The sequence below is a fragment of the Thermobia domestica genome, chromosome 14 (genome assembly GCF_964235325.1).
Source record: "Thermobia domestica chromosome 14, izTheDome1.hap1.1, whole genome shotgun sequence".
Lineage (NCBI taxonomy): Eukaryota > Metazoa > Arthropoda > Insecta > Zygentoma > Lepismatidae > Thermobia > Thermobia domestica.
The window spans coordinates 8,656,115-8,728,203 of NC_137467.1; positions in this window are offsets into that span (position 1 = coordinate 8,656,115).

The window sequence follows — 72,089 nt, forward strand, 5'->3', positions numbered from 1 at the left end:
ATCATCTGCAGAATACACGTAAGGTAGTTGATTTTGAACACATTAGATATCGAACTCAATTCATAATAGAGAACCGCGGTGGCTCAGTGGTAGAGCGTTCACCTCAGGTGCTTGGAGTCCCGGGTTCGATACCAGTCCCCGCCAAGTGAACCTTGTGGTGGACAAACACCATGTGCGTGGCTTTTCTCGGGGCTCTCCCTTTTCCTCTTACTTTCTTCATTCCACCATTTCATTCATTACTCATCATCAGCGTCTCCTTTAGCCTAACCGGCATAATCGTGGGATAATCGTGGGAATAAAACTCAAAGACTTTATTTTCAATTCATAATATTTTGTATTATAGGGTGTAAACTTTATAGACCAGCACGAAGCAACTAAAGAAATCATACTTGCTAACTTACGGGACCCATGAGAGAAACATAATGAAAAATAAGTCTTAAATCAATGTTTCCGCAGTTTATTACGCCTCTTTAAATTTTGTTTTCCATCTATTTGCTTTGCTGTCCTACCTCGTGTTGACTGCTGTTAGATCTCAACCTTTAAAAGGTTAAAATTTTATATATATATATATATATATATATATATATATATATATATATATATATATATATATATATATATATATATATATATATATATATATATATATTTGAAAGCAACATATTAAAGGAAAACTTGCAGTATCGTATGAATTATTCAGTGTTACGAAGGTGAGTCAACCCTACAGGTGATTATACAACATTCTGCGCATGTGTGCTTAGAGTGTGGTCAGGTATGCGAAACTTAATTCCGATTTCTTCATTTGTCTTCCGGCTATTACTTTGCAGCAAGGAGCAACAACGAACAGTCATCCGATTTCTCTGATCCATGAGTGTGAAACGAGCTTAAATTGATCGTAGACTTTTGTCACCGATGCGGGGATGTACCTTATCACGTAAAAGTTTTTTTTTTTCATGGTTCGAGTAGTTTAAAAGTGATTGGACGAAAAGGAAGAAGGACGCCGGTCAACCTCCACTACGGTCAACAACATTCAGCGAGCTCGAATCATGGTTCTAGCTAATATGTGAGTTACCATCGGTGAAGCAGCGTTTTCTTTAAACATCACCTATGATTCTGCAAGCACAATTAGACGCCAGGAAGATGTGCAAAAGTGATTCTGCAACCAACCGAAAAACCTTCTTGGAAAAAATATGCAATTTTGTGAACCGCTGCACCAAGTGCATCGATAACGGAGATGACTATGTGAAAAAAAAATATATATATATATATATATATATATATATATATATATATATATATATAGAGAGAGAGAGAGAGAGAGAGAGAGAGAGAGAGAGAGATGGTCTATATATACAGGGCCGGATTTAGGAGGTGCACCGGAACACGTGCACCCCCTTCCCCCTCCGTTCTGAATATACACTATATAAAGTGAGAAAATGGCAGTGAAAATAGCAATATTTTCCTAAAAATTTCATGTCATGTTCCCGTTTCGGGCTTAAAAGAAAGCGGAGTTTTGCTAAACACAATAATTTAAGTCAATTTCTCATACACATCACAGATGCCTAAAGGTATTTAAAAATTTTAAATTTGATTCAAATGTACTGATAGTTATTGGTGCACCCCCCCCAGAAAATCCTGGATCCGACCCTGAATATATATATCCATATTGAACCTCTATCATTCTGTAAGTAAATTGTAGAAAGACAAGTGTAGATAGTTTTTGGCTTTCCCTCGTAGAAACTAAGATCGTTACAGAATGTGAAGTAATCTGCTTCACGCTCTGGCCTTCTTTATTCCCATTTTCAACGCGGTGGCTCAGTGGTAGAGCGTTCACCTGCGGTGCTTGAGGTCTCTAGTTCGATACCAGCTCGCGCCGTGTGGACTTTGTGGAGGACAAACACCGTGATCGTGGGTTTTCTCGGGGTTCTCCTGTTTCCTCCCACTTTCTTCATTCCATCATTTCATTTATTTCCCATCATCACCGTCTCCTGTAGCCTAATCGGTATAAGTGTGGGACGTAAAACTTAAAGATTTCATTTCATTTCATTTTCCCCATTTTCAATGTTAAAGGTGTTGGGTGAAAGTCTTGACATGCTTCAGAACGAGCGTGGAGCGGGAAAATAAATTTGTTTCCAACGAGACGAGACGAAGGTTTTCTGCTCTCGTCTCATCTTGGTTCTATAAAATTATATCTCTCTCTTCCTCGATTTTTTTTCTTAATTTCATCCAGAAGTTATCAGAAATACTTCCGCGTCGCGAAAGATCCACGAAGGATGATATATATATAACAAAGTTTAAATAATACATACTAATAGAATATATTTTGAAATAACTTGTGTATCTTTAAAAGGTGACAAATGCCCTTCAGTATGTTCCTTCAGTTACTTTACCAGTTTAAAGGTCTTATAGGATGAATCATGTATAACTAAAAAAAATGTTTTAAGATCTAAAACTTCCGTGAACTAGTGTTGTTGAGAAATTTCTCGTCTCATTCAAATCCTCATCTTGAAAATGAGACAGGAATTATCATATGTCTCGTCTCGTCTCGTCTCGAATTAAAAAGGTACTTCTCGTTTTCGTGACAAAACGAGAAATTTCTCCTGTCGAAGTCAAGACTAGTTTCTACTGAACATAGAAAGAGAACATTTGTGGGGTACTTAAAAACGTAGGTTACATACGTAAATCCTGTAGTTTTTGGACTTAACGTACGACTATAGGTAACAATGCATCAAACTATAACTGAAGACGTATGTTTTATAATATTTTCCGTGTAAATATTCCTTATATGCATGTTCTCCGTATGAAAGAACTGAATATAGGCGATAGAGATCTCATATACAGATTGACGTATATAACATATAGCTGACGTATGTAATATACGGCACACTATTAGATGCCAGATATCTAGCGGCATGATGTAATATGTAAGCGGGGAGATTGCAGTACGTATGTAATATATCGACAACGCATGCTCCGTGCCGATTTCCGTAGTAAACATACGAATACCGTATATTTGTACTGGGATATACCGCTGCCCGGATAACGGATTTTTCTCAGAGTGGTCTATGAATTTATTTATTCTTCAAAATTTAATTGTTTCGATATTTTAAAAGAATCTTGGAAGTAGACCTCGTCCACAAAGAACACACACTCAGGGCCGGATTTCCCAATAGGCCCGGTAGGCCCGGGCCTATAGGCGCAAGCTCCCAAGGGGCGCACGGCCGAGAGAGAAAAAAATAAAAAAATATCTAGAAATAAAAATAAATAGCCATAACTTAACATACTTTTTGAATTGATTTTAAAAATCAGGCTAATAAAGCATTCTGATTTTGAAGTTCATTGCAACCAATAGTTGTTGGTAAAGTTAAAGATACAATTGCATTGGAGTGGTGTTTAAGCAATTAACATATAGGCCTGATATAATTTTTTAATAAAGGTTTTTAGGAAAGTAATTTTAACCAGACTAGAGGGCGGAAAGATTATTGGGCCTAGGGGCGCCAAAATGCTAAATCCGGCCCTGTACACACTCACTACTTACTGGACCCAGCTGCATCCACATTCACATCCTTTTGATAAAAGAAACTGTTCTTATTATTGTTGGTTTCTGGTAACAAAACTAAAAGGAAGAGCTATTGAAAATGCTACAGTCGTTCGTCCAGTTGTCCATAGTTGTTGTTTCCTTTTTATTTTCTTCTCTGCAAAGGGGGGAAAGATAGTATTTCCAGCATACTCAGTGTGCTTAGCCCCTTCCATTTGGAGTGACGTTGGATCTTTATGTCGTCATTTCCCACGTCGTCATACTCTCGTCCCCAGTCCGCTCGGAGACACTTCCACTTCAGTCATAACCTTTTCATTGCGAGGCGAAAGATCATCTTGTGAATTTTAAATCGAGGCAATGGAGTCCCCTCCTTCCTTCTCCTAGTCTTCGACAGACATTCACATCAAACTACCCAAGCGCCATGTCTTCAGCGACGGCACGGAGCGAGGATTTTGCAACCTCACACTCTAATTGGTTGGACTCTGATGTATTATTCATTCAAAGTTCCTCTTAGAAAGACTAGTTGCAATCTACAAGGAGATTTTTCTATTACTTTCTTGCATTATCTTTGGTTTGCTAAACTTTCGCGAAGAACTAATGAAAATTACTTAACATCGTCTTAATTGAAAATTACAACATGCTAAAAAGAATTAAGTAGACGCTGTGAAGAATATCTATATCTAAAAAAAGAAATCGTGACTTTCTGACTGATCAACGCTGAGGCCAAACCGCTTAAGCTAAGAACTTCGACAGCACATACAGTTTGTTATTTCGTCTATTTATTTATACGTAGCTCTGGGTATTATATGCAGCTATGGCTGTAAGGCAGTTACGTATAAGTGGTGACGTTCCTCAACCATCACACTATCGGGAGAAGTAGGGGAGGAAGGAAGGAATAGGGCCTTGGATCTATATGATACGTACCATCCCGATATTTGTCTGGTGTAATTGAGGAAAACCCAGGGAAAACCTCTATCAGGATGGCTGGTCTGAAAAAACTTTTATATCTTTTCGACCGAGTATCCCCACCGGAAATCGAATCCGGGAGCACTAGCTACATAGGGTTCGTGACGTTAAGAATCAGTAAGGAAAGATTTTTAGAAATTCGACGAGGCATGTTCGTAATTGAGAAGGTGGCTATTGTTATAATAAGATGCCCATACCACAGAATCTTTTAAGGTTACAGAAATGAAATTTGGTATTTAGACTTTTTATTTAAAATGTGTAAACACTTCTTTCAGAGTTTTTTTTTTTAATGTTTTACTTAGAAGGGGATAAAAAGGATTAAGTTTTGTTTACTAAGATGTCCATACGAGGAATTCAAATTTCAAAGTTCAGAAGAATTTTATGTTTAAGATGATGGAGGAACGCAAATATTGTCCGCAATAATAAGATAACTGAGGCGAATATCGCCACCAATTTGGAATATTGAAAATAATTCATTGATCTTCAACAAGAAAAAATAAATTCTACATCAACTACGTAGGACCTTATAGTAAAATAACCACCAGCTGAATTTCCAATATAAAAAAACCAGCTGCAGTTTATTAATAGTTTCTTAGAATAAGCAAAAGGGCGATATTATCAGCATCTGAACATAATATCGCCACTTACAAATCTCAGAATTTACAAAATAAATTTGAGAGGTAGATTTTCAATCTCATATTAAAAGAACATCATTGGAAGCACAATAAGTAAGTATGGAACAAATAACAATACACAATGAAACATTACCGTTTAAAAATATCCCCAGTAGGTATTAAAGCAATAGGCTTACTCTGTGGATTCACACAACACCGATGAAATTTTTAGAAAAAAACATAGCCCAACAATGTACAGCCGTCTTCACACTCTTAACAGTCCAGCTCACACAAACTTTCGTGACTCGCAGTGTTTCATGATACCACATCATGCATTGTACACATTGAATCCAGGAACTTTTTCCTTTTTGTTGGTAATAAAACTCTCCACAATAACAGCAAAAATTGTCTTTCTGATGGCTCTTCTTTGTAATAGGCTGCTTCTTGGCTACACACAACTTTGGTTGACAATGATCGTTTTCGAGTTGTCTCGATGATCTAGCTATATTTAATCCCATCTTCCCGATTTTCTTTTTAGCTTGTCCTTTGGACGTTTCTTCAAACTCTATCAACAATTCCGGTATCAGAACAATTGCTTTGCTCTTAACTGATTTTCTGCTTTTAGATACTTTATTTTAGGTGTTGAAAAAACCTTAATCACGTTCCTTTGGGATGAGACTTTACCCTCTCGACTTTGCAATAACCCATGGGAATCTGTCCGTTTTTAAAGTTTATCTTTCCCTGAAATGGAATCATTAAATTCATTATCAGCTACGAGCTTGAAGACATCCGATCTTTCGGAGCTTAGGGTATGAGCAAAGGCAGTTTCTGGGAACACGTTTGAACTAAAGGGATTAATTCCTGATGCCCTAAGACCTGAAATAACATTTTGAGGAGTTGCGGTCCTGTACCATGCTCGAGCAAAAAGCCTGACATTGTTGCTTATTTAATGATTTTCCAGAATACATTCATTGAAACATGTATGTGGCTTCATTCCGGGCAACTTTGAAAGATTTGAAACCGCTCACGTCAAGTGGTCGCCGTTTGTGGTTACAACAGGAGGAAAGACAGAACATCACAATACCAATTCAAGTGCAGACGCATCCAAGTGACTGAGATGTTCGTTGGCGATATTGCTAACAAGAGTGTATGGCGGTATTGTCTGCATTGTACTATTTTAGTTATTCTTTAGTAACAGTGCGGTGTCGTGAAAAATCAGCGTCCTGGGCGAGAGTATACGACGATGACGTATTAATGAGGTCGATGGACAAGCCGCGAAGCACCGACATGGTTGTCGCGAAGCACCGACATGGTTGTCGCGAAGCGTAGGAAAATTTTCAAAAATAAACTCTGCTTTTCCTTGATTTTGAGCACTTATTACTTTTCCTTCCGTTTTATATATATGCACATGCATTTTTCTCCCAAATTTTGCGCCCCCTTACTTCGGCGCCCGGGGGTGTCGGTCCGTTCACCTCGTCCCTACGGCACGGCACTGGTTAGTAAACTTCTACTAATGGGAGAAAACACATTTTCTTTATCACCTGCAATGAGGTAAAGTTGTATGACGAAAACGTAGCAAAGTGAATGGAAAAGTGCTTACCCCCCCAAAAAATTTTTGAAAATTGACGATGTTTTTGTCCCAAAACGTGTCAAAACGTACAATCCTCAGCAAAAAAAAAAAAAAAAAAACTGCAACATGAACATGTCCAGCTATATTTACGGGAAACTACGCCTAACTGCCCAGGAAATCAACATAACGTCTAAGTGGCACGAATCATGCCAGGAGAAATCTCGGCGTCCCCTACCACTGCACACTTATTTTGGAGCAAAAATCTTCGTCGTTTCATAATAAACTTCATGCTCATGTTGCAGGTTTTTTGCTGCGGATTGTACCAGCAGAAAACCAACAAATATATGCAGAAAAAAATAGCTCTTCATCTGTGTAGATAACTGTTAGGTGCGTAATGTAGATACGGTGATATTCGCCTCAGTTAGGGATGCGCTCGAGTCGAGACACACTTTGTAAAATTCGAGACGAGTCGAGATAAACATATTTCTCGACTCGAATTTTCGAGTCGAGACTCGAGTCGAGACGAGACAGCTGCTAAAAATCTCGACTCGACTCGAATGTCTCGAAAATTTTTCTATAATTTTTAATATTATTTTGAAGAAAGTGCTTGCTCAGAAACACTCGGCACGAGTATTTCGGAAACTGCAGGACTTGTCAGGTGTTCGAGGAGTGCTGTGGTGATTGTCTTCAGCAAGTGGCGAAACAAAAGGGAAAAGACGTCCAAATGTCGAGGGGTTGTGTGCCCCACCTCATTACAGATGTCGAACGTCGTAGGCTGGGCAGACTGGTAAAACAGAACAGGCGGCGAACTGCGTCAGAACTAAGATCAGAGTTTAATGCTGGGCAAAGTACAAGTGTGTCTGAACTAGTGTTGTCAAATTTCCGGAAATTTTGAACCTGTTTTTTTTTTTAAAAAAAACGTTTTTTTCGATTTTCCGGAAAAATTGAAAAAATAAATATGTTTGTATTAGGTTAATTTTACTAGTAATGATATCTCTTTTTTTTTCAAATACGCGAAAAATTTAAGTTCAAAAATTTCAATATTGCGAATATTAAAAAATAGCACTCGAAAATAAAACTATTCCAATTATTATCTATATATTAAAATACTAGATTTACGCGTATATGTTTCTCCTCACAGAAAAGTTCATATGTTTGTCTCCAATCCTTTCAACAATGAGATCTCCAACCCACAAGTGCTAGAAACGTGCCGTTTTCATTTGTCGATTCCAAATTTTATGTAAATTGTCCAGTTCTAATTGAATATTTTTATATTAAAAAAAACATGGCCATTAGTTCTTTATTACATTTATAGGGGTACACAAGAAGTACTGTGAGGGAGCGGTGACTCAGTGGTAGGGTGTTCACTTCCTGTGCATGGGGTCCCTGGTTCGATCCCAGATCGCGCCGTGTGGACTTTGTGGTGGACAAACACCATGCTCGTGGGTTTTCTCGGGGTTCTCCCGTTTCCTTCCACTTTCTTCATTCCACCATTTCATTCATTTCTCATCATCACCGTCTCCTTTAGCCTAACCGCCATAACCGTGGGACGTAAAACTAAAGATTTCATTTCACTAGAAGTACTGAAATTTCTGAAAAAGTAAAGCATCATACCCTACGAGTTATATATCCCAACATCACATAGTTGTATATAGGGGTTGTATATCTGTCAGACGTTTATTTCATGGCCAAATGATAATGAAAACGAAGGATAACCATTTCTCCAGTCTAAGATTAATCTTCATTGTTTGGAGAGGGTTTTTTTCAATAAACACCGTTTATCACTGACATACTTAATTGTGTGTGTACTTTATTTACTTATTAAATAATGCATGCAAATGCATGCATACACGATATGGGCATTCAGTAAATGGATACTTGAATATTTGAATTCAATTATCTATACAAGCCGGCTACGAATCTTTTGTCCAAACTACTCTTTGGGATGAGCTTCTTACCAGATGTGTAGCCTACCGAAGGACCACACATATGTTATCGAAACTATTGTGCTATTGTTTTTTTTTTTTTTTTTATGCTTTGGCAGAAAGTTCTGTAGAAATCGAAGCCCGCCAGTGAAGCCATATCTAGCATCTTGGTGCTAGATCTAGCATAATTCACTCCCATTTAGCATCTTGACTTTAGCATCTTGGCAAAATCTCATTCTTTCCTCTGGAGAACAGAAAAAGAACGAAAATTTAGATGGCTCACTGACCGTTGGGAATTATCCCTTAGTTAAAGCGATGGTTGGAGTAATAAAACCTGTTAGTATTTCCGCTGTTGTATTGTTGAATTCACAGAAATGTTCAAAAATAAGCAAAACGTGACTCTGTACAAGATGTTTACTTACCCATTGTTTTATTATTGTCAACTGAACCCTGAGTGACTGGGATGTTTCAGTTCCTTCTCACTTTACAACTTGAGAGGGGAAGGGGTATGACCGCTAAATGAAATGCTTCAGTGCTGCGTCGGAAGCGGCATGTTTTGTATATATTTCTTAAAATATTGTTACATGATGAGAGATATGGTCCCGGAAGTCCGTCGTTCGATTCTGGTGGATGTCACTTACATTTATTTTTTTTTCTTTCTTCAAGAATATTTGAAATGTAGCCTCAAGCTTCTTTGAAGCAATTTGTAATACTTTTCTGGTTCATTAAACTAGATGCAATGGCAGAAGTCCTTTACCCTGCACATGTCTACACCTTATTCCTTGTCCTGCCTTTTTTCCCCTTACTTGCTACTTTTCACATTTCACTTCGAGTCATATGTCAGCTATATTTTGTTTTGTCACTTTGTTGAGTCAATATTCTGAAATTGACTAACATGCCAGATAATGCTCTTTTTACTGAGTGAAGTGATTTATATCCGCAAACATAAACATTATTTTATTGTGGAAATACTTATTTTCTACGTTATCAGCTATATTGGTGAGTTCACGTTGGACGATGTCACCTCCTGTGAGGTTCATTGAGGGTAATGTTTGTGGTACTGAACTTTGGAGGTTTTTGTCCTAAACCTTCTAGATCTTTCTATTTTACGTCAAGACAACGTGATTGTGGGTGTTCCCGAACATTTAAGTTTTGTTGCCTTTTATGGAGAGAAGAAGAAAAGGGGTTGGGTTTTGTAAAACCAGCCTTTGAATAAAACCACGAACACCGAGTTTATCGAGGAAGTGGGAGTAAGATTTTGACGGAGAAAACATCGTTAAACGACACGTCATGGAGACACTTCGATACTTGAAGGTATTGTAATTAGCTGACATATTGAAGGAACTTTACATTTAAAACCACTGCAATTCTTCAAGACCTAACATTCTAGTCTACCTACCCAAATTCTGCTGCATCTTTTGAAATATGTATTTTGTGTATTTCATTTATTATTACAACATTAATCCTGTTAAAGCTACATCCAAAATTTAGTATCTTTTGCATTACATAAAAGAATTATACAATTTAATTATTCATGTTTCCAGCTTTTCATAAAAGCTGGTGGTGGAGACAACATCCCCAATCTGTTGGGCATCAATTTTTTTTACTGTATTAGGTTGCCTTCAGTGCATTCCTACTCTATGTACGGTGATGCAACAATATTATCCATTCTTAAAGTATAAATTCCCCCTTCCTCCTCTGATTCTCTTTCCAATACAGAAATGAAGAAAGAACCCTGAACCCTCCCGAAAATGCAAAAATGAATGATGCGTACAAATAACAAATCTGTGGATGAATCAAATAATGCAGATACATGAGAAGATGATGATGAAGATAACAATGCTTGATGCAGCGCAGTCCACCACATGTAAATAGATTTGAAGGGTTCATATTTGTGTATGTGTACGTACGTGTGTATGTACTTGTTTCTGAGTATTTATATGCGCGTGTGTCTTGTAATTGTTATATTAGTATCCACTGGATTAAGTGAAAGTATAAAATGGATTTGATGACTGCCAAATTGACGTCACCTTGGTAAGTCATTATTTTTTAATATTTAGTAATATTAAATTAGATTATAGTTTAGCGTCGTTTTCAGGAGCAAAGCTCTACAAGACGTGAACGTACAGTTTAACGTCGGATTTGAAACACATGAGCTCCTACCATGAACCAAACCTCGTTCGAGAAAGGAGCATACGCTAACCCATATAGCAACAGGGAGCTCAACATTTAGTGATATGTATATTAAGTTGTAAAATTATATTAGTTTAATTTTCACTAATACAATCTTCACAATGTAAAGCATTCGCTAGGCACGTTATCTTGTTTAAAAACAAAAAGCCTATCTCTTATGTTTCCGTCTCGAGGTTGGACTGCGGGATGATAGAAATCCGAAAGAGATGTTTTTATTATATTTTGTACAGTAGATCTGCTCCTTCATAATCTCCGTGTTTGATAAGAATGAACCTCCCTGGCTCACGTATACGTAATATAACAAACCATGCACATTAAATGCAAGACTAATATAGCAAACATTGAAGATGCCCCCTAAAAAATTTTCTTCGACCGCCCATATCTGGAGGTACACAATTTCGCAACTCAGTGGATACGATGTGGATGTATTCAAAGCCTACTGATTTACCCATCAAATTTAAATTTTATAACAATATTCTCAGTGAATACTAATCTGACAACTATTTTTTTAATTCGATCGCTAAAGGAGTTTTTTTTTTTTCACCAGGTCTCGGTAATCGTCTGGCACGAAAACTGCAGTTTCTACAAGTGTTTCCCCAGCAATTATTTTGAGAAAGGGGTCCTCCAGGAGCGTTATTTAGGTGTAATTCCTGCGTTTGTTATATACATATATAGATATAGATAGATATAAATATAGATATACTGTGTATATGTATAAAGATAAGTAGGAGCGGGTCTTTAAAATTAGTTCGGAAAGACAATATGAAAATCTGGCATAATTTGCAAGAATCTATCTAGTCTAATATAAATAAAATAAATAGTTTGTTTGTGTTTGTCTGTCTGTATGCAGTCTGGAGACCAGACGAGTGGACCGAGAGTTACCAAATTTTAGTCAGGGGTACCCTGGTCCAGGCCCCAGATCAAGACGAATATTTTTTTTTTTTTAATTTGAACCAGGGGGTCTCAGGGTGCGCTTACAGGGACATGTAAAAGTGGTAGAAAATGGCCGATATTACTGTCGAATTCAGTTTTCGCGGTCGCTGAAATCAATGGTAAAACTCTGATCACATTAACTTACAAATTCACCCTATTCGGGCCGGTGGTCACCGGAGGGGGAGGGGCGGATACCGAGACATGTAAAAGTAATCCAAAATGACCGATATTAGTGTCAAATCCATAGTTTTCGTGGTCACTAATATAATGGTGACACTTCCATTTGCGATGATTTGCAAATTAAGCTATAATTGTATGCGGGCCGGGAAAAAATCTTTAAGTTTTGCGTCCCACGGTTATGGCAGTTAGGCTAAAGGAGGCGGTGATGATGAGAGATGAGTGAAAGGGTGGAATGAAGAAAGTGGGAGGAAACGGGAGAACTCCGAGAAAACCCACGCACACGGTGTTTGTACACCACAAAGTTCACTTGGCAGGGGCTGGGATCGAACCCGGGACCCCAAGCACCAGAGGTGAACGCTCTACCACTGAGCCACCGCGGCCCTCAATAAGGTTGGAAGCTCGTCAGTCATGGCGGGAGGTGGCACATGCCATAGGAGTGGCACAGAGTGTGATTTCCCGATTGTGGAATCGATTTCAAACAACTGGAAGTGTTCAAAGAAGACAAGGACAGGGCCGTCCACTAGCAACCAAAGCCAGAGAAGATCGTTATCTCTTGTTAACAGCCCGTCGAAACCGGCGTCAGAATACAACTCTGCTCCCGCAAGCCTTCCGAACAACAACAGGACGCACAGTATCTACTCAAATGGTCCGCAATCGCCTTCGAGAAGGTGGTCTCTACGCACGTAGGCCTATGGTGTGTGTCCCATTAACTGCATGACACCGTGTTGATCGAAGAGCGTAGGCGGAGGAACATCGTGGGTGGGGACGCAATGAATGGGGCAATGTTTTGTTCTCTGACGAGTTTCGATTCAGTGTAGAGCCTGATAATCGACATGTTCTCATCTGGAGAGAGTGTGGAACACGACACAATCCCATGTTTATGCGAGAAACATCCCAGTATCATGGTGTGTACTGATGGTGTAGGCAGGAATCAGCATTGGTGGGCGTACTGAGCTCCACATCATCCGAAATGGCTCTTTGACGGCTCTCAGATATAGGGATGAGATCACGAAAAATTTTGTTGTTCTTCCTTATGCTGGTGCCATTGCTGATTCGTTCCTTTTTATGGATGATAATACTCGTCCTCACATAGCTCGGTTAGTGGATGAGATGCTGGATGCTGTGGGTATCGCTCGGATGAAGTGGCCAGCATGCTCTCCGGATCTCGTTCCAATTGAGCATGTCTGGATAATGCTTGGCAGACGAATTGCTGCTAGGCCAGTAAATCCAACAACTATTCCAGAGCTGGAAGTCGCTCTTCTGGAGGAGTGGCACAACATCCCCCAAGAACTCATCGATAATCTGATTGAATCCATGCCACGCAGGTGCGAGGCCCTGTTGGCTATTCGAAGTGATCATATGACATATTAAGGAACAATCAGTGTTGTTGCCTTGCCTGTTTGTGAGCAGTTCGAGAGGTGCACACATAACCCACTTGTGTCATGAGCCATGTGAACAAGGTTTTCCGTGCCCCAACACCAGTGCCCCATTTTTCTAGTGTATCTTAAAGCATTCCTTCTTGTATGATAATATGAGTCAAACACAAGCTTATTCATACACTATCTTAAGGTCTTGTGTGATATTTCAGCTGAACCCCTAAATCTTTTGAGCATTATATACAGTATATATATATATATATATATATATATATATATATATATATATATATATAGTGGCGGATCCAGAATATGATCAAGGGAGGGGCTAAACCATAGTTTGCAGTTTTATCCAGTGTAAAGCAGGATTGAAGCCCATTTTATGCAGTGTATACTTGAGTATGAAGGGGGAGGCTATAGCCCCCTTGGATCCGCCTCTGTATATATATATATATATATATATATATATATGATCGAAAATGGCCTCGAATCCATACACGCTGAAATGAACAGAAGATGCCGTTTAAATCCACAAATTCAGCCCCATTAGTACTCTAAGGAGGATGGTGACATGTAAAGATAATTGAAAATTATCGATATGAATGTCAAATTCATAGTTTTGGGGCTCCACAAGTTCATTGGTGACAGTTTTGGTGCCCTTTGTGTCCAAAAATGAAACGTATTCTCCCCGTGCGAAGAACGGATATTCTGCTAGTCTGTAATAACTAACGGAAGTTTCATTTAATATATTTCTCGCTGCTCAAATTTACTCACTTGTGCGGTATATGTGTGTAAAGTAGAATTAAAACCTGTTGCTCTAAGTATTTTTCCGTTAGCGAAAACATTGTATATACACTAGGATGTCGATAATCCTAACGTCAAAAATCCGAACGCGGTCCCTAGAAGGTTTTTAGATTTTGTCTTAACGATAGCGATAAACAAACAATAGCGTGTCCATCGACGTTGTGAAGTCAGTGGTTTTACAAAAGTTCATTTATATGTAATTGGTTGTCATGTATTTTTATTTTTATTTTTTCTTAGGCCTATAAGTTTTAAGTGTGACTTAGAGTACAAGCAAGTTCTTCAGAAACATTAAATGTAAGTAGCCTTACGTGCGGTATTGTAATTACTGTATGTACTGAATAACCACTGTATCGATAGAAGAACATACCGTACAGTATATGTAAGCCTAAAAGATATTTTCTTGGTCATTTTCGAAAATCCGAACAATTTGAAAATCCGAATACCTGTGGTCCCAATTAGTTCGGATTTTCCACTTCCCACTGTATATGTTGCAGACATGTTACAGCAAGTAAGATCACTAGCATCAGGCAAACAAATAGTTTTTAACTACATTTTCCTGTTTTTGCCAATATTTCCGAACAAATGATTTTTTCTAATGGTTTCAAAATTTCCGGAATTTTACATAGAACAATGAAGATATCTCTATGAAATATATGTTTGATTTAACATATTAACTAAAATGATTCTGTGATTAACAAAAATGATGATTCTGATAATACCCAAATTTTCCGCTTTTTCCCCAGCTCGGGAAAACCGTGAAAAAAATTTTTTTTACCCAAAATTTCCGTTTTTTTCACAGGCCTTCACAACACTAGTCTGAACACACAGTGCACCGAACACTCCTAACGATGGCGAATGTTAACACCACGACATCGGCAACTATAACTGAAATGAACACGTGACCATCGCCACTAGACCTTAGCACAATGTCAGAGCGTTGCATTGTCTGATGAATCCCGATATCATCTTCATCATGACGATGTGAGGGTATGAATCCGTCGTGTTCAAAGGGAACAGCTCCTTGACATCTGTACTGCGGGACGGAGACAAACTGGCTGCGGCTTAATTATTATCTTGGGAACATTCAGGTGAGCATCCATGTGTCCAGTGGAGCTCGAGCAAAGCACCATGACGGCCGATGTGTCGCACGCTGCTTGCAGACTACGTACACCCCCTTCATGACTGCCATGTTTTCCATCGGTAGTGGAATTTTTCGACAAAATAATGCACTATGTCACAAGGCCAGGAGTGTGATGGAGTGGTTCGGGGAACACAGGAGCGAGTTCCAAGTGATGTGCTGGTCCCCAAACTATCCGGATCTGAACCCAATCGATCACATCTGGGATGTGATTGAACGTAACGTGAGGGTGCATCACCCCCTCCCCGGAATTTACGGAAATTAGATGACCTGTGTGTGCATATGTGGTGCCAACTCTCTCCAGCGACCCACCGAGGAACATTGCGACCATGCCAAGACGCGTTGCCGTTGTTATTCGTGCCAAAAGGTGGACATACTAACAATTAAGTAGGTAGTCATAACGGTCTGGCTGATGTGTGTGTATGTTTTAACTCGTATATTTTGTCTCGACTCGAATTTCGAGACGTCTCGACTCGAATTCGAGTCGAGTCGAGACAGAGACTGTCGAGTCGAGACAGCACCATATTTTCGAGTCGAGACACGAGTCGAGACAACATTTTCTCGAGACGAGTCGAGATAGGCTTAAATCTCGACTCGACTCGACTCGAGCGCATCCCTAGCTTTAGTTATCCTATGTGTGGGAATTAACTGGTATACGATGAAAATCAATATTCATATACTATCCAATTATATATAGATATATATTGTGGATTTACTGGTGCATGAAGATCTCTTCAACTCTTCTCTACAACATACTATGTCGAGTAATACTTTCCACATTACTCCGTAGTAATATTGCACACGAAACCAGACGGGAAGATAAATAACATTTTCTCATCTTGTATCGTCTTAATTCTCGAAATCTTTCGAAATTTTTCTCATCTTGTCTTTGTAAATTTCTTGTCCAAAGTTTGTGTCCTGATTTTCTTTTATTTAATTTTCATTTAAAGGCTATCAGAATCATTCCGCGTCACAAGAGGTCCTCAAAGGATGAGATATAGCAAAATTTAAACCAGGGGGGATCCGGGGAGACGATCGGGGCAATCACCCCCTCCTCCCAGAAGAGGAAACTTTCTTATTTTATATATATAAATAAAACCCATCCCAAAGTTTGGAGCCCTTAAAAGTAGCAGTATGACAACCCACCGCCCTCCCCCCAGAAGTCAGACCTGGATCCGCCCCTGATTTAAACCATATTTATTATTGCAGTATATCGTGTAAGAATTGCGTATCTTTAAACGTTGATAAATGATCTTACCTGTTGCTCTGTATGGTTGCAAAACATGGTCGCTTACTCTGACAGAAGAACTTAGTCTGAAAGTATTTTAGAATAAAATCCTGAGATGAATATTCGGACTTAAGAGGAACGGAAATGGGCAATAGCGGAAACTTCATAACGAGGTACTGCATAATTTATACTGTTCACCAAACATGCATAGAGTCATCAAATCTAGGACGCTCAAGTGGTCAGGTCACTTGGCCAGAATGGAAGAAAATAACGCCTTCAAAGCTTTTAACTGGGAGTCCAGTCAGGAAACGATCATTAGTAAGACTTTGACGCAGATGGGCGAACAATATTAAGATGGATCTCTCAAAAATAGGAATACAAAGTAGAAACTGGATCCAGTTGGTTAAGGGTAGAAGTCGACGGAGAGATTTTGTGCACGTGGCATTGAACCTCCGAGTTCCATAGGTCATAGAATTAGTTCTTATTACAACCACTTTATCAATTAATAATTTTATACTATGAATCATGTAACCACATGCGGATCCAGGGGGGGCGATCTGGGCGAACGCCCCCCCAGAAGAGGAAACTTCCTTGTTTTATATATATAAATAAAATCCATCCCAGAGTTTGGAGCCCTTAAAAGTAGCATTATGACAACCCACCGCCCCCTCCCAGAAGTCGGTCCTGGATCCGCCCCTGCATGTAACACTAAAACAGTGTTTAGAGATCTAAGACTTGAGTGAACTAGTGTTGTCCACGCAACTCGAGAAATATCTCGTCTTTTGGTCTCGATTATCGTCTTGGAAACGAGACAAGAATTGTCATATTTCTCGTCTCAAATTTCAAAATGTATTTCTCGTCTCAAATTTCAAGAGGTGTTTTTCGTCTCAAATTTCAAAATGTAATTCTCGTCTCAAATTTCAAAATGTATTTCCCGTCTCAAATTTCAAAATGTATTTCCCGTCTCAAATTTCAAAATATATTTCCTGTCTCAAATTTCAAAATGTATTTCTCGTCTCAAATTTAAAAATGTATTTCCCGTCTCAAATTTCAAAATATATTTCCTGTCTCAAATTTCAAAATGTATTTCCTGTCTCAAATTTCAAAATGTATTTCCCGTCTCAAATTTCAAAATGTATTTCTCGTCTCAAATTTCAAAATGTATTTCCCGTCTCAAATTTCAAAATGTATTTCTCGTCTCAAATTTCAAAAGGTATTTCTCGTCCCGTTTTTCAGACAAGACGAGAAGTTTCTTGTTTCGAGAGCAGCTTTCTCCGTTATGCTTCTACATTTAATTGTTTTGTGTATGTTATCTTGGTACTCAGTTAAGAACCCTTTTCGCCCACAGATCGTCACTTCTTCTTAAAAAGTATCCTGATCACATTCGCTTCTATGTCTTTATTTTCATGATAATATACGTCCTTCTTATCATCTTTCTGATTCATATGGTTATTTTCCTATATTTGAGGCAAATTTCTAGCATCATCTTGCTTTGTGTAGTTTGAAGATCATAAATGTTTGATTTTATTAGTGTTTACGTCCATGTGTTAAAACAGGTGGAATGTTTTCATTAAAATAATTTTGTTAGCGCCCTCGGACTAAGCGGTTAGCGTACGCGCTTTTGGAATACCCTTGTTCGATTCCCGGCCGGAGTTCATGTGATTCGGATCCGATGTTAAACTGTAGGTCCACGTCTCATATAGCCGCGCTGCTAAAAGGGACGCTAAACTCAAAATCTCAAAACCAGAGCAAATTAAAAGACTATTGCAACGTTCTATAGGTAGAGTCAATAACAGTTCACAGTATATTGTAACAAAAGTTCTAACTCTACATCCTTTCATTATAAAAATATCTTATAAATTTTTGTACAAAGTTTCTATAAATTTTCTCTAAGTCTTGGAATGCACTAAGTAAATGTTCTCAGTGTAAGATAATTCCTTTAGGTACACTATGATCTCTTGGTTAGAAAATTGTCTTAGCCCATAGCAGCCTCAGACGGGATATGCTTATACTCCGTAACCAATGGCGGTCTCGGGAGTAAGTATTAGAGATTTATACTCCTTAGCCCATACCAGAATTGGAACTTCGTATTAGGATAGATCACAGTAGCTTCGGGAGAAGGTATTAGGATTTAGATTTCTGGGATTTCGGCATCTAAGGCCATTTAGCCAGTAACATTTGAGAGATCACGTCATTCGGCGAGCACACAATCCGGAGAAAGGGAAGAAAGGAAGCGGCCTGTTACCTATAAGTTAGGTACCACCCGGCATTTGCCTGGTGTGAATGAGGAAAACCCAGGAAAACCTCATTGAGGGTGGCTCTCCTAAAAAAAAAAGCGTTTTAGACTTTTCGACCGAGTACCTCACCGGGAATCGAAAACGGGACCGCTCGCACCGAAGGCGAGAAGGTATTAGAGTAGATCACCGTAGCTCATAGTGGCCTCGGGAGAAAGTATTAGGACAGATCTCCATAGCTCATGGCGGCCTCAGAAGAAGGTATTAGAGTAGATCACCGTAGCTCATAGTGGCCTCGGGAGAAAGTATTAGGACAGATCTCCATAGCTCATGGCGGCCTCGGAAGAAGGTATTAGAGTAGATCACCGTAGCTCATAGTGGCCTCTGGAGAAAGTATTAGGACAGATCTCCATAGCTAATGGCGACCTCGGGAGAAGGTATTAGGGAAGATCACCGTAGCGCACAGTGGCCTCGGGAGAAAGTATTAGGACAGATCTCCATAGCTCATGGCGGCCTCAGAAGAAGATATTAGAGTAGATCACCGTAGCTCATAGTGGCCTCGGGAGAAAGTATTAGGACAGATCTCCATAGCTCATGGCGGCCTCGGAAGAAGGTATTAGAGTAGATCACCGTAGCTCATAGTGGCCTCGGGAGAAAGTATTAGGACAGATTTCCATAGCTCATGGCGGCCTCGGAAGAAGGTATTAGGGTAGATCACCTTAGCTCATAGTGGCCTCGGGATAAAGTATTAGGACAGATCTCCATAGCTCATGGCGGCCTCGGAAGAAGGTATTAGAGTAGATCACCGTAGCTCATAGTGGCCTCGGGAGAAAGTATTAGGACAGATCTCCATAGCTCATGGCGGCTTCGGGAGAAGGTATTAGAGTAGATCAACGTAGCGCACAGTGGCCTCTGGAGAAAGCATTAGGACAGATCTCCATAGCTCATGGCGGTCTCGGAAGAAGGTATTAGGGTAGATCACCGTAGCTCATACTGGCCTCGGGAGAAAGTATTAGGACAGATCTCCATAGCTCATGGCGGCCATGGAAGAAGGTATTAGAGTAGATCACCGTAGCTCATAGTGACCTCGGGAGAAAGTATTAGGACAGATCTCCATAGCTCATGGCGGCCTCGGAAGAAGGTATTAGAGTAGATCACCGTAGCTCATAGTGGCCTCGGGAGAAAGTATTAGGACAGATCTCCATAGCTCATGGCGGCCTCGGAAGAAGGTATTAGGGTAGATCACCGTAGCTCATAGTGGCCTCTGGAGAAAGTATTAGGACAGATCTCCATAGCTCATGGCGGCCTCGGAAGAAGGTATTAGAGTAGATCACCGTAGCTCATAGTGGCCTCGGGAGAAAGTATTAGGACAGATCTCCATAGCTCATGGCGGCCTCAGAAGAAGGTATTAGAGTAGATCACCGTAGCTCATAGTGGCCTCGGGAGAAAGTATTAGGATAGATTTCCATAGCTCATGGCGGCCTCGGAAGAAGGTATTAGGGTAGATCACCTTAGCTCATAGTGGCCTCGGGATAAAGTATTAGGACAGATCTCCATAGCTCATGGCGGCCTCGGAAGAAGGTATTAGAGTAGATCACCGTAGCTCATAGTGGCCTCGGGAGAAAGTATTAGGACAGATCTCCATAGCTCATGGCGGCTTCGGGAGAAGGTATTAGAGTAGATCAACGTAGCGCACAGTGGCCTCTGGAGAAAGCATTAGGACAGATCTCCATAGCTCATGGCGGTCTCGGAAGAAGGTATTAGGGTAGATCACCGTAGCTCATAGTGACCTCGGGAGAAAGTATTAGGACAGATCTCCATAGCTCATGGCGGCCACGGAAGAAGGTATTAGAGTAGATCACCGTAGCTCATAGTGACCTCGGGAGAAAGTATTAGGACAGATCTCCATAGCTCATGGCGGCCTCGGAAGAAGGTATTAGGGTAGATCACCGTAGCTCATAGTGGCCTCGGGAGAAAGTATTAGGACAGATCTCCATAGCTCATGGCGGCTTCGGGAGAAGGTATTAGGGTAGATCACTGTAGCTCATAGTGGCCTCGGGAGAAAGTATTAGGACAGATCTCCATAGCTCATGGCGGCCTCGGGAGAAGGTATTAGGGAAGATCACCGTAGCGCACAGTGGCCTCGGGAGAAAGTATTAGGACAGATCTCCATAGCTAATGGCGACCTCGGGAGAAGGTATTAGGGAAGATCACCGTAGCGCACAGTGGCCTCGGGAGAAAGTATTAGGACAGATCTCCATAGCTCATAGCGACCTCAGAAGAAGATATTAGAGTAGATCACCGTAGCTCATAGTGGCCTGGGGAGAAAGTATTAGGACAGATCTCCATAGCTCATAGCGACCTCAGAAGAAGATATTAGAGTAGATCACCGTAGCTCATAGTGGCCTCGGGAGAAAGTATTAGGACAGATCTCCATAGCTCATGGCGGCTTCGGGAGAAGGTATTAGGGTAGATCACTGTAGCTCATAGTGGCCTCTGGAGAAAGTATTAGGACAGATCTCCATAGCTCATGGCGGCCTCGGAAGAAGGTAATAGAGTAGATCACCGTAGCTCATAGTGGCCTCGGGAGAAAGTATTAGGACTGATCTCCATAGCTCATGGCGGCCTCGGAAGAAGGTATTAGGGTAGATCACCGTAGCTCATAGTGGCCTCTGGAGAAAGTATTAGGACAGATCTCCATAGCTCATGGCGGCCTCGGAAGACGGTATTAGAGTAGATCACCGTAGCTTATAGTGGCCTCGGGAGAAAGTATAGGACAGATATCCATAGCTCATGGCGGCCTCGGGAGAAGGTATTAGGGTAGATCACCGTAGCGCACAGTGGCCTCTGGAGAAAGTATTAGGACAGATCTCCATAGCTCATGGCGGCCTCGGAAGAAGGTATTAGGGTAGATCACCGTAGCGCACAGTGGCCTATGGAACATAATATTGCGTTCATTTACTTTGCGACCTACACATATATATTTACGCAATCATAATTGCTTACAACACATGACGTCAACAGAATGCACTCATCATACATTTAATTAACACTACAAACAAAATAATACTATATCCTACAAAATTCTCTGTTCTGTTTTTAGAACAATACTTACTCGCATGAAAGCATATTCACACGACAAGCACAGAGGCACCCGTAATATAAAATTTTAGGTTATTATCACGCTTCCTTATTTACAGTTTACTAAGTTATTTGTACTTAACTAATCGTTTCCATTTTGTCAAAGTAGCAAGCACATTTTCTGGTACGCATCTAACGTTATAATTTTGTAATGAAGTCACCTTTTGCATAATAAATAAGGTAAAATGAAAATGGACAGCTTTAATCAACCCTAACCCACAATCATGAATCTCTAGCTTTCTCAACAATTGAAGATTGCGCTGCCTAGCGAAACTCTTAGGTTGAGAACAAAACAAAATATTTAGTCTTAAGTACTTTTGTCTTAAACAGCAAAATACTTAGTGCAAGAGGAATATACTCTTAGGAGGCTATCAAATTAACTTTAGGGTTTCCAAAATATCAAATTATCTACTTTCTTTAACAGTACAATATTTCCAAACCTATTAGGATAGAATTTCCATGAATATACATTAATGGCTATCAAAATACCTATGATAAAGAAATATGAGTGTGTATTCCTTCCCAAAAGGATCTGATTTAAAGATTATAGTATGAAAGAATTAAAACATAGGATAGATATAATTTTGATTGGCTTACAAGGTTATCTATGAAAGCAACTTTTATTGAAGATCTTTACCATTGAATATACCAAAATGATGACTTCTTGTGACAAAACACAACCGCCCTATTCTTTTCCCTCCTCAAAGGATATTCTCTCAAAGATAATACTTTGTATCACATATTCAAAGTATACTCATTGATATATATATATATATATATATATAAAGTTCATTTACCTAATAAGAATTCTAACTAGTTCCTAATAGGGGCTGCCAACTATCATTCGTCCATTCGTTAAATCAAGTAAAGTCTCTATCCCTGTTTCCTTCCGTATAGGAAATATGACGTACAGGAAATATTTTCTATATGATAACCACAGATCGTGACGGGCCCATAGGTGTCCAAACTCGCGAGCCCAGCGCTCATAAGCTCGGCACTCGTGCTCAACCGGGCTCGGGCTTAATAATTGAGCGCGAGCCCGAGTGAGCCCGAGCCCCAATGAAATAAGTGAGAGCGAGCCCAGTTGAGAGAATTTTCGCATGCTCTAGTGAGCGCGAACCCAATCGAGAGAAGCGAGTGCGAGCCCAGTCAAGAGAGATGAGCGCGAGCCCGAGTGAGTGCGATCCCAGTTGAGACAGGTGAGTGTGAGCGCGAGCGAGCCCAGTGGAAAATAGCCATCTATGGACGGGCCAATCTGAAATGTACCACTTGCATTAGCAGGAGTTTCAATGTTGTTATTTCTCTGAATATGACATAGAATTGTATGGGGAAAAAATGAAGTTCTCACTCACAGAAATCAGGTGCTAAGCCTACGCAATATTTGGATGAGTCATCGTTGGGAAGACCAGGCAGTGTTGACAGTGCTATTCTCTCTCAGAATCGTGGATGCAATAAGGATCTACTTCTATGAAAGAAGTATCTACTACAATTGAAACCAGAAGAAATTTCAATGGGGGATCGGAATTTGCTGACTATCTATTCCCCAATATAATCATTAATTGGTTAGCTTAAGCACTTAACGACTTTATGGCAAGGAGCTACTAACTAACTAACTAATTAATTAATTAATTAAATATCTATATTTATATTTATATACAGGATATATTGTAATTACTTAATAGAAAACATATTTCAAAGAATATTTCAACCGCTTCTATATCTAAATTCTCATAGTTTTTTTAAAGCACACAATTGGATTTCTGTTTGAAAACTAAAATTACTGTTTTAATAAGCTGTCTAATCGCAATACGAATCCTTCCAACAGATGTTATTACGTTATTTATAACAAGAGATAGTACAGTTATGTAAAAATCTATGTCTTCTAACGACTTCTTGAAAACGAGGTTGATATTTTTGCCCAAATCCAAATCTTCGACTCTCAAATCAAAGAAACCCATAACTTTAATTTGTTGGTTCTGTTGCCAAAACATTGATACATCCTTTGGATTCATTTCCATGACAGTACCTGCACGAGTGTAGAAATGTGTTAAGTTGTTTGATATGTTACTAACACAAAGAAATGGGAAGAAATTCTTGTCGAAAATCCGTCCGAGTAAAACTTTCTCCAATGAAGATGCACTTTCCAAAAATAATTGCGCTATAATTGTTCTGACAGGACACCAGATCTTGGCTTTTCTTAGTTTTGGATGTGGCACCAGTTCATGCATGTTACTCCAAATTAATGTACCAACTATATTAACGTTGATTGCCAATTCTTCCAAATTAGGACACTGTTTTAAGTAAAACCACAAATCATAGGTTGGTAATCCTTTACCCACCAGCAAGCTTCTCAAATTAGTTCCAATCTCACTTATATACTGTTCAAACTGTCCATTCCACTTCAGCCCTTTCTTACCGAGTCCATATACATTTAATTCACTTACATTAGGACAAATAGATTTCAACAAATCCAAATACTCTGGCAATAGACACATCAGATCTATAGACTTCAGATTGAAGATTGGATACCGAAAGCTTCCACCATTTTCCTTGTGACGTTTGAACAAACATTCCAGTGCCTTATCAATGAAATATGACAACTGTTCCAGGTTTCTCAAAACAACCAGTATCATAAGTAAACATTCAGATGATATACGAGTTCCATACAAGTCCAGTGTCTTTAATGTTCAACAAAGATTCGATTCGTGATTTTGAATACAGAATATGATTCCATCACTTGCATATTCTTTTGTACCATATTCCGACGGGATTGAGTATAGCCCGCTCCCCCCAGTGATTTTTAACGAATCATAGTGATTCTAACGATTCATACTAGTTCATAATGAATCGGAATCGCATGTTATAAAGATTTAAGATGTAAATCTTGCGGTAAGGAAGCTCTAGTATAAGTAGTAGTAGTAGCTTTAGTAGCGGTAGTAATAATAGTAGTAGTAGTTAGTAGCAATAGTAGTAGTAATAGTGGTAGTTAGTAGCAATAGTAGTAGGAACGGATTAGAAGCCCCGCAGGGGTTGGTTGGGTTCTGTTCTCGATATAAGTAGTAGTAGTAGTAGTGACTCTTCCAGTTCCGGTGACAAAGAACTGGGGGGAGCGGGCTATACACAAGCCTTCCGACGTAATTAAAACATGCGATACGAAATCTTTCATAGAAAATTTGTCTTCCGCGTCTTTTATCTCGACGAAAGTATACTTAGGACAATCCCAAACTCTGGTTAGATAACAAATACCATGGTCGTTTATGAAGGAATTTGATACATTCAAGTATTGAAGATGGTGACAAGTTCTTCCAATTGTCCATAAGATATCATTTGTAGTAATTGTATTCAGATTGAGATACGTCAAGGAAATGTTTCTCTGAAGCAGACATAGTAGTAGCAAAACACTTCTCTCACACTTCTTTTCATTATTATGATTCGCTATTGCTGTTTCACACCAATCTATGTCAGGAAGAACCATTGAATGTATATTTCTTAGTTGTGAATCAACTATCACCTGCAGAATTTCTTCAAAGTCTATTAATGGAACCTCGTGCTTTTTGTAACAAGGGAAATGTATTTTGTCCATATACGATGAGAACAATAAGAAAGCAATGTAAAAGACTCCATGATTTTGAAATGATTGAAGAGTAAGATATGGTAAAGATCGTACCTTTTTATAATGAAAGTCATGTTGTAATATGATGGTTGTTTCTAGCAACTCTTGACAAACATTTCTTGGTAACTGTTGAAGATAATTTCTAGCACTCTGTACATCAGGTTTCAGTTTCCCAGTTTTCACAGAAGGTTCAAATTGTTCAATTACATTTATAAGCTGTCTTGCGATTTGGTTTATTAAAATCTTAACTAAAGCAGAAGGTTTCCTGTAATTGACATCGACATGCATGGCTACAAAAATTTAATTCTGTTTTTGTCACCACAGAATAAATAAATAAGAGTTTATCACTGCTTTAACACCTTCTTCTTCTTCTTTCACACAATCATTGGTGGAACCTATTTGGTCCAGACCTAGGGTCTCTATGAGCTACAATCTACAAATTATCTTCTGCTTCTTTATTTTCCTTTCTTGTTGATGAAGGTATATTTTCCTCTTCAGTATTATTTGTGTTCATTTAGAGTATTGTACGCAGAAAATACGATATTTGCATGACAAACGATAAGAATGGTATTAATAAACGTACTGGTTTACTTTTAACCCACAACAAGAAAGAATTGTTGAAAAATTATAATTCTTTCACTAATTTCCTTCTTATTCTCCCCTAAAAGATTCCCGCTGGGGGACAAGAAAATATCTCACTTGGCATGGATAAAATTGAAGGGTGCTACAAGAAGTAATTGTCGAAAATTTACAATTGTTTTACGATTTTCAAAGCAAACTGTTAGGTGGCCACTAAAAAGCACGAATGCTAACCGAATCAGAGCAGGGAGTAACTGGTGGGTCTGCACGGTAGCACGGAGGTGCATACGGAGGCGCGTTTGCAGTGGTGAGTATGCACTAAGAAAGAAAGAAAGAAAGAAAGAAGTGGGTTTTGACAATGATACGAGTTTCAAAAGCACTTGTCATGGTTTCATACTAGTAACGCTCCACTTGTAAACATAAAATACAGGTTCTGACACTATGCAGAAATATACGGCGGTGGGAAAATCATCTACTAATACAGTCATCTTTCATATGCACTCACCTATTTTATCCGTCGTAGAGTATTTTAAATGATTTTACACTAGAAACCCTACACTTGTAAACCTAATATACAGCTGCGTAACTTTGTATTTGATTCTGTCGCCTGCAGAAATTTGTTCCTCACAAACATGTCTCTTCATGCAAGCATTGAATTTTACCTGTAAATCTTCCAACATGTGGTGCGAGAAAACTACACCACCACCTTAATAAAGGATGGATGTGTTTAATTTTAATTGTTGTTCAACTTTAGAGCGTGACGGAAAACTGAGTTAAGTCCAAAGTTGTAGATGTTTCATTAGATTATGTTTTCATACAGATTTTTCAACAGTTTTTACTGTAGACATTATCAAAATTATGAAAATTTTAAAACTGCAAGTTTTATAAAAGATCTTGTACCGAACCATTTTGTTACAGTCATCTTGTTTATGCGAATTGTGATTAGATTTGGTTTTGTCAACTTTTCAACTACCTATAAATGTGAATTAAGATGCTCATTTTTTTTTCTCCCTCGGTTGACAAACAAACAATATTTATATACGTATGGATCATTGACAAATATGTAGAATGTCGAAATCATATTTATTTATTTGTAAATATTTCTTCTTAATATTTTGTAGGGTGAAACTAAGTTAACAGTTTTAGTATATTCGTGTATCTTATACAATCATTTTTTCTTTGGGTGTGGACTCTGTGCAGATTCACTTTCAGAGAGCTTCACTAATATTATTATGTAAAAGACACTAACGAACTTGTGTTACGTAGACACTAAAAAGAGGAGTAGCTCGGGAGAGTAATGCTCCTGGAAGTAGGAACGAAATACATGGTTCTAATTGGTTGGCGTTATCCGGTTATCATCACGTAGCGTCCATATAGCAGAAATCAAACGCTTGCTGCCGTCGGCCCTCGTAGCCGGGCGTGCTAGTAACGGAAATCGCTTTTGGTTCAAACTCAACCCAAGGGATTTTTTTTTTTAATTTTTTCATTAAAATAAGATGAGAATAATACTCAAATATGTGATTTACTAACTTTTGTGCACATAAGTAGTAGTAGTAGTAGTAGGCGCAATAGCAGTAGTAATATTAGGAGGAGGAGTAATAGTAGTAGTTGTTGTAGTAGTAGGAACGGGTTAGAAGCCCCGCAGGGCTTGTTTCGTTCCACCTTGACCCCATGATATAAATTTGGTAACAAACTTAAAACAACTGGCAAGGATAGATGGCTAGGGCAGCGCACGAGAAAAACGTACTTCTGAAAGTATTACTCTCCCGAGCGGGTCGTCTAAAAAGCACAAATTCTATCTAACCGATTTAAGGCAAGACATCAGTAATGGGGTCCGTTAGCTTGTGGGACCATGTGTAGGGAACAGCGCGTAGGTGACGATGATTATACACAGTATACACAGAAGGGTGATAACGCAAATACTATATACATAAAACACTTACTTAATGTGTTGAATGATGTATTTGTACGTTACTAAGGAATACATTACCTATAACGTTCTTAGTAACGTAGAAACACATAACCCATCACGTTAGGTAAATGTTTTTATGCCATATGTAGTATATTGCACTATCCTTAGTAGGCAGTGCAAAGTGACACACACACGCTGAAAGTTAGTATTTTCCACTTTCATCCTTACACAATCATATACAGAGAGGCATAAGGAGAATTCAAATATGGTGGATTCGAATTTCGCATTATTCAAGAAGCCAGTGGAATAATCAACTTCTTGTAACTGTCATTGGTGTGCGGGACAGCGGAGGATTTCAGGAAGTATTCAGCGATGTTTTGAAAATAGAGCCAACGTTGACATTTGTAGTGTTGACACGAGACGAGACGAGACTTCAGACTGTCTCGTCTCGTCTCGTGCAAAGCATGTCTCGTCTCGAAAAAATGTGCTCGTCCCGTCTCGTGTCTCGTCTCGAGAGGTTCTGTCCCGTCTCTTCTCGTCTCGTCTCGTTTGTCTCGTCTTGTCTCGTAAAAAATATAGCAGCATACCATGGGAACGGAAGTAAAATGTAGCAGGCTGCACCATGCTAATCAAGATACAACTAAGTTACAAGTATTACCCAGAACACACAAGACAAGAAATGTCACGGTATCTACACAGTGAAGCCTTCACCTCTGGTGTATGTGGTAGTAGGTTCGATCTCGGTTAGTGCCATGTGAGCTTTGTGGTGGATAAACATCGAATGTGTGTGGGGGCCGCGGTAGGTCAGTGGTAGAGCGTTCACCTCTGGTGCTTGGGATTTCGGGTTCGATCCCAGCCCCCGCCAAGTGAACTTTGTGGTGGACAAACACCGTGTGCCTGGGTTTTCTCGGGGTTCTCCCGTTTCCTCCCACTTTCTTCATTCCACCATTTCATTCATTACTCATCATCACCTCTCCTTTAGCCTAACCGGCATAACCGTGGGACGTAAAACTCAAAGATTTCATTTCATTTGATTTGATTTTTCGAATGTGTGTGTTTTCTCGAAGTTGTCTAGTATCCTACCACTTTCTTCATTCCACTAATTTTCCCATCAACATCCATTCGGGGTGGGCCAAAGTTGCCTAAAGGTCTTAAAAATAAATTCAAATAAGCTCACAAGGCAAGGACAAATAGTTTACAAGATAATATATCTCTGCTGTTAGTTGTCTGAGGCTTCTCGACCCTGGCTTCTTTTTCTTTACATTCTGAAACATTGAAATTCATTTCACCAGCTTCAATACACGAATATACAGTAAATTGCTCATAGGTACGTCGAAGATGAAGACACTAATGTCAAATAATGTTTACACGACAAGCAAAGTTCGATGTAAAGGTGTCATCATCCTCGACACTATCGTATACTATCAGCCCACTTGCTTTATAGTGTCTGTATATATATATATATATATATATATATATATATATATATATATATATAGAGAGAGAGAGAGAGAGAGAGAAATAGAAATTGGTATGGAAAGATATATAGATAAATAGAGAGATAGATATGTGTGTACACTTTGATTTCATATATTCCAGCCTTTAGGTTTCCATACCAATCCAAAAACTACTTTCCATTTTAGCACGTTTAGATTTGTTGTAATTTTTCTTTTTTTTTTAAAAAAAAGCTCCAGAACCAAATAATTTGATTGAGTAATGGAAAGTATTTGATTGAAATTTTATATGTTACTGCACAGTAAGCTCTACTTAAAGTGCCATAGTAATGGGAGCTGAACGACACATCGGACCAAAGAATGCTTGGGGCCAGTCTTCACCTCCATGGTACAAATATGTTCCCATAACCTCGGGTGTGTGTCACTATATGGTGGTTGCCCCGTTTGTGTAACAAACTCATGACAGTACATCCAGATTAGCTAGTGGTCTAAAAAAGAAGTTGATTTTTGGGTGGCCATTTTGGATTAAAGTTTCTTATATTGTCGTGATCTATTCGCAATCATACAACGTACATCTTCATACCAAGCCGAGCGGTCTGCGACGATAGATCATCGGCTTGAAACCCCCGGGTTGAGTCCCGGAAGGGTCATGTGTATGGATTTTAACAGCATTTGTTTTTTCGTATTGTGTCAGGGGGCGAAATCGTACGGGATAAAAGGATTTCAGTCTGAAAAAATTGGAGAGAATATCCTCCCCAGGATACTTTCATGGGAGTAAGGAATTAGTAAAAATATAGGATATGCATTTTATAGCAGGTTTAAAATTATAGTTTGGGTATCCTATTTCTTTTCTGTTAATTATGTTCTTCAATGTTCGAATTTTGATCATTCTCATGATATTTTCTGCTTTCAACGGAGTTCCATGAATATTATACCAAATGTTCTTTACACTCTGTAAGAAACCATTTCTGAAGATAATTTAGGTCCTAATGAATATTATTCACTAGGAAAGGGAAGTATTCCCCTCCTCTCAACATGGAAGCAGATGGTAATTTCGCACTCTGGCCAGATCAAACATTTCCGCGTAACAAAACGAAGGTCCCCTGTAAAACCTCTTCACTTAAAGTGTTATTGTTAGTATCATAAATTTGCTGAAAGCTAACAATTTGAAGGGTTCGTCGATAATATCCTTACTTTCTTTGTCCTTCGACCGCCTTCCAAACAAAGAGGCGAATTTTACATCACTGCTGTATAATAAGCGAGCGATTGGTAAAATGGTAAAAGTGTGTTTTTATGTATATATATATATATATATATATATATATATATATATATATATATATGTGTGTGTGTGTGTGTGTGTGTGTGTGAGAGAGAGAGACAGAGAGAGAGAGAGAGAGAGAGAGAGAGAGAGAGATTGAGAAAGAGAAAGAGAAGACAAAATTTTAGTTGCAAGATGACATACTTCAATTGCCGTTTTCGGTTAATTTCGGTTCATATAGCAAAAAGATTACCGCCACCAGAGAATAAAGACAAGTGTAGTCTGTTCTGCTCTCTTCCGCCATCTCAGCCAGAACTTTCAACTACAGCCTGTAATGAGTGTAGACCTTATCCAGTTTTCAAATTGAATAGATGGTGGTGGTAGTTCGGTTTCTTGACCTTGTAAAAATCTTCCCTGTCTTTGATTTTGTTTGTCATCATTCCAGCCAGAAATAAAAAAAATGAGAATTCCTCAGTTTACAGCAAGGGGAATTGGGGACAAGATATTAAGCATGATATTCCTGGAAGCTTATGTATCACGATTGTTTCATTCAATAGACAGAGGACACTTTTCTATGAAGGCTTTTCAACATGTTTTCACACAAACATGTCTTCTCCTTTTGCAATCTATACGACCACTGGCAATTTCAATCTTGGCCATTCCCGCCAGCGTTTTCATTCTCGAGACACGAGACGAGACGAGACATTTCACGAGACGTCTCGTGTCTCGTCTAAAAGGTTTTGTCTCGTCTCGTGGCAACACTAGACATTTGTACATTTTTATCGATATTGTAAGGTTCCGCATGTCTTCACATCATGCGATAACCATGTGTGTACTACACGTGTTGGCAGTAAACTAAACCAACACAGACAACAGTACCGAAGAGGAGTCGCCCACAATCGCCAGCAGTCGGCAAGACGGAGATCACCGAAGGTAGCCGACATTTTAGGATAAAAGACAGGAGCACGCCTCAACAAGCATCAACCTATCCAGGTTGATCAAACCACCAAAAACCCTAAGGCGCCCGGCCATTGGGTTCACCTTACCCTCTCACGACGCTTGGTCAATTGAGAGATACTTATCCTTAAGCCCTAAGGCGCCCGGCCATTGGGTTACCTTTCTCTCTCACGACGCCCGGTCACCGAGAGAGACACCTAATCACACAAACTTATTCTCTCTCACGACGCCAGGTCAAAGAGAGTAACCTCACCCACAAAAGCCCTAAGACGCTCGGTCATTGGGTTCCTTTCATTATCTTACCTAAAATATTAGAGGAACTACTTATTGTAAATATATTTCTGTGTTTAAGAAGATCTTTTATAATAAAAGGTGATGGGAAAGTCCAATTTCCGTGTACAGTAATTGCTCTGCCTTACATAGACTAAAAGAATTTTACATCGTAGATGCGTCGGCGCCTATTTTACAGACATTTTTAAGGACTTTCCTACGGGACGCTCTTTTTATTAACGGAAAAACGGACTTAGAACTTTTAAAGTGTATTGGTGTTGGTGTTACTAAAGCAGGATTATAGCTGTGTTGTTCTAGCACTCTCATTACTCTTAGCGGTAAATTGATTCGTTTTAAGCTAACAGGTATTTATGCCGACAACTAGATCTGGAAAAAATACGTATAGAGAAAGCGATAGTAATATGGCAGAATCAGGCTCCCGAATACCTGTTAATATTCCCCATCTAACTAGATACTCAGTACAGACTAGTGCTGTTGAATTTTTGTGACATTTGCGGTTTTCGGTTTTTGAGAAAACCGGTTTTCTGAAAACCGAAAACCGCAAATGCGGTTTTCAAAACCGAAACCGCAAATGCGGTTTTCAAAACCGAAACCGCAAAAGCGGTTTTCAAGACCGAAACCGCAAATGCGGTTTTCAGAACCGAAACCGCAAATGCGGTTTTCAAAACCGAAACCGCAAAAGCGGTTTTCTAAACCGAAACCGCAAATGCGGTTTTCAAAACCGAAACCGCAAATGCGGTTTTCAAAACCGAAACCGCAAATGCGGTTTTCAAAACCGAAACCGCAAATGCGGTTTTCAAAACGGAAACCAATGTTTTTAATTACACCTTTTAACAATTGTGAAAGCATCTATCGATCGAGACAATTGTATTGATTTATGTCTGTGTTTCAAGTTTTTTTATTTGCTCCCGTTTCCTCCCACTTTCTTACGGTTTAGAACTCCGTAAGTACTGATGTGAACTTGTGTGTTACAAATACTGACCTGGGATCATTTGCACTTTTTTTTTTAGTTACTTCTTTGATGACACTTCCAAGGTACTTTTCGGTTGCAGGGAAGCAAACTGGACCCCACCTGATTTTTATATATTTTGTAAAGTAGAGCACGAGGAACACGAATCTTAAGGAATTTTGACATTCCGACTTCCCGAACTCGAGATACTAGAACTTATACAGTAGTTTTACATAGTATGTATAAAATTAACGAAGAAAGTTCTGTGGCTTTTTGACCTATCACCTTAGAACATCGATATGTCACCTAAGACCAGGGGTGTAGCCAGCAGGTTTCTGTAGGAGGGGCCCGTCGTTTTTGAAGGGGGACAGCTACAATCTAAAAAAAATGTGTTACAGCTAGTGTTTTTGAAGCCTGAAAAAAACTGGAAAATTTTGGTTTCCTTCCGGAAAACTAAAAACACTGTTTTAGCTTATTATTATTATTATTATTATTATTATTATTATTATTATTATTATTATTATTATTATTATTATTATTAATAATAATAATAATAATAATAATAATAATAAAAGTAATTTCATAAATTATATTACAGATAGTTTGTATTATGTTTAACCAAGAACTACTGCCCCCGACCAAACATTATACCTTTGTGCATAACTATTTCAATACACAGAACCGATCTATATAGGTAAACAAAAAAGTTCTATCGCTTTCTCACCCACCACCTCCGGACATTCATATGTCACCTAACACGTATCTGGAAGATCAAGAATAGATCGACAACCTTCTGCAAACGTTCTGGAAGGCCATTTATCCCATCGCGGTAGAGGTTGGTGTTCCGTGAAGTGAAGAAGTTATCAAGTGCATTTTGCACCTCTACTTGGGATTTGAGCTGGCATCCTATAAAGTGATTGTCCAAGGAAGGGAACAGATGATAATCGGACGGTGCAATGTCCAGGGAGTATGGCGGATGCAATAGTGTTTCCTATCCAAGGCGTAAAATGGTGTCCCGGGTCATCCTAGCTACGAGGGGCTTAGCGTTGTCCTGTGACATAAGGACCCCTTTGGGATTCAGAAGTGCTGGCTCCAGAGTTTTGAGTTTCTCTTGAACACGGCTCAACTGCTAACAGTACACAGTTGGATTGATGCGATGACCAGCTGGTAGCAGTTCCCGATGCACGATGCCACGAGCAGTTCATCAACACACAGGAGGACTTTCTTCTGGTGTAGTACTGGTTTCGGCTGTCTTGGAACCGTTTATGGGATGCTAACCAATTATGACGGCGCCGTGGAACTTCGTACAGAACCCATTTCTCATCACATGACAACACCTTGTCCAGAAATGGCTCCTTCCTCAGACGAGACAGCAAAGAAACACAGGTGTCTGCTTGCGTTGCCTTTTGACCCGGAATCAAGTTATGTGGGACCCATCGACCCAACTTCTAGTGTTTCCTCAGTTGATGAAGGTGCTGCTGAATGGTTTCGCCACTCACACTGAATTGTTCCCATGCCGTAAGCGTCGGTGGACCACAAATGGGCAATTAGCGACATCACGCCAAACATTGGCGGCGCCGCAGCGACGATCCCCGGTGGCCCCTCTACCGTTTTAAAAATTATGCCACCAGCGGCAGAGATGCGACAAAAAGCCAATGAACCACAAAATTACTCCCCCAAAATGTTAAATCGGCTATATGTGTGATTTAGTTACATTAAGGTGAGTCTAAAAAACACTTTTAAAAAGTACCAAAATATTACCCCGAAGGGGACTCAAACCACACCAACCTTTTGATTACTAGGCAAGTGTTCTTCCTACTTCGCTACGATGGCGATGAAGGAAACGTCGCTTGTAAAGGGATAAATCGTTAAGATCTTTTTAATTTGGTCAATCACAGTGCTCCTTTAACCGTGTATATTCGACGATAACTGTTTGGAATTAGATAAAATGTGTTCGCCATGTAATTTTGTAACAAAATGACGTGTGTCTATTTACTTTATTTCATAGTTCTCGCATACTCACTTTCTAATGATCGACGACAGTTGTCATCTAAATTCATACAATTATCGCACTTATCTCAAGATTTTTCACGTCATGATGTTGAGGCAGAGGTTATTCTTGACCCTCGGAGCTCACTTTAGGAACAATTCGTCAGCAAAAAATAATATATAATAATAACCGCATGCACATGACTGGCGACAGTTCGTGTTGGTCCCTTCACGATTCTCCGCGAAGAATCTAAGAAGTGCGGACCAAGACGAAGTTCTCGCTGGTCGCTGCTACGCGGTGGTACTTCAACACCCCGACGCGAGATATATGTTTCGACTCGACGAAACCCGGCCGCCAGTGAGGGCCAACTATCGCAGACCTACGCAAAAGGCGACAGAACTTTCTTGGTTAATTTTATACATAAGGCTGATTTTCTTTGAAATTGCACTTAATTTATTTTAAGATTTTCTGAAAAAAATGTTTATTTATTATTCGTGACTAAAAAGACGTAATTATTTTATTAACAGCTATATCTCACTTCCTGTTTTACAAGAAATAGCATTTTAAAATGCGAATGAAATCCAAACTGAAAAACTGAATAAAAACGTTGCTTTTCACCAAATTTTCCATCTGATAAAAAGTTTTCTTGAAACACTAATTACAGCATATAAATAATATAATGTACTTACAATTTAGTATAGTACCATTGTTTTTTTATAGAATTTATAGTGGGGGGCGCGGTGGCTCAGGGGTCCCTGGTTCGATCCCAGCTCGCGCCATGTGGACTTTGTGGTGGACAAACACCGTGCTCATGGGTTTTCTCGGGGTTCCGTTTCCTCCCACTTTCTTCATTCCACCATTTCATTCATTTCTCATAATCACCGTCTCCTTTGGCCTAACCGGCATAGGCGTGGGACGTTAAACTCAAAGATTTCATTTCATTTCATAGAATTTATAGTACCTTGTCAAAACGTTTGTCTTCAAACTGTCAAATACAAATCGCCGTAAATTGTGTAATCTACTGTCACAAAAAGTATACCATACTATTTTCGGATCGCTATAAGGAAGAAATACCGTAGTATTTTGTGATCGGTATGGTAAAATACTATTTTTCCGTACTGTTTTACCGTAAATTATTAATTATATGTAAACATTGTTATTTTTAAATGACTGAAGTGAAGTAATCTCACGATGATGTTTTAACATCTGGTCATTAGGGGGGCCAGGAAATCATTTGGGGAGCCTGGCACCGATGGGCCCCCCGTGGCTACACCCCTGCCTAAGACGTACCTGGAAGATCAAAAATAGTACCCATCAGAATCAACGACCTTCTGAAAAATGTTCGGGATGGGCATGGATTCCTTCGCGGTAGAACTTGGTTTGCCGTGAAGCAAAGAAGGTATCAAGTGCATTTTGCACCTTTACTACGGAGTTGAACTTTAGTTCTCTAATGTGAGTGTCCAAGAAATGGTTCAGGGATAATCGGACGGTGCACTGTTCAGGGAGTATGGCGGTTGCAATAGTGTTTCCCATTTAAGGCGTAGGATGGTGTCCCGGGTCACTCTAATCATGTGGGGCTTAGCGTTGTCCCGTAACAGGAGAACCCCTGAGCGATTGAGAAGTGCTGGCTCCAGGGTTTTGAGTTTTTCTTGAACACGGCTCAACTGCTGACAGTAGACAGTTGCATTAATGTTCTGCTCTGACCAGCCGGTAGCAGTTCCCGATGCACGATGTCGCGAGCAGTCCACCAAACACACAGCAGGACTTTCTACTGCATTACTGGTTTCAACTGTTTTGGAACCAGTTCATGGGATTTTAACGAATGATGACGACGCCATGGAGCTTCTCATCACATGTCAACATCCTGTCCAGAAATGGCTTCTTCCTCAGACGAGACAGCAAAACAACACAGGTGTCTGCACGCGTAGTCTTCTGGCCCGGAGTTAATTCATGTGGGACCAATAGACTCAAATTGTAGTGTTTCCCAAGTTGATGGAGGTGCTGCCGGATGGTTTCTCCACTAACATTGAATGTTAGCCCCAGTTTCTCACAGGTCCCTCCGCTGTTCGCCTCAATTGCTACCTGAAGATTTTCATTTTGTACATGTGTTGGTCTTCCGGCACGTGGTGCGTCTTTCGTGAGTGTTTTGTCGCCGTCCTTAAACTTTCTAAACCACCCTTGCACTGTCTGCGTAATCACGACACCCTCACAAAAGGCCTGAGATATCTTCCGCCCCACTGTAGTGGCGTTTGATCCAAGTTTGAACTCGTACAGCATACACACCCTTATGACGCTCTGTGGAGGTTCCATATTCACTCTGCCCTTACACAAGTTCACGTTGTAACTGAACTGCACAAGCAGGTAGAATGTTGGATATACCCACACCAACATCTGACCTTCGCCTTTTCTCCATTAGCATTCAACTCACGGTGTAAGGATCAATTGAACACAGACCTCCACAAAAAGCGACAGAACTTTCTTGGTTACCTTTATATATCTCACAGGACATAATATGTTTCGTATAGAGAATATATCTATATTAAACTTAGTTTTAATATCTCGAGCTCCGGAAGTCGGAATGTCAAAACTCCAGATTCGTGTTCCTCGTGATCTAGTTTACAAAATATATAAAAATCAGGTGGGGTCCACTTTGCTTCCCTGCAGCCTACTTTTCAAACGAAACTAAGTTTTCCAGAGTGTACATTTTGCTTCAAACTGAGTTCTGCCCTGGCTAACATACGTAAATTCGCTTCTATAAGTGTCGTTCAAGTTACACTTGAAATTGTCGTTCGGCATTCTTGTAGCTTATGAAGGCATGAATAATTCAAGTATGTTTGTCACAACATCTACAAAAGAATATTCATTCGTATAGAACCTCCAATACATTACATTAAAAACACATGAATTACACAAAGAAAACTATTGTGCATTAAAGCAGATCTCTTATTAGCGAATGGCCCTACACCCGCGCACTGCTCAGATAGCTCACAGCCTGAGCCTGAGCGCAATTCCAAATTTAACTCAATCGCGATTAAGATTGTCAAAGGTGTAGCGGTTTACGTTGAATATACCAACACTTTATTCACTAAGTCGTCTTAGATTTTTCTCCAATCCCAAAAAGCAGGTGGTTTTTCGTGATTAAGATAGCGAGGGACGAATATAGAACCTGACAATCGGGTGGTACCCGCAAAAATCGGGTAATATGACAACACTAAGCTAAATAGAAAATAAGGTATATCCCTATTTAAGATCACTACACCGGCAACTCATGAAATTCAATTTGAAATATCATCCACTTAGACTGAGATCTTTTATATTATCATTACTCTTTCACTTTGTTTCTAAATAGTACTACCAGTCTTTCTTTTGTTAACAAAAAAACACCACCTCCCTTTCTTAGAAAAAAAAGAAAAGAAAAAAATTAGATCGCAATTCAAAATTTTATTGTTGATTTGTTGCCACTCCGATAAATGTGAATGTTGTGGTTTTGCATGTGTTGACTGGTTTCTTATCGCAAGTCCCAGACACCTGCAATAGTTCATACGTGAAGGGAACACCGATCATATTTTATTCTATATCTTTTTACTTCCCAATAACGATAGCCGTGCCTCTTTGTGAGAAACTGCAACTTATTTTTTTTATTCTGCCAATTGTAAAAGAATACTAAACAAGAATTTCCCTACACGTTAAGACATTTTAAGAAAAAGTATCTTCTTTCACCTCTGCAAATTTTGAGCATTTTTTCCCTACGCCGGGGAAAATTTCCCTCCATCTGGCAACTGTGAGCCGAAGATGGGAAAGATTCTTTGCTGTTTCCTCGTCGTTACTTGATATTATAGCGCGTCCAGTAAGAGAACGTCTCTGACAGCTTGCAGTGACATTGCCACTACTCGCGTGTCAAGGTTTTATTCGGTGCAACTGTAGTGGCAATTTAATTAATGGTATAAGACAGAGTGATCGTGGTTTGTAACACTGGTATCGAAGTAGGGGCTGCAATGTCCCACCGCACGTGGTAAGAAACGTCAGGGACCATCTCTTGTTGGCCGTGCTATAGTGCTGTCGAATTTTTGTGACTTCTGCAGTTTTCGGTTTTTGAAAAAATCGGTTTTCAAAACCGAAACCGCAAAAGCGGTTTTCAAAACCGAAACCGCAAATGCGGTTTTCAGAAACCGAAACCGCAAAAGCGGTTTTCGAAACCGAAACCGCAAATGCGGTTTTCAAAACCGACATTTCGGTTTTATGAAATTTCACTTTTTTCAAAAACCGGTTTTCGGTTTTTTCAAAAACCGATTTCGACAGCACTAGTACAGACGACCCGGATCGATTTTTCATGCTATTTGATCATTTGGCTTTACTACAGGCATGGACCCCCTAAAACAAGAAAGAAATTCTCCCGATGTATTTACAGGATGTAGCTATCGATTTTGTTTTACAATTACAAAATCAGAATCAATTTAACACCTTAGATTACGATCAACTTAAAACTAAATTAATTTCATTGTCTCGTCCAAATTTACCAACATATAAAGCAGAATTAGAAATTTTTCAAATACAGCAGAACGAAAATGAACCGGTCGATTCATATTTCTTAAGGAAATTAAGGGCCATTAGGCAGCTAACGCCAGAGACTTCGGAGGAACAGAAGATCCATTTTCTTTCATTGAGATTGCAAACAAATTCATTACAGAAGATAGCGTTGGAATCCTTTCAAACAGTCCAGCGGTTGCAGAAAAGGAACTATGTGGAATTGGTCACAGGCAATTCATTGTTTAATCGGCCAACCTTACCGCCCCTCAACATTTCCTTTAAATGACTTTCATAGCCAAACGAATTCTAGTTCGTTATTGCCAACTTATATACAACAGCCAATTTCTACTGTATAACACCCCCAACCTGCTTCTTATTATCCGCAATCGTTACCTTCTGCACCTCCATTGCAGAATATTTCCCCTCCACAGTCAACTTCCATTCAGCCTGAAGTTTTAAATCCGAACACCCACCAAAGTAAAACCCGCCCTCACAACCTTCTCATATGGACCTCACTAAATTAGTCAATCAAATGGCCGAATTATCATTAATGGTAGCACAGAATGCCATGAAGACTAATTTTAGGCGTTATAACGGAGGAAAACATCTTCAAGGAAACGGACAACAAAAGGCGGGCGCAAAGAATACAAACAAAGGTAATAATGGTGGTAAGAAAAATAAAAATTTTGTAAAAGGCGATAAAATATCTGTATGCTCAATATGTCATAAGAAGAACCACGGCGCATCTTCGTGTTGGAATAATCAAAAAATTTCCAACCAGGGAAAGGCATAGGTGGGCTCGCAGGCCAAAGTCAAGCCTCGCGGGCCATTTCAGAAAAGTCGGCGCGGGCCACACAGAAACCACCACAATCAGAGAACCATGACATTCAAAAAGAACAGGCAATAGCGGAAACTTTTAATGATACGGAAGACAATTTTTTCACTTAGGCGACCTACAACAATCGCCGAGAACATATCAAGCTGGGGACAGAAAATAATAAATTATTACTTAATATTAAAGTAAATTCAAGAAGTCTCCCAGTAATAATAGACACTGGATCCAGTCTTAGTTTATGATCCAGACGAGACACACCTCCAAATTGGAAATTAATACCATTTCAGACTCATATCAAGGGCATTGCTAACAAAGTTCTGACTTTGAAGGAAATACCTCTAATTAAATTTAAAATTGGCACCACTATTTTTTCACATTACTTCCGCTTTATTGATGCAGACTTCGGTCCGATTTTTGGGAACGACATTCTCACTAGACTTTTTTTCTCAAATAGACCTACAGCATAATTCTATATCATTATACAGAAAACCTAGGAAGCCTACTTTTCCCGGGGAAAAAACGTAGGAAATGTCGCAAGTAACTACTCGTTCTTTGTACTTGCAGAGAAACGCAAATGTATTCACAGCTAGTTAAATTACGATCCCAGCAAAATCACATTTCTATTTCTTGTTTCACTTTCGAAGAAAAATCATGAAGCAGCATTTTACATCATTACATCATTTTAAATCCTGATTTACCGGAATACCAACGAATAGCGGTAAGCAATTTATTATATAAATACAGGGATGTTTTTTCATACAGTCCGGAGGATATAGGTTATTTTAGGGGATACGAGCATGAAATAAGCATAGATAAAATTGCGTTATTCCATCATCGTTCCCCACCTATTCCATTAGGAATAAGAGATCAAATTGATAAGCAGATACAACAACTGTTAGATGCCAAAATCATAACTGAGACACAGACGAGTAATTACTTTTCGCCTCTAATTACGATCAAAAAATCAAAGAGTTCAGATTTCAGGCTTGTGTTAAATCTACAGGCATGTAATAGTTATACCAAATATTTAAGCATCCGTTTCAGTCTACAGAAGAGGTTTTGCAGGTTTTAAAGGGGAAAACCCTAATTCCGACCCTGGGCATTTCACAATTGTACTTTCAAATCTTATTGCATCCAAAAAGCACTAAATACAGACTTTTGAGGTGAATCATACACGCAAAAGTTATAAATTTCTCAGGTGCGTAATGGGCCACTGCTGAAGTTCCCAATCTTTGACCATTGTCATTAAAATGCTATTAGACGGCTTACCAAAACGCATTACCAATTTTGCAGATGACATCGTGATTGGTTCATATACGTGGGAACAACAACTCTCAAATTTAGAGCTTTTATTCCAAAAACTACGAAAGCATGACTTTAGAGCCAATCCCAAGAAGAGATACTTGCTATACAGAGAACTCCCAGTATTAGGATTCCTTGTATCCGAAGAAAAGATTAGCATCTCACCGAAAATAGCAAATAAGATCAACAATTTTAAGAAGCCGACTACTAAGCGGATACTCAAGTGCTTTATAGGTCTTTGCTATTATCTTCGGAGTCATATTAAGAACTTCACAACCAAGGTAGAACCGTTTCAACAGCTCCTTACTAAAAATGCTAAATTCAAATGGACCGAAAAACACGATGAATTATTTGAGAAGCTGAAAGACGACATTTTGAATGCTCCATCTCTCTACCATTTCGACGAAAAGCTGGAGATAAGGCTCTATACCGAAACGAGCTCACATCAACTGGGGGGGGGGTTCTAGCTTGTTATAGCCCCCAAACAGACGAAGAAAGGTTTGTTTCCTATTACAGCCGTCGTATTACAACTACCGAGTCTAAAAGTTCAATCTGGCAAAAAGAACTATACGCTATTATATACCGTATGCTTTACACAAATTCAGATATTTCCTACTTAACCATAAGTTTAAATTGTTTCACAATATCAATTTCCACTCCATGGCTGAAACGAGTATTATATATATACAAGAAATAGAATTCTTTCTGGCTCCCACAGCTAAACATTTGTACTCATTATACGCTGTATAGTTTCCTTTCCAAAGAGTTTGAATTCTAACTGTCACTATGTTTCTCGCCTGTGCATTGTGTTTGTGTCTAATAACACATATACGCTGCAAGAGTTTTCATGATGTAAGTCCAAAACCTTACAGAAGTATCAGTAAAATTGTTTTTTTTTTTTATCTTGTAGATAGTTTGACATTATATGGTATTTCCGAACCGACAAATTCAGCTGCACTTTTGTATTTTATTGCTACAGTGCTTTTCCTAAATTTGCAATCTAACTTGAATACGCGACAAAACGTACTAGCGACAAAACGTACCACCGACAAAATTTACCACTTACCCTGAGGGATGCTTGTGAAGGGTTTTCTAAAAACACTTTAAATAATGACAAGCGACAAAACGTACCACTTGCCTGGATGGCTACTTGCGAAGAGTCTTCCAATCAGCCATCAAATAATGTCAGGCGACAAAAAGTACCACTTGATAGGACGGTATATGAGTATATATATATATCGGCCAAAATAAGGTTAAAAGTTGAACAGGTTGATGGTGAGAAAAGTACCGATGCAAGACCAAGACTAGGACTAAGGCTAAGACTAAGACCATGCCTGCAAGATTCTCTTCAGACCAAGACCAGCAAGAATCTTGCATATGCAATATTTTAATATTTGCTGATTTCCATCACACTTTATCCAGGCTTTGGATCAGGGACGGATAGGTATTATTAGAGGGGCGCGGGCGCTTTCTCCCACAAGGGCCACCAGCATCTCAATGTCACAAATCAAGTTGCACAGTTTTCTTTCTACAGTAAGTCAATAGTATTAAAAATTGACAATTAAAACATGATATTCTTTCATCAGTATATTATTCTGAATTGTTCAAAATATTATATGAAGTTCAAGGAGAACGTATAGGCCTACTATATTACAAAATTAGCAGATGTTTTAGTGTACTAGTTTTTGATGCTACTGTATCTATCACTATTGCATTCGAAATATTTTTTAATAAATCTATTTCAATAGACATCAACATAAATGTTTTCAAATGTTCCTGAGACATGGCACTCGTTAGCCTATTTTTAATGTATTTCAGTTTATTTCAGTTTTGAAAAATTTCTTTCACACGTTGCCTGAGTTACGGGCAAAGTCAATAAAAAATTGTATGCTGAAAACCTAGGTAAGTATTACTGCAAAATTTACAATTCTGCAAAATTAAAAAGCAGCACATTGGACAATTTTGCAACACGTTTTGCATTCGCTTTCCTTGTAAACAAATGTATTTTCTCCTAATTCTGAATCACTTGCACCATCAGCGCAGTAATTTGTTCTCGGTTGTGCTCGTCATCAAGACCGACTTTCAAGGATATCCACGTCCTTCAAAAGTCCAAGAGAATACATTTATAGTATCCTTGGAAACTTCTTTACAGAAGTTTTTCAGAAAATATGTAAGTTTATCGAAAGGCACGTCTGGAAGTTCTGTTACTTGGTTGAAGTGTCTGGGGTCCAAATAATCCATAAAGTGCATTGCTTCTTGAATCTTGAAGAAATACTCGAAACTACCATGTCCAATATTGTGTTGAATGCGTCGATGCAGTACCTGGTCATTGGATAGAAGCAGCTTCATCTTCATATTCACAGGAAAATCTTTGTCCATCTCTGAAGGCGAATTGTCGACAGGTCAATAGAAAAAAAAATAAAAAGAAAGAAATAATGTTCTAAGTCTTCAAATTTGTTATTGGCCCATTCTGCAAAGCTTAATGCTGCATTCTTAACGGGTTCAAAATCACCTCTCTAATCTTTCACTTGGAACAGAGTAGTCTGCACCATCCGATAGGGCTACACTAGCAGCACCCTCTATTTGGAGATAGTTTGACAGAGAGGTCATCACTTGAAATATCTTAAGGAACATTTGTGCTGTCCGAGTTGTTTTGAACTTGAAAAGATCTTTTATATATGCTTTCGCTTTACACCTAGCTTTTGGCTTGATATTTTCTGTAGAAGCAATTTTCTTAATTATTATGGTCAACTCTATATACAAAGCACTTTCTGGGTTCGAAAAATGACCAAACTTTTTCTGAAAAACAGTGTTTTCTACCATCTTGTTTCCGCAATAACTGTAAGACGCCTTTGTTAACATTTGATCTTCCAAATGTCCATTCGCTGATAAGACTCACGCATAAATATCGCACAGTCATTCAGCAGAACAATGACACAGAATCAATGCAATTTTTTTTCAGATCACATATGACATGATTGAGTATATGAGCGTAACACCACACGTGTAACTGAGTTCCTTAGTGGTTAGGCGGTTAGCGTATGCGCCTTTGTCGTGGGAGACCTGGGTTCGATTCCTGGCGGGAGCTCATGTGCTTCGGATTTCCCAAATCAGTATGTCCCGTCTCATATAGCCTCGCTGCTGAAACTGCCGTTAAACTGAAAATCAACTGAATCACACGTGTAACTGATCATAGGTGAATTGAAAAAATCCGAATATTGTCCTTGCATGTTACTTGAACCATCTATTGAATTTCAAATACACTTCTTAATATCAAGGTTCAACTTCTGCAGAATTTCCAGCAGTAAACCGCAAGGACACTGGCCTGTGGTAGATATGCATTTTACAATGACAACAATACTTTGTTTAACAACATACCGTAATACAACAGAGCACTGGCCTGAAACTACTATATCTTGAGTAGTGTCTAATAGAACAGAAAATATTGAAGCTTGAGAGACTTCTTTCGAAGAATCTTCTCTGATAAGTGTGTTGATAGCATTCAAAACAAAATTCACCGTGTTTAGTAAAAGTTATGCGACAACTATCCTGCTTACTTCCTCGTATATGACTCTTCTCGGTGACCTTATCTAAATTACTTTTAAGAGGAAGATCAAATTTGCTTAAGAAAGGAATAATATCCAAAAAGTTTCCATGATCTATAGCTGTGTCTTTCAGTTTATAGGCTGCTACATTTCCTCTGTAAATGAGCCCTCTTTTACCAATGAGTTTATGCACTTTGACAACTCGATACATTACCTGTCTATTCTTCTCAACCTTATACTGCCATTGTTTTACCTGTTCATGAGGAAGTAGTTTCTTAACATTATGTTCTCTTTTGTTAGATATGTAAGCACCCACATTGGTCTAATGTATTTTGGAAGACTCGTGTTCTCTTACTCGCTGATAAACGTGTTTAATGTTACGTTTGTCACATACAGAACCTTTAAGAGAAGTTTGTTCGATCTGGAGAATAATCTGTGTACACGCTGCAAAAAGAAAATGCTTGAAGTGGTACGTTTTGTCGCGGATTAAATATACGAAATGTTTTAATTAGTCCAAGACAGGTTGTAATTTATATAAGTGGTACGTTTTGTCGTGGAATAAATGTCAGAAATGCTTTAATTAATCCACGACAGGTTGTCATTTATGACAGGTCGTCAAAAGTGGTACGTTTTGTCGCGAAAATTGAAGTGGTACGTTTTGTCGCTGGTACGTTTTGTCGGGACACCATCTAACTTAACATCACTCTACCGGCATTCTCATCTCCTATTCAGTCACTAGATCAGTTCGCCAATACAGGAATACTGTGGACAGGATAAGAACCTTACGTTATCGAAGCAATCAAGATTTTTCAAGATAAGCATAAAAAAAAAAGTTTGAGAAGCTTTTGAGATATTATCGTTCGTTTACCACAAGTGAGAGCACAAATCAGAAAGAGATCAATGATGGATACGATATTATAGCAGAGAGTGTAGACGAAACTTACTTGGCAAACCTTGAATACTTGAATGAGGAATCATGGAATTCTTTGTTGGTGAATAGGGGACCATTAGTTGTAATGTACAACGAGATTGTATATCTATAAATTACTTCCATTTTTAATTGTAGCTATTTTGGGCAACGGTGCTTAAAAGTGCACAATATGTTATAAAGAAGAAGAAGAAGAAAAATGTAGAAGATATGTTGATATAAATACGACCCGCTCGGGAAAGTAATACTCCCGGAAGTACGTTTTTTTGCGCGCTACTCTAGACAGCTGTTTTACGCGCTATCCTAGTCAGTTGTTTTAAGTTTGTCACAAAATCTATATCATTTAGTACAAGGGCAACTAAACGAACCCTGCGGGGCTTCTAACCCGTTCCTACTACTACTACTACTTATCTGCACAAAAGTAAGTAAATCACATTTTTGAGTATTATTTTCGTATTATTTTAATTTAAAAAGTGTTGTAAAAAATGTTAAAAAAACTTTCCTCGGGCCGGGTTTGAACTCACGCCAAAAGAGATTTTCGTTAGTAGCATATAGCGCTAGCCCACTCGGCCACGAGGACCGACAACAACAATTTGAATTCTGCTATTTGAGTTCAACGTGGCAAGCCATAGATAACGCCAACCAATCAGAACTGTGTTTTCCGTTCCTACTTCCGGGAGCATTACTCTCCTGAGCTAGTCCTATATAAATTGATGTTCATGTAATGGTAGTGGCCAAGGATGTTATAAATAGAGGATCTGTCCATATGTATCTTCATCCTATTAAATCGGTGAAGCCAAAAAGCAACCGAGCATCGGCACGTCTAATTGGCTACTCTCGTTTCTACCATCGTCTGATTGGCTACTTTCGTTTCCGCCATGATTGTTGGCTCAAAACATTGCGATCCTATTGAGCGGAGTGGGCAGAGTAGGAGTGGCGAAACTGTAACGTATGGCTTCAAGATTTTGTTGTAAGGGTAGATCCTCAATTTTATGAGATCCTTGGTAGTGGCTATAACTAGAGATAATTGTTTGTTTCGTGTTGCTATGAGAACTAAAAGATTATTATTCACGGAGTTTTGAAAATAAAAGTTAGTTGTTCTATATATTTGACGAGCCTAATTTCCAAAGTATGCAATTGTTAGTTTTTTGCAATTAAGTGTATAAATAAAAGTACCGAATCGTGTTGACTTACTAGAACTGGGGGCAATATATATATAACAAAAGGAATAACGTTACAAATGAATGTTGGAATGTTATTAAACCACACAACGCTCTTGAAAAGAATGATTGCTAACTTACTGCAGAACATGATGGAAGCAAATCTAATTAGAAAATGACAGTTATAGGTGATTAAAAAAGACTTCAAAGAAAGAAAAAGCTCAAGTGTAACACAGAACCTACAGAAAATCAATAGTAGGCCAATTATTCTTACTTTGCTCAAATTTGCAATCCAGCTTTCTGTTACTAATAAATGGGTTGTTGTTTTCCATAATAAACTTTATTTTAGATGTAAGTAAGTCTGTGAGAGGCAGGAACTTGGGAAGGAAAAAATCTTAACTGTTCAAGGTATAGTTGAGGATTGAGGTGATTTATTTGTAATTTTATTCATTAAACAGTATATTTTAACTAGTGGTGGGCACAAAAACCGGTTTTTCGGTTTTCTCCAAAACCGGTTGTTTTTCACTGGATCCGGTTTCGATTTTCTTCAAAACCGGTTTTGCACATCCCAAATTTTAACCTAATTATGATATATTGTATGTAACTAAAAATATTTTAAAGAATTATGAATAGTGTTGCAATTAGAAGAGGAGAATGGGTCTGAAAAAATAAAAGAATAAACAAGTGAATCACTTTATCCTGCCTTATTTATTACAGGAATCTCAGATGTCTACACACAGATTTGCAAGATCAGTAAGTTATGGAAAACTCCTGAAAATCCTGAACTGTCATTGTGTTCAAGCTACTTGTAACTGTTTTCCTGATGGTGGGAACATCAATAAACAATATTTTAGTAGAGCATTTAGTTTGGCGAAGTACTGTGGCGACAAAGGTTACAATAGTATTAAGATATGCCAACATATGGACCGAAATCCGGACGTTGACATACACAATTTTATCCAGACATAACTCAATGTATTAATAACCATAATAGCATGGAGGCAATTTGAAGAGTTTTTCTCATAATAAACAACCATTAAATTTTAGGTAGAGCAAATAATTAGTTAAGATGGATGGTTTTGATTGTAGAAATAAAATAGAGATATCAGATCAGAAAATTACCCAAATCTGGTGCTGTGGCCTTACGTTAAAATTTATAATAACTGTCATAATGAATTTTGAAGATAGGATATGAAGTAAACGAATTTTGTGACAAGGTCGAATAATAAAGCGTGATATCCAGATTTTGACGAAATGAAGATTTTTGAGAGGTAGATCCTTTTAGTGAGATGGTCACTTCAAAACTCTCTCGAGTTCTCTACTCTTTTTGTACACCTACCTTTTCTTCCTAGTTTTGGTAGCGTCTTTTCTTCCGCTTACCATTACATTTTTAGAATTACCTCATAACGTGAAATAGGAAGTGTTATTATTTCCTTGATACATTGCTACATAACATAATTTTATATTTCCTATTTAAAAGAATGTTTTAACTAGACATAGTTTTAAATTATTATGAGACTTCCTTAATTTCTTTGCACGTGTGAATGACCTACAGCACCAGACTGGGAATCGAATTTTATTTACATTTAATATAAAAAGGTTTACAAAATATTGAAGCCAAAACCAATAAAATATTAATCGCCCTTCACCAAAATGCTTTAGTCATATTACATTCCTCCCCGCTTGGATATTCGGCATCTCCGATGTCGATATAAATATTTAAAAATCAAGGTAACACCAAACCCTAAATAAATTGAATATACGTATGACATTTTCTTAAAATAAAAATCAGTTTGTAGCAAGCTGAAATGAATGACTTATAAAACACTGCTTAGTCCAAGATAATCATATCAAACATAGAAAGGAAGATGTTATGATTACGTTTGCATATTACAAGGTCAGTAATATAGTCACAAGAATATGCATGCGTCCTTGCAATGTCACATGTAGAAAAAAAAAATCTCCACACAGCAAAACAGAATATAGGTCAGTTTTACATTGTTTGTGTTCTGTTATGGAGTGAATTGTATGTGTTTTCAAGATTTATTCGCTGATATATTCGTAAGTATGTCTTTATATCATTATATAAAACCAAATTCACTCGTTTTTTTTATGTAAACACTGATTTTATGTTATGTGAATTTGCACTAATGTTCGCAACTGCACTACACTAAATAATTGTGAATATATGTATATATATGTATATAAGTAACATGAAGATAATTATATCCATCACCATAACTATTCGTGAATTCACTCTCACTTTTCTTTTTACTAAAAATTAAATATGCACTAAAATCACCACACTATTTACATAATTATATATATATTATTTTCACTATTGATACGACATTATTTCACACATAATCACTTATCACTGTTCACTTTCACATATAGATTTTGGGGGAGGGAAAATCACACTAGGGGGGGTTCAGACGAGTATTTCCTGGTTCGTCCTATTTCCAGTGGATATGGCAGGAATCCAGATGTGTCCTCTTCCGTTGCACTTGTTGAAATTTTAGTGTTCATGGAAAATATATTGGTGGAATTAAGTAATTAATATCGTCTTGATGTAGAGATGATTATTTATTAGCATATGGTATGTCGACATAGCCGTCTTGAATATATTCTTTACAGTCAATGATTGGTGATTTGTAATTACAAAACTGTTGGGATGTCTTAGAGTACATGCATGCTGGTTTGATTGACACGACACAAATTCGACTTAAGGAGAAATATTTGAAGTATAGTTGGAATAAGTAACTATGTAATTTAAACCATGAACGCGCAGAGAGATATTATCTGAAGAGAAATTAGGAATGTTTTGATTTTGCTCATTTTCGTAGTAGATATCATCATATACAGGGTCTAGTTGAGGTAAAGATGGGATTTGAATACAACAAATTTTCTGCTGTGGCTGTTGAATTACATTTTCTGAAGATTTTCTGCATTGAAAATAAATAAAAATGGTTAACATAAGGAAAATTAAGATAGAAATGACAGTGAATATAATTATATAGAATATGGTGAAGTTCATGTTGATTATTTGCCTATAAAGGAAAACAGAAGAAAATACTAGACCCTATATAATTTTAGTATGGGAGTTTAATGAATAGATTTATAATTACATAAGACACAATATATATTTGTTTCATATGCGCATACACACTTCCAAAAATTCGCTTTGCGAATACCTTTTTGTGTACCACTTTTTTTTTCTTGGTCCAGTTTGATGTCTTCGTCTCGCTTTGCAAGAAATTGATATTCAAAACTGGAATTTTTCTTTCAAGGAAAATAATAGTCTGTCTTTGGATTTGCTTTGCAAATCATGTATGACTATTATTTGATTACTTCAGTGATACAGGGTGCGGCACGTAAAACCGGCCCGTAAAGTGAACACATAAAATGAAATGTAATGTATTGAATATGATTAACTACAACACATAAATGAAATGTAATGTATTGAATATGACTACTCACCTTCACAGCAGCCTTCACAGCAGGTGCTGAAAGTGTCCTCCGCCCACTTCAACACACATGTGAGCACGATTGAGGAGATTCATATATACCCTTGTCAGTTCTTTTGTTGTAATGCTATTGGTAACATCCTGGATCCTGGTCTTGAATTCTTCAATTGTGTGTGGATTTGTTTCGTATACTCTTCCCTTTAACAGTCCCCATAAGTAAAAGTCACACATGGACAAGTCTGGTGACCGAGGAGGCCACAAGCCTTTGCTGATTGTCCTCTCTGGTGTAAACATCTCATGCACAATGGACAATGATGCAGCTGATGTGTGGCATGTTGCACCGTCCTGCACGTGACTGCTGCAGGTCACGTAAGTCGACCCGACCTCGACACGCCATCTCTTGGTAGGAAGGTAGATTATTTAAGTGTTGCCAAAAACACAATATACCAGAATATTACGACGGGCCGGTTTTACGTGCCGCACCCTGTATAACCTAGGTTTTTATCATCATGTTACAATAATATTTTTCGTATAAGGAAACATTTCATACACTATTCGTTTGCACGTGCTTAAAATCATTTAAAGTTTCTTCATTATGTGAATATAATTTCGTGTTTATATTCGATAACTCCCTATTAATTTTAAATAATTTTATAGATAAAAATATGATAATGAGAGGTGACAGTACAGCACTTGTAATAGATATTATTAATAGCAATGACATTGGGTCCTTAGAAATTTGTAAAGATGGAGTGTAGGCATTTACAGTTATATTTTCTATTTGCTGCGCTAAAGATTCCAACTTATTCGAAAAAAGTATCCATATGAGGAAAAAATGGAGGATAAGTGATGTTAGGCATTAAAATTTTGTGAGTTAAATTTAAAGTACGTCGTGAATCAAGAATTTGATCGGCTATTGTTATGGATTCAAAATCTTCGTACACGAAAAATGAAGCATTTTCATGATTGACGTTGACACTGCTATAGGCTGGTTTTCCGTGTATCCTTTTAATTAGGTGACCATTTACATTTGTGGAGAGAATTATTCCCAAAGGAGTATGTTTGAAAATAAACTTAGCATTTGTTTCTCTGGTTTGCATTTCACAAAATTCTGTAGAGTTATGAAACAATAAGTTTGATAAACATTTCGCTTTAGGTAAGATAGATATTTGATTAGTGTAGCAAAGAAACAAGAAAGAAATCCAATGGCACTGATCTTTTTTCTATTAAGTGAAGAGAATCTTGGTATAAGTGTACATGTTCTGAAAGCTTGAAGGAAACAATACGATTTTGTGATAAATAACCCAAATTGGTTACTTGGTATAAAGGATTTATGTTTTGTGGAAGAATTAAAGGAATGTCTAATAAAACAGATAGCGTATGAATGTTGGGATTATACTCTAAAAGAAGCGTTTTCGTAATAGCATAAAATAAACCTAAGTCTTTTTGAAACTCGCTATACTTGAGTAAAGAATGATTAGCAATAAGTTATTTAGCATGAATAGAATTTAGAATTCGAAAAGTTAATTTATTTGATAACACATCTCTAAAAGTACGTAAGGTTTCATCTTTTGAAGCTTCGTAAGCTTGTTTAGCTAATAACCAAACGTAAGACGACAGATGGTTACAATATTGTTCAAACATGTCCTTCTTTAATTCATGAAGAGCCGATTGTATTACCAAAATACTGTCATGATGTATAGACATTTGATTCTTAAAATCTGCTTTCAATTTTGAAATTTCAGTAGTGAGAATTTGATCGTGATTTTTAAGATTGTTAACTACGTGCTTTATCTTTTGTGTTTCGTAATAATTATATGATGAAAAGCCAAGACTTAAAAGTCCAGATAAAGCTGAGAAGAATAAGGAACGCTTCTTTTTAGACTCACATGCTAACGTGTTGTTTTGTCCCGAAAACATGAAATGACATGGAATGAGATTTGCTAATTGGTCGTAAAATGTCGTGTCGTTTTGAATCCAAGATTTCGCAAATAAATGTGAATTAGAACAATGGTTAATTCGTATTGTTTCAAATTTCAAATCAAAAATCCTTAAAGGAACTAAAATTTGGTCATTATGTTGAAGCGAAAGTTCAATTTTATGAATAGCAACGCCGAACTTCTGTAAGGTTAACTGAGAATATTCAATTAAATCGTGCACACTTGCGTATGTATCGACACTAGCGAAAATAATAATTGAAGCTATGATCAATTTCCTAATTATTTCGTTCATGTTGCCTGAAATAAAAGGAGAAAAACGAAATAATAGGTTGTGTACTTTACTAATACAAAAAAAATATAACATTAATTAATCTAAAATGCAATATATATATATATATATATATATATATATATATATATATATATATATATATATATATATATATATATATATATATATATCAGTTTTAGCTAATGTCTCTAACGAAAATTTTTATTCTGGGGGGGATGGGAGGGGATTCCGAATCGAAAGAACGTCCTATTCTACCCCAAAGATAGATTAAAGAGACAACACAATGTTACAAGAGTACTAAATCGTATTCAATGTTCGAAAAAATGAAGGTTTGAACTACATTTCTGCAGCTCGATTTTGCAGCTTTTAGCTTAAAGTTTGGTTGAGTTTTAGGAGAGCGCCTTATACTCGCTCACCCACAAAGAATACTATTTAGTACAAATAGACCACACCAACATATAACCTAACTTATACCGTATTTACAGAGGGGAAAAGGGGATGAAATAAAAATATTCTAATTTACTCTTTTCTTTCATGAATTTCACTAATTATGTTATTTAAGTTATTTTGATAATTTAGATATAGACTTCTTCTTGCACAATTATGCTGTGTTTCACTGGTTGCATATTTCCAAGGATGGCGTTTGTCTCTTCTTGTCCTTTGTTCGCATTTTCATTTGCTGTTGAAGATTGCAGCGGCTTTAATCGACGTACTTCTATCTCATCTTGGACATCATCTCCTTTTGCATTTTTAAAAGAAACAAGATATTTGTTTGAGCTGGGCAAACGTGATAGTATCACACCTTGCTTGTCATAACGGAAATCAAATGCCAAATATAAACTTTATACATCCTGCTATTCATAATTCTCTTTTATGTCACTTATTCAGCTGCCATATTTTTACATACTAAGTACGGAAAATTGCAAGTACGATCGTTACGTTGAAACTCAATAGGGTCTATGGTAAGACGACATAGACAGAAAAAGCATAATTATACGTAGAGGTAAAGGTGATATTGTGGAACCCAATTTTGTTTCTGGCATGTACTTGTAAAATTTTATAGAGCACATAAAATACACCCAAACTTTGTACACACAATCTGTATTAAGTTTGCCAGTGCAATATACCATCAACTTCAGATAATATGCATAATTAGATAAAAAATAATTAATATTTTCGGGAACACTCCAAATTTGGACGTTTCAAAAGTAAGGTGGTAATGTGGAACCCCAATATCAGTATACTTAAAGAATTAAAAATTTTACCAAAATAAATGCAGACTGATATTCACAACAAATGTATTCGTTTATTAAGGTATCTAGGTTTACATTCCCAGTAATAGGTCTACGAAGGCAATAAACGCTATTGTCGACTATGTAGAAGCTCTGTACGGTCTATTTACTGACAAAAGTCACAGACGTATATGTCCTTTTCACATCCCAAACAATCAACATTTCACCACAAATCACAACTTACACATTGAATCCACAACTCGCCTCTAGTACATTCAGAAAATTACTGTCTTCAAAAATCTCTCTAACCAGGATACTTAAAACTGATTCCCCAGAATCAATTGATTCGTCTTCAGACGCAGATGCAACTTCAATTGACAGTTTTCGTCTACATTTAGTTTCTGTCCTATGTGCGGCATCCGTTGCATTTTTCTTTAATTTGAGACCATTCTTCAAGGGCTTTGCATTGTTTCCCTTAGTTTTATGCAGTGTTTCCTCCAATGCTAACTTGTAAGGTGAAGCTGTAAGAACTAATGCATTGGGTGCCTTCTGTCCTCCATTCGAACACTGTCTCGTAAACTCAGGTATTGAGCTTATTTCTTGAGGAGACACGACAACACTCCTGAAGAAACTGGCTTCCTGTTCTCTTCGCTCGAATATCTTTAATTGAATGAATCACATTTTCACTATTCCATTTCTTCAAAACATTTTTCGGTTTTGAGCCTAGTTGCTTCCTGGGTATATGGAATGACATAAGAACGCCAATTAGTGATTTGTGGAAAAGCTCAGAGGGTTTGATTTTACTAACACAGGCAGAGTTCCACATTACACCTTCGACATATTGGATTTTTACTTCTCCTTACACCTTACTCTTGCAAGATAACTTAGGCCATTAAAGGTAGGAAAAACCTATAACTATGATAGATTACGATAAGCAAATCATTTCGTATCTATAATCAGTAAAAGTACATCAAGTTACAATACGAATCTTACCTTGCAGAAAGTTCACAAAAGAAGAAAATCAAAACAACTTCCTCCGCACGCAAATGTCACATCAAACTCAACTGGAACACTACAGTGGGCTGTTGGACAACTAATTGCACAATTTCTCGCTTTTTCCAGTAGGTTGCAGCGCTTGGAAGCTGCGATATGCAGGGGTTCCACTTTACCAGCAGGGTTCCACAATACCACCTTTACCTATATATGTTAGGCACTTTAATTTTGTTCTTAAAATGAATCCAATATTTACTGAAACTTCTCACAAAACCAAATGACAAATTCTCCCTGATTGGAGAGAAAATGGAGGGTACTTCCCATCTTTCAGGAAACAGTTAAGAGGTCCCATTACGGCGAAATTAAAATACCTCTAATTTTACAGTAATTATGTGATATCTTCAAATAGATAGAAGATAATCGAAAAATGGAAGAGCTCCTTCGTGGCTAAGCGGTTAGCGTACGCGCCTTTGGCGTGGGAGTCCCCGGGTTCAATTCCCGGTGGGAGATCATGTGGTTCGGATTCCACGTAAATCAGTAGGTCCACGTCTCATATAGCCTCGCTGCTGAACGGGGCGTTAAACTCAAAATCAATCAATCGAAAAGTGGAACAAGAGCTCCCTAGACATATTATTTTGCATGAGCTACCGTTAGAACGACTCACTTATCTGCTTTCGATTTCCAGCGATTTAGAATATCGGCCTTTATTTTCGAGTATTTAAATTACTGCAAACGGAAAGCTACTAAGTGACTCGTGATAAAATTACCTCGTGCAAAATAATATTGTCTAGGGCGCTCTTGTTCCACATTTCAATTATATTTTATCTATTTGAAGATATCACATAATTACTGTAAAATTAGCGGTATTTTAATTTCGCAGTGATTAAGCCTCTTAAGTAAGAAAAGTTTGAGTAGTGTGTTGAAATAATATACTTCCTATCGAAACACTTCGAACTACATCCTTGCAACAAGCAAACATCATATTTGATAATCATATTACTTGGAGAGTTTACTATACCGTTAGTTGGCAATATTGATGCCTTCAAAATCCATGCACACGGCCATCATAACATTTCACTGTTGAGGACAATAGAAAAAAATAAGGTTGTAAAACTCACATTTTCTCTGTATATTTCATAACTTTGTTCCCCCTTCCTCCTCAGCACTTCTTCAACTTCTTAAAATTCTCTTAAAACTGCAGTCTTTCATGTTCCTTCATCGTATGTACACACCCCTCCCATCCGCCACTGCTACGAACAAAACGAGGGGCTTTACGAGAATGTCCCCTTCTTGTCTTGAGTTTCTAGGAACTTTATACATATAAAAAAAAAGTCTCGACTTACCTCCTGCGACAAGCCATTAGGCGTCAATCGACCCTAAAACTCTACGACACAGTTGCCAAGTCGCTTCGTGAAAAGGCCCTGCTTTGCATACAATATGGCTTACGCACAATGGTTTATGATGTGTGGTAAAGAAAGAAAGCAATTCAGTACTCAAATTTCTCTTCGAGAGAAGACAGAAGAACTGGAACTTTTTCTTTTTTTCTTTTTCTTTCTTTCTTTCTTTTTTTTTTTTTTTGGAATAAAAAATCATATTTAGTTGGCTTCTAGTTCTCCTTTTTCTTGTCAAGAACAAACATGGAAAATAATGAAATGTTTTCAGAACGAATTTTCAAGCAGTTTCAACAAACATGATGAAAAGATGTAGAATATCATAGTTGTTCGTTTGTAAATGGTGCGAGGTTACAAAATGTATTCATGTATTCTTTATTTCTCGAAGAGAGGGGTGAAAAAAATGAATATGAAGACAGCAATATTTTATTTTTCGAAGTGGAATTTTTAAAAAATATGGAAGATAATTTGATACAACTCTACAATTCATTTTTGTTTTCAAGTTGTGATAAAAACATTTTTGTTCTTCTTTATTGAAGAAAATGTTTTATCATCTGTTGCACGATTCATCGAGACACTTTACACATATTTTATTTTTAACTTTGCCAGATCACTCATAACTTCCTTAATAGCAAATCTTTTTAACGTTTCCCAAACTGAAATGACTTGGAGTTGAGTCGCCAACACCCTTTAAGAGGCCTAATCACTGCGAAATTAAAATACCGCTAATTTTACAGTAATTATGTGATATCTTCAAATAGATAAAAAAGATAATCGAAATGTGGAACAAGAGCGCCCTTGACAATATTATTTTGCATAAGGTACCGTTATCGCGAGTCACTTAGTAGCTTTCCGTTTGCAGCTATTTAGAAACGCGAAAATAAGTCCCGATTTTCTAAATGGCTGGAAATCAAAAGCAGATAAGTGAATCGCGATAACGGTATCTGATGTAAAATAATGTTGTCTAGCGAGCTCTTGTTCCACTTTTCGATTATCTTTTATCTATTTGAAGATATCACATAATTACTGTAAAATTAGCGGTACTTCAATTTCGCCGTGATGGGATCTCGTAAGATCTTTAAATTAAACTTCTGCGAATAGGTTTGAAACATCCTTTCCCCTCAATTGGCTCCTTCTATACACTCTACCTGATAAGCGATCAAAACATACTTTCTCCCCCCCCCCCCTCACGCTCTTCTCGAGTGTCTGATAAACATAAATATTGGTGCAGGAGCGGTTCTATAGTGTAATCACGAAGTTACGTATCTTCGCAATCAATATGCAGAAAATATTTGAAAAGAAACAAAAAAACAATTATGGACATTTATTACTGCATACGAATAAGCAATGACTGAACAAATATTTTTAGTTGTTCTAATATAGAGTCTGCACTCTTATTGATGAAAGATTTGACAACATAGTGTAACCTTGATGTTACCTTTTGTTCGTGTCTCCTTGCTTGAATCTTTCTCGCGTTCGCCTACCGTACAGAACAATCCTGCTACTGCTATTAAAAAAATGGCGTTAGTATACTGGCCTAAGATTTCTTCATCTTAGCTTTTATACATACGCTTGTATAAGTAAAATTACTAGAAATGTTGTACTTATTTGGCCTAAGCAATGTTACCTAACCTAACTTCGAGCTAGAGCTACAGTAGACACAGCAAACCTTAACAAAGCCAATCTATATATAAGTTTTACTTATCCCAACTCAGTGGCGTATTTAGGATTTTGTTTCGGGGGAGCTATGCACATTCTCCTGAGTGGGTGTGCTTTTATCCTGGGTCTACAGTCATTATAAATTTATATAATGTATAAATAATAATATATAATTATATATAATTTATACTATGTATAAATTTATCCATTTCTTAGGAGGCTTGACCCCGATAGCCACCCCCTAAATACGCCACTGTCCCACCGTGTGCGTGGGTTTTCTCGGGGTTCTCCCGTTTCCTCCCACTTTCTTCATTCCACCATTTCATTCATTACTCATTATCACCGTCTCCTTTAGCCTAACCGGCATAACCGTGGGACGTAAAACTCAAAATTTCATTTCATTTCATTTTACGCCACTGTCCCAATTACTCTAAACTAAGCTACCTTAAGGATAGCTTCACTGTTAACAAACGCAAGGTAGACTTGACAAACCTCAAAACAGCCATAAATAATAATAATAATAATCGAAGTTTAACAAACCTCTAGTGTACTGTAAGTCACAGCGATTGCAAGTAACTTTCTATCCAAACTGTCAATAACACACTTTTTTTATGATGCCATTTTAAAAAGTATGGGACGTTGATCGCGTACGTAACGCGCTTGCTAAAGATATACAGTATATTCCAAACCCAATAAATCTAGTGTTACAACACAGAAAATATTTAAACGCCATTTCAGTATTGGAAGACATAGGATAGTTCTTCACCGCTACATCATTACGAACTGAGAGAGGTATTGCAGGCGGAAGTGTGAAATACAGTGTCGTTTGTAAGCATGTAAGAATTAAGCCATCAATCAAAGTTCAAGATGTCCTTCATGCAAAAATACATCGACACATTAATCTGCTGAAGAGCTATATGTTAGATTTTGTATTCAGATTTACGATTTATGTTACCACTTATTCCAAGGATCTTATAAAATAGAGGATCTGCCCTTACAACAAAATCTTGAAGCCATACGTCACAGTTTCGCCACCCCTACTCTGCCCACTCTGCCCAATAGGATCGCAATGTTTTGAGCCAACAATCATGGCGCAAACGAAAGTAGCCAATCAGACGATGCAAGAAACAAGAGCAGCCAATCAGACGTGCCGATGCTCGGTTGTTTTTTGGCTTCATTGATTTAATAGAATAAAGATACATATGGGCAGATCCTCTATTTTACAACATCCTTGATTTATTCAGTATCCATGTGGTGTAGAAATTGTTGGAGTGAGATTTTATTGCAAACAGAGTTTTCTGTGCATAATTTCTCGCCTTAATACACGATGAGCCGAATGGCATTCGTTGATTGATAATGCTGGATGAAGTACAGATAGAATTGTCAGGATACGAATAGAGTATGCGTGACAGAAACCCCTGCTAATTGCATGAGAATCATGCTAACCTCTATGATTATTTTAGATTTCTCCCCTCCTCCAGAGAGAGTACAAGCACTAGCACTGTGAAAATACTTGTAACTTAGGCTGAACATAATCAAAGAAATGCACCCGGAAGGGGGAGAATTTCCCCCGTGCCACTCACGAAAACAATCACCACTCCTAGCAATCATACAATTACACTATGGCACGAAATGTCTGTTTTTCTTATCATTGGTCATGAGACGAAAATATTGACTGAATACGGATTTCAACCATTATAAGACAGGGATATTAATTTCGTAAGGTTCTATTTTCAACAAGACGGTGCCACAGCACACATTGCTCGACAGTCCATGGTTATACGAACGATTTGCAGCAACAGATTTTTTTTCTCGTTTTCGAGACATTCCATGGCCGACTTGATCACCCAATTTATTGGTTTGTGCTTAAAAAAAAAAAAAAAAAACAGTATTTTTAACACTCCAGCCAGAACAGAAACAGTCAGGCAGAAAAGATGTAAAAGAAATTAATGTCACAGAAACAACTACTTTTGTGCAAATGATGGAAAACGTGGTCTGCCTTTAGTGCAAGTGTACAAACCTAGATGGATGCCATATAAGTGGAATTATTTTCACTATATAAAGTATAGTAATGTTTATTGTGTATTAACAAATAGCATACATATATGGTTCATTATCACAATCTCATATAAGATAAATGTAGTAACGAACGCAGAATTTTGCTAATTTGGGAATCTTTGAGTTTTACGTCCCACGGTTATGCCGGTTAGGCTAAAGGAGACGGTGATCATGAGTAATGAATGAAATGGTGGAATGAAGAAAGTGGGAGGAAACGGGAGAACCCCACGCACACGGTGTTTGTCCACCACAAAGTCCACTTGGCGGGGACTGGGATAGAACCCGGGACCCCAAGCACAAGAGGTGAACGCTCTACCATTGAGCCACCGCGGCCCAGTTTGCTAATTTGGGTGCAGGTTAGAGATTAATTAGACATAGTAAAACAAAAAATACTAAAATTTACATAATAAATATGTTTATGCATGTATTTAAAGAAAATACATATATATATACACGTAGATGTAAACTATGGGATGTACGAGATAATATCAAAAAGTTTCGAGACTAGTTATGTAACACGCCAACAGATGGCAATGCAAGGCTACACGCACAGGCACAGGGAGCAGTGTACCAAGAGACATCGTCCTGTGTACATCAGGAGCTGTGCAGTTCTGTTCACGGTGATATTCTGATCACGTGCGTTACCACATGGTCCCTGTGCTTATGTGTGCAACCTTGTGCTGTAATCTGTTGGCGTGTTACAGAACTAGTCTCGAATTTTTTTTTGATACCACCTCGTTTTCAAGAAAATATCTTAGAAAATTGAAGTGTAAGCATATGTTTACATGTTTACAAGAGTTTTTATAACAACATTCTTCTGTTGAATGGAACCACGGTCTCACATTCTGCAACGACATCTTGAAAATTTACTCTTATAGAAAAATACTTTACAACAGAAAGTAACATGGTAGAGCAACAGAAGACAGATATGAAGAAGAATAGATATTCAGAATTGAGTGACTTATTGTAGGAAAACTGAGGACTTCAGTTCATGCGGGTGCAGCTGAACCCACTTCACTCACTGTGCGACCGCCGGTGATTCAATGTACCTTTGTTTGTTCAGTACACCAATCCCTGCCGTCGACTTTTCATTAATGAATATTTAAGCATAGTTACCACTTGCGTTGGGCAGAGATTTTATCATTTCGTTTTCATTGAGAAAGGAGAGATTCAACTTTTTGATTCCTTGGGCGAAGAACGGGCATGTACTTCGTTACCCATAAATATAAGTAGGGACCGCGGTGGCTCAGTGGTAGAGCGTTTACCTCTGCTTCAGAGGGTCCCTGGTTCGATTTCAGCTCGCACCAAGTGAACTTTGTGGTGGGCAAACACAGTGTGTGTGTGTGGATTTCCTCGAGGTTCTCCCGTTCCCTCCCACTCTCTTCAATTCACCATTTTCATTCATTTCTCAGCATCGCTGTCATAAATGTGGGACATAAAACTTAAAGATTTAATTTCATGTTTCCTTAAATATAAGTAATAGTTCAACACGAAGTAAACTTTCAGACACTCTGTATATATATTCCTTGGAGAATCAAGAGTGTGTCGAATAACTTCCCGAGAATTTGCGTGTTATATTTCTCCATTATATTTCATTTTTAGGTTTATCATTAATTTTTCTGTTCTTTCTTCTATTTTAACATTGTTTTTATTTTTTTTTCTCCCTCACTGACAAAGATTTAAAAAAAAAATACTAGTGAAGAAGAAAAGATATTCAAACGCAAATAAAACCCGAAAAGAGCGAATATTTATTACAGCCGGTGAGTAAATGCACAATTGAATGTGTTCGTATAGATGTACGATATTAGTACTTTTTTTTTCCTCTTTTGGTCCGGATGGCAAGGGTGGGGGAAATGCATTTCTCTAGATACACAGGTAACAAGTATGTGATTGGGAAGCGCGGATCGCTTGACAACCTCATGGATATTAAATGAACATGCACCAACCGAGTGAGAACACAATTTTAACATTTTACATACTCACACACATACGTACGGTACGTATATACAAAATAGTATATGTGCGTATGGAGAATGGTGTATATACATGATTGGGGGAGGGATTTAAGAGAGTAGGGGAGGCAACGTAGAGTATGTACTTCAACAATAATTGCTCGCCGACCGAATAGCAATATTAACCAGCATTAAGGCTATGGTTAATTGCAACAATGAACTATGTGCGGGGGGTTTGTTTCGAGTCTATCGTTCTTGGATATCACACTTTTTAACATATAGTTGTTTTCTAGTAACGACAAGATTGCGCTGCATATATATATATATATATATATATATATATATATATATATATATATATATATATATATATATATATATATATATATATATATATGTATGTATAAAAGTGTTAAGACCATAAAAAAACTGTTCTGAAGGTATACAGTTTTCCAGGTATAAATATGTTATGTTATTTGGGATTTCACGTTAATCAGTAGGTCCACGTCTCATATACCAGCCCTGTTGAACGGGACGTTAAACTTAAAATCGACTCAATAAGTGGCAGACTCGGCAATTTCATTTCAGTAGCAACGACCTGAAACGGTCTATTTATTTAATTCATAATGACGTAACTAGGGGGGCAAACGGGGCTTGTGTCCCAGGCCCTAGATTGGGGGTGCAAAACAGGGCAAATATTTATTTTCACTATAAGGCAAGAAAAGGAGTTTTAGTAAACTAAAGATCATTAAAAGAAATACCTCAGAAACTTAACAGGACAACAACGACTCACCAACCGTAGGATGATATCCATACAGCATCAGTTAGCTTCAAAGCTATTTTTTGAGGATATTGTAAAAATCTTTGCAGCCAAAAAAGCCCATGAAATTAAATTTTAGTTCCAGCTTTCTGTGTTTTCATTTGACTTACATCCGTTTAAGAGATTTGTAAAATGTCCGAATATAATATTTGGACAACAGCTTGACTGTTTGTCATAATTAGATATTCTATTCTAAAGCAACAGACTGTTGATTCATTCTACACGTACATACACATCCCGATATAATTTTAAAAAAACATTGTGATTTGCAGTTATTATGATAAGACTACAAGAAAATGTCAAGCATGCTACTCTCAGATTATTTGGCAATCAAATACTAATTAGTTTGGTGTTTTATCTTGTACTAACATTAAATTATGTACTGCAACTTTGAAGTCAAGCTTTACCACTTGAAGAAAAATGGAATAGGAGACTTACTGTGTGATGACAATATCAAGTGTAGTCGGTGAGCGTTTTGGTTTGGTTGGTCAGGGGGAAGGGGTTTGGTTTAGTGATGTCAACCGGCTCAACCCGAGCCGGCTCAGCTGAGGTAAGCCATCGGCTCGGTTCGGCTCTACTCAGTTGAGTAACCGGCTCGGTTCGGTTGGACTCAGGTAAGCCATCTGCCCTAGTCGGCTCGGTTGCCATGAACCGTCGGCTCGGTTCGGCTCATCTCAGTTGAGCCATAGGCTCGGCTCGGTTCGGCCCAACTGAGCCGAGGGCTCGAGCTGGCTCGGTTGGATGAACTGTTGGCTCAGCTTTGCTCGGTGGTGTCTGTGTCGTGAGCCGAGCCGTTGACAACACTAGTTCCAGCAAACTATGATCTCAACCTTCAAACTCCGATTGCTCCTTGACCTTCACTTTGATTCGATTTCAACCTCCGAACTGCAACTACCACTCAACCTCCACTCGACTTCAACCTCCAAACTCCAATAATCAATCGATCTTTGTCGACCTGAACCTCTGCACTCCAAATTCCATTCGACCTCCACTCGATTTCAACCTCCAAACTGCAATAATCAATCGATCTCCGTCAACCTCAACCTCCGAACTCCAACTACCATTCGACCATGATTTCTATTGTAAATATCATTCAAAAAACTAATGAAATAACAGTACAAATATGTGAAAGTTCGAGTACGCTTACAACTATTATTGTTAAGGTCGTGTAACAGCAACTATGCAGTTTTTTAAAGGCATTCTTTGTGTTTATCTAGAAACTTGGTTTGTTTTATTACTTCCATCTATTTATTAATAACTGAAAAAATATTTCTAAGCGAGCTTATATTTTTTTCTTTGTTGTTAATCAGGAAAATGTTGCACCCAACCAGCTCGGATCGAGCCCTGAGCCACCGGTTCAGCTCACACTCCAGCTCGGCTCTCCTCGGTTCACCTGAGTCATCGGCTCGAGCCGGCTCGGTTGCGATGAGCCATCTTCTTGGTTCGGCTCGGCTCGGTTGCGATGAGCCATCTGCTTGGTTCGGCTCAGCTCAGGTTAGCCATCCGCTCGGTTTGGCTCGACTCAGGTGAACCATCGGATCGGTTCGGCTCACGTGAACCATCGGCTCGGTTCGGCTCGATTCAGGTGAGCCATCGGCTCGGTTAGTTCGGCTCACTTGAGCCATCGGCTCGGCTCGGTTCGGCCCAACTGAGCCGAGGGCTCGAGCTGGTTCGGTTGGCTGAGCTGTTGGCTCGGCTCTGTGGTGACAAGAAAACGGAAGATTTAAAAAAAAAAAAAAAAACTGAAATTAAAGTGTCTCAGCTCCAGGGACGTAAGTGTTTATCTGACACTGAATCCAAATCGAAAATATTTTCTTGCTATCTCTTAAATTATTACTATATAGACATCAATATTGAAACCGAAAGTTCTATTATCTCTTATCTAGGTCTCGTTTCAGTACAAAAAATAAACATGAGTCGAAGTCTGTTCTTCGCATACTGAATCCATATAAAAATAGTTTGTAGCCTTCTATTACGTCTATTACTGCTTTTGCTCTATGGCAGTCAACGTAAAACTGGAAGATTCCAGTTTTCTACAGCTTTAAGTTTTAGTAGAGTGCTGCAGAAATAGAATGGGTCAGTAGGTCTTTGGTCAAGTGGGTCAAGATTTGTGAGTGGGTCGTGGGTCGTGGACCAACTGTGACCCATCACCAACCATAACTCATTCTGACCTACCGACCCAATCTGCTCAGTGCATTGTAAAAGGTAACCAAGAAAATTCTGTCGCTTTTCCTGAAGGTATGTGTTCCATTGAGTTGAAGCGATTGGAGATAAGGCGAAGGTCAGTTGTTGGTATGTGTATATCCAACGTACTACCTGGTTGTGGCAGTTCAGTTACACCGTGAACTTGCGTAAGGACAGGGTGAACATGGGACCTCCACAGAGCGTCATAAGGCCGTGTATGCTCTAAGAGTTCAAACTGGGGTCAAACATCACTGCAGCGGGTCGGAAGATATGCCAGACTTTTGTTGAAGATGTCGTGACTACGTGGACAGTGCAGCGATGGTTTAAGAAGTTTAAGGACTTTGACGAAACACTCGAAGGCACACCACGTGCCGGCAGACCAACACATTTATAAAATGAAGATCTTCAGGCAGTAATTGAGGCGAACAGTGACCAGACATGTGAGGAACGAGGACTACAATTCAGTATGAGTGGAGAAACCATTCGGCAGTACCTCCATCAACTTGTTAACCACTGCAAGCTAGGTCGATGGGTACCACATGATTTGACTCCGGGCCAGAAGGCAACGCAAGCAGACACCTGTTTTTCTTTGCTGTCTTATCTGAGGAACGAGCCATTTCTGAACAGTATGTTGACATGTGATGAGAAGTGGGTCCTGTAAGAAGCTCCAAGGCGCCATCATCATTGGTTAGCATCCCATGAACCGGTTCCAAAACAGCTGAAACCAGCACTGCGCCAGAAAAATGTCCTCCTCTGTGTTTGGTAGACTGCTCGCGACATCGTGCATACGACACAGCTACCAGGTAGTCAAAGCATCAATCCAAGTGTGTATTGTCTCCATTTGAGCCGTGTTCAAGAAAAACTCAAAACTCTGGAGCCAGCACTTCTGAATCGCAAAGGGATCTTCCTGTTACACGACAACGCTAAGCCTCACGTGGTTAGGATGACCCGGGACACCATTCTACGCCTTAGATGGGAAACACTATTGCTCCGCCATACTGCCCGGACATTGCACCGTCCGATTATCACTGTTCCATTCCTTGGACAATCACTTTAGAAGACGCCAGTTGAAATCTCTAGTAGAGGTGCAAAATGCACTTGATACCTTCTTCGCCTCACGGCCCACCAAGTTCTACCACGATGGAATCCAAGGCCTTTCAGAACGTTGGCAGAAGGTCGTCGATGCTGATGGAGACTATGTTTGATCTTCTAGATACGTCTTAGGTGAGATATCGATGTTCAAAGGTGGTGGGTGGAAAAAGCGACAGAAGTTTCTTGGTTACCTGATGAGTATATCTAACTAGTAAGTGCAAAATAATTTCAGGCACTTTTGGATATTGATAGTTGTAACTGTCCCATGACAATCATTGACAAATGTCATTTCTGGAGAGTTTGTCTTGCTTGAAACATTGCTTTTAAAAGAAGTCCTTGTCGCTGTTTATTACCATTTTTGTTCTACTGCGAGCAATGTTTAATCCTTAAACAGTCATCGTCTACCACTTCCGGAGAAGCCAATTTGAATAGATCTCCGGGCTGTAAGAGATGAGAGCAGAAGCTCCCACAGGACTTCTTCCAAGGGGGTGAAGAGACCGATTTCTAGGTGGCAATAAACCAACACACTTTGATGTACGTGCACATAAGAGACATACGTAAGAGAACATGAACCAACAGTTATTGGCGCACATTCCTTTAATAACTAGTGCGAGGCATGAGCGCCCGAAAGGGGGGGCAAGGGACCGGGCCCCCTTTCTCACGAAAATGTATACGCAAAAAAAATCACGTATATTAAATACCAGAAATACCAGATGTAATATAGCAACCATGGAGATGCCCCCTCCCCTAGAAAATTTTCTTCGGGTGACCCTGGTATACGAGCATAGTATTTAACAAATACATTATGTACAGTATATTAAGTATTATATTAGTTAAATAAGCAAATTAGTATGTCTTGAAGAATACTTCCAAGAATTGAACATGCTTCGAAAATGAAGGGAGAAGCAATGCCCTCATTGACTCGCGTTGAGACGTGAGCACGGAGACTCAGTGGTGAAACTCTCACCTTAGAGACTGAACGGGCTGAGCTTGGGCGGGCCGACATTGATTTCTCTTCAGATCGGGCCGGGCTGGGGCCGATTAATTGCAATTCTTTAATAATTATTGACTTTCCTTAAACGATAATTAGAATAAAGGCAAACGTTGAAGAAGTGTGCCCGTGAAAAATGTTACAAAGAATGCAATAGCTATTTACAGTTTGTGTTGCTTAGCGGCTCCACTTTCACTATACAGGATTGCAGGCATTGCGCAGTAAATTGAACTCGGACCTTGACCTTCACTGAACCCAAAATATGACAAGAAGGGGCGGGAAAGTTTTGCCTGTCGCTAAACAATATCGCCATTTTCACTTTATGCTAAAAATCAATTAAGTTAGATTTTTGTTACAGGGAATGGAGTTTTTTTTTCTCTTGATGACAGCAAAGTTCTAGGAGGCAATGGTACCATTCGGGAGGCAAGCGTTAGGTTGTAAACCAGAGTTTAGAAAATGTTTCTGAGGGTTAGGTCAAGTTTCAGACTAAATTTTGAGAAAGATTGGGGCTCGAGCTAAATTTTTTAAAAATTTGTCATGCCAAAAACTTTTAAAATTTATCGAGCCCGGGCCGGGCTTGGATCAAGAATTTTTTAAAAAAAATTATCGGTCCGGGCTGGGCCGAGCCTAGGTACATTCAGGCTGGATTGGACTCGGGCCGAAAAATTCGGCCTGTGCAGGTCTCTACCTCACCTCTGGTGCGTGAGGCTCCTAGTTTGATTCTCGGCCATATAAATTTGTGGTGGACAACATCGTGCTCGTGGGTTTACTCGGGAGACTCCCGTATCCTCCTACATTTTCATTCCACTAATTCTTTGATAAGCATTTGCTTGTCTTAATCATACGTCTCCCTTAGCCTAAAGGTCATAATCGTGGGACGTTAAACTGAACGTTTTTTTTTAATTTATTTCATTTTTGCCTCTCGCTGCGGGCGGCCATAGATGGAACCTGTAGTAGGAACCCTGAATTGATTCCAAAGATTTTCTACCATTCATTTCACAGAACATCACACCAACTTGCCACAGATATCACTGAATAATAAAATATGTACATTCACTAATACTGTAAAATTTTTAAGCATGTGTGTATCTGGATGATAATTTTTCATGGCAAGAACACGTAGAGAAACGAAGCAAACAAAAAAAAAAAAAAAAATGCCCAAGCTATGTACACAAAACGAACTCTGGTTCCAATACTTAATCTGCAATCAATTCTGTCCGTGTACTATGCCATATTCTATTCTCATGTTAAATACGGAATTGCGTTCTGGGGGTCTTTGCCGAAGCTTCAGAATGTATTTAAACAACAAAAATGTGTCTTAAGAATTATTACTAAACCACCGAAACGCACCAGCTGAAAGAAACTATTTGAATCATTGAATATGATGACAGTTCCTTCTTTATATATATTTGAACTTCTGAAAATTACCTGGGATCATTTATATAATATTAAAAGAGATGGTGATACTCACAACTAACTTACACGTGTAAAAGATAACTTATCCACTGTGTATCATAGAACATGTGCACACGGAAAATCACACATCTATATGGGTGTAAAGTTGAATCATAAACTACCTGAGTATATAAAAAATAGTCATGGAAAGAGTTTCTTTGTGAACTCAGTGCGCAAACTGCTATTAGAAAACACAGTTTATACTGTAAATGAATATCTTAGCAGCAAATTTTGAAAATTCCAAAAGTAATTAAATTCCAATTGTATATACTAGATTTATGTCAGTTCATGTAGTTTTATATATAGTTAAGATGGTAAATACTCATATACGGTAATTAAAATAGTAATTAAGTCCATATATATTATTGTTATGTAGATTGTAGAACTGGTTTAGCCTATATCTATTTTTACAAGTTGTTGAACACAAGAGCATTGTGTTTGTTTTAAATATTGTATCGAAATTATGTACTGACGAATTCTATACCATTTTGTACAAATGTACATGTAACATGGTCCAGAGAATGGTTAATAAATCTAATCTAATCTAATCTAATCGCTTCTCGACGCGTTTTACCGTTTTTGCACTGATAGTTGTCAATAGAGGGCGCAGGGACGGATATATCAGTTCTATTAGATCTGTGACACATATGAAAAATATAGTTTTCGATGTCTAATAATAATAATAATAATAATAATAATAATAATAATAATAATAATAATAATAATAATAATAATAATAATAATAATAATAATAATAATCATTATTATTATTATTATTATTATTATTATTATTATTATTATTATTATTATTATTATTATTATTATTATTATTATTATTATTATTATTATTATTATAAAGAAAAAAGCCATGGTGATTGGCACGAAGCGGGCGGTGTCAAATGTAGAAGTAGAAGAGGGGAAAACAGAACAAATGACTAGTTTTCGATATCTGGGCAGTATTATTAGTGATAATATGAAATGTGAACGCGAATTAAAAGCAAGGATAGGAATGGCGAAAAGAGTCTTTCGGAGGAAGAAAAATCTGTTCTGTGGGACCTTCAATAAAGAATTGTGAAAAAGACTCATGACACCCTTCGTGTGGAGTATTGTAGTGTATTCGACAGAAATAAAGAGAATACGCAAAAATGTTGAAAACCGACTGAAAGATTTTGAAATGTGGGTGTGAAGAAGAGTGAAGAGAATTGGCTGGGTCGAGTGGAAAACGAATGAGAGAGTCTTATAAATGATGGTGGGGGAGAAAAGAACAATTTTAGGTATTATTAAGAAGAGGAAGAGAAACTGGTTGGGCCATTGGCTAAGAGGGAACTGTATCATGAGGTACGTGCTACAGGGTATGGTGGCAGGAAAGAGAGGGAGGGGACGAAGGAGACTACAATTAATGGAGGATATCAAAACAGAAAAATCGTACTTGAAGACGAAGAGATTAGTGGAAGACCGTGGAGCATGGAAGCTTTTTAGTTGCAGCAAGTAACCTGCCAATAAAGGTAGTACACCTCAACGGCTCCGACTTTCCAAAATGTATGTGGATGCATATCAATGGCGGGTCGTGTTATATGTTTTCAGGGAAGTCAATGTTTTTTTCATTGATTTCCTCTTAGTTAAGATCTTTTATGAACACTGTTATAAGGGGCTATGCTATGATAAGTAATATATATATATTGTAAAGATTTCTCGGGTAGAGCAAACGAAATGTACACGGGATTTGGACTTTTCCCTTCACCCTTTTATTACAAAAGTTTTATGTACACAAATAATAAGAAATTCCACTAATATCAGGTAAGATTAGATGGGAGCCCGGTGACCAAGCGTCGTGGGCTTTGAGGTGAGGTACTCTCGGTGACCAAGCGTCGTGAGAGGGGTGTAGATTAGGTATCTCTCTCTCGGTGACCGTGCGTCATGAGAAAGAGGAAAGGAACCCGGTGACCAAGCGTCGTGGGTATAAGGATAGGTACCTCTCGGTGACCAAGCGTCGTGAGAGGGGTTTTAGGTGTTGTGACCAATCCGTGAAGATTGATGTTGGTCGAGGTGTGCAGGTCCTTTTTATTCTGTCTTGTCGGCTTCCATCGTGGGTACTCGTCCTTCCGACTGATGGCGATGGTGATCGACTTCTCTTCGGGAACGTCGTCTGTTTGTTTGTGTTTATTATCAACACATGTAGTTCACACGTGGTTATTGCCTGGTACGGCAACGTGGGGATCCTTACACCCCCGGGGCGTAGAAAAAAAATAAGCCACTGGATTATTTTTTCGTGTTTGTGCCAGCACGTGGAGTCCGCATATTGGGCACAGTAGACACTGGAAAACACTATAACACTGAAACACAAAATCAAAGTTAAAAAGCACTGGTCACTGATATCACTGTTTGAGATATTATCACATAAGTTTTAAAGTTGAAGTTGAGCACTGACAGTTTGTCCTCTTAATCTAAGCAGGATCCGTATGTCACGTCATCTCCCTCAAAGGAGAGGCTGTCGAAGCTCTGATGATTACAGTTAATAGTTATAACTACGTCACTGATGGTAATGTCCGTAGTATATGTTATGAAGTTCGCACGTCATATGGTGCTGTTATACAAAAGTTTCGAATATTGGTCTAGTTCCGGCTAGTACTAGTGAATAGATGACAGAACATACTTAGAGAGCGGTTAAAGTCATTACATTGATAATTGTAGTCACGGCGGAAAAAAGGTTGCCAATCAAAAGTCCTGATTTTCTGAACGCTCTGTATATGTAGGTTAGTGTGTTAGTGACAGTTATATGATACGCAGCAGAGGAGCGAAGATAAAAATGTTATAGCTGGCCTTGTGAAGTTCGTTCGCTCGAAGTCGAAAGAAAATGCTGGCTTGCAATTTTGTTCACTGAAGGAAATTGTATTAAATATGTATGTATGCTTATTTATATGACAGAATGCAGGTTGGTTAAGAATTAAGAGTGAGAAAAAAAAAGGAAAAAAGACAAGGGATCGCTTGAGATTTGAATACTAAGGTGGGTACTAGATTTGGTCACTTCAAATAGTTAGCTGCATCATATGCTGTATCTTGTTTTCTACTATTGCATGTTTTATTTCTTTGTTTTTTTTTTTTTTCTTTGCCGCTGAAACATGAAGAGTGCGCTTCGCATGTCGCTCGTTTATATCTGCTGAGAGGATGACGATCTTAGTTTTCTCTCTTCTTATCTTCTCTTTTCTTCTTCCTAGCTGGTGCGTTCGTCATCATTATCATTATATATGTATTCTTCTGCTGCATGAAATGGCTTAATCCTGTCAATGGAAATATTCTGTTCTCTCTCCCTGAAATTATGGGGCATGAGAACTCGATAGAGATTATTGTTTAGTTTTGTGATTATTGTAGCCGGTCCGCAGTATCTATCGGTCCATTGTGATGACTCTCCAATTCTTCGAA